At 32.5% G+C, this 51201-nt stretch overlaps 8 protein-coding genes across 11 annotated transcripts; 2 read left to right on the forward strand and 6 right to left on the reverse strand.

Moving 5' to 3' along the window:
* Positions 1-1277: 1277 nt before the first annotated feature.
* Positions 1278-4815, reverse strand: LOC137807750 (pentatricopeptide repeat-containing protein At5g61370, mitochondrial). The gene is made up of 2 exons (XM_068608529.1): positions 3006-4815; positions 1278-1835 (listed from the first exon to the last, which is right to left on the reverse strand). The coding sequence occupies exon 1, from the start codon at positions 4601-4603 to the stop codon at positions 3119-3121; it is 1485 nt and encodes a 494-aa protein (XP_068464630.1). The 5' UTR covers positions 4604-4815; the 3' UTR covers positions 1278-1835; positions 3006-3118.
* A 609-nt stretch (positions 4816-5424) lies between these two features.
* On the reverse strand, positions 5425-11735 carry LOC137807751 (two-component response regulator-like APRR1). 2 transcript variants are annotated; one of them, XM_068608530.1, is made up of 6 exons: positions 11017-11735; positions 10409-10570; positions 10182-10315; positions 8746-8913; positions 7467-7566; positions 5425-7018 (listed from the first exon to the last, which is right to left on the reverse strand). In XM_068608530.1, exons 1-6 carry the CDS (start codon positions 11201-11203, stop codon positions 6090-6092), a joined length of 1680 nt encoding a protein of 559 aa, XP_068464631.1. In that variant the 5' UTR covers positions 11204-11735; the 3' UTR covers positions 5425-6089. The 2 variants fall into 2 exon arrangements, with proteins under 2 accessions (XP_068464631.1, XP_068464632.1); XM_068608531.1 differs by lacking the exon at positions 10409-10570 and having other exon boundaries at positions 11017-11526.
* Positions 11736-12588: 853 nt separating this feature from the next.
* Positions 12589-16759, reverse strand: LOC137807754 (protein NEN1). Its single transcript, XM_068608534.1, has 6 exons — positions 16262-16759; positions 15998-16155; positions 15794-15840; positions 15643-15706; positions 13571-14298; positions 12589-12988 (listed from the first exon to the last, which is right to left on the reverse strand). The coding sequence occupies exons 1-6, from the start codon at positions 16542-16544 to the stop codon at positions 12754-12756; spliced, it is 1515 nt and encodes a 504-aa protein (XP_068464635.1). The 5' UTR covers positions 16545-16759; the 3' UTR covers positions 12589-12753.
* Positions 16760-17931: 1172 nt separating this feature from the next.
* LOC137807752 (pentatricopeptide repeat-containing protein At1g05750, chloroplastic-like) lies at positions 17932-20555 on the reverse strand. 2 transcript variants are annotated; one of them, XM_068608533.1, is made up of 3 exons: positions 18464-20555; positions 18154-18341; positions 17932-18066 (listed from the first exon to the last, which is right to left on the reverse strand). In XM_068608533.1, the coding sequence occupies exon 1, from the start codon at positions 20440-20442 to the stop codon at positions 18790-18792; it is 1653 nt and encodes a 550-aa protein (XP_068464634.1). In that variant the 5' UTR covers positions 20443-20555; the 3' UTR covers positions 17932-18066; positions 18154-18341; positions 18464-18789. The 2 variants fall into 2 exon arrangements, with proteins under 2 accessions (XP_068464634.1, XP_068464633.1); XM_068608532.1 differs by having other exon boundaries at positions 18018-18341.
* A 3609-nt stretch (positions 20556-24164) lies between these two features.
* On the forward strand, positions 24165-28134 carry LOC137807756 (NEP1-interacting protein-like 2). Of its 2 annotated transcripts, none has more exons than XM_068608536.1 (5): positions 24165-24758; positions 25357-25535; positions 25755-25838; positions 27423-27587; positions 27774-28134. In XM_068608536.1, the coding sequence occupies exons 1-5, from the start codon at positions 24659-24661 to the stop codon at positions 27894-27896; spliced, it is 651 nt and encodes a 216-aa protein (XP_068464637.1). In that variant the 5' UTR covers positions 24165-24658; the 3' UTR covers positions 27897-28134. The 2 variants fall into 2 exon arrangements, with proteins under 2 accessions (XP_068464637.1, XP_068464638.1); XM_068608537.1 differs by having other exon boundaries at positions 24374-24758; positions 27432-27587.
* A 538-nt stretch (positions 28135-28672) lies between these two features.
* Positions 28673-33748, reverse strand: LOC137807755 (ribulose-phosphate 3-epimerase, chloroplastic). Its single transcript, XM_068608535.1, has 10 exons — positions 33472-33748; positions 32733-32847; positions 32376-32516; positions 32175-32288; positions 31039-31117; positions 30072-30181; positions 29915-29971; positions 29449-29518; positions 29280-29355; positions 28673-28965 (listed from the first exon to the last, which is right to left on the reverse strand). The coding sequence occupies exons 1-9, from the start codon at positions 33576-33578 to the stop codon at positions 29306-29308; spliced, it is 843 nt and encodes a 280-aa protein (XP_068464636.1). The 5' UTR covers positions 33579-33748; the 3' UTR covers positions 28673-28965; positions 29280-29305.
* Positions 33749-37409: 3661 nt separating this feature from the next.
* On the forward strand, positions 37410-39500 carry LOC137807757 (galactoside 2-alpha-L-fucosyltransferase-like). The gene is made up of 2 exons (XM_068608539.1): positions 37410-37830; positions 37938-39500. The coding sequence occupies exons 1-2, from the start codon at positions 37626-37628 to the stop codon at positions 39392-39394; spliced, it is 1662 nt and encodes a 553-aa protein (XP_068464640.1). The 5' UTR covers positions 37410-37625; the 3' UTR covers positions 39395-39500.
* Positions 39501-46122: 6622 nt separating this feature from the next.
* Positions 46123-47883, reverse strand: LOC137807758 (NAC domain-containing protein 100). Its single transcript, XM_068608540.1, has 3 exons — positions 47471-47883; positions 47113-47390; positions 46123-47014 (listed from the first exon to the last, which is right to left on the reverse strand). Exons 1-3 carry the CDS (start codon positions 47655-47657, stop codon positions 46409-46411), a joined length of 1071 nt encoding a protein of 356 aa, XP_068464641.1. The 5' UTR covers positions 47658-47883; the 3' UTR covers positions 46123-46408.
* Between the last annotated feature and the right edge of the window lie 3318 nt (positions 47884-51201).

Genomic DNA, 51201 nt, shown 5'->3' on the forward strand with positions numbered 1-51201 from the left:
ATATCTATCAAGTCAACACACCAAACTACACTAAAATCAGGTAATTATAAAATTTTAAGTTTTACATTCCTTATGAATTTATCTTTAGTTAGTTTTTATTAAAAAAAAATTCATTAAATATCTAATGTTTTTAAATATATTTTAACTGAATTTATGTTAGTTGATTTTGTTGTTAATTTGGCTAAAGTGACCATTGTATTACATCCTCATTATTTACATGTTTCTACATAAAAAAAAATAAAAATTGGTATAATGAAGTTTTAAAATTCTTCATTCATAATTTTTAATTGAATCTTTATTAAAATCTTCTGCTCTATTAAATATATAAAATATTTATATATTAAATGTGTTACATGGTGATTTGATAGTCTCAAATTCAACACCGTAAATTTAGACGATAAAAAAAGGAAATTATGTACTTGACGAAGAAATTAAATAACAAAAACTCAATAAAAAATATTTTTTTTATATATTTAATAGAACAACTTTTTAATAAAAATTAAATTGAAATTACTCAAATTTATAAACAACTAAAAATTTAATTATGTTATGTTTTCATTTTTTATACGAAGATGTATAAACAATAACAATGTAAAGTAATGTAACATAACCATCACTCAAGCAAATTATTGACAAAATCAAATGGTCGAAACACAACTAAAAAATATAATTTTTTTAAATATTTGATAAAAAAAACTTTTAATAGGGATTCAAGGAATAAGGTGAATTACTAATTTTTCTCTCATTAATATCTATCCAAATCAGCGTACCAAATTAGATTCAAATAACGTAATTAGAAAAATTAAAGACTAAAATCATATATATTGAATTAAGGACTGTGAAAACATGTGAAAGTAGACAGTATGTCAACAAAACTAATATTATTAAATAAATCACATATTATCAGTGAATGTTACTTTATTTAATTTTAGAAATATAGAGAACAAAATCAAAATTTGCTAATTTTAGATAGAGCAACAAAATATTGAATTCCTTTTGAAAATTAAGTGAATCATAAATGCAAAAGTATTTACATGAATGTTCCAAGAAACCATGAATTAAAAAGGATGAGTAAAGGAGATTGGTGCCCTAGAACAAATCATATTTTTGTAATGATAAAAGTGTAGCGTAGTCTTATGTATGAATAAGATTTGATTGGAGAGAAAAGGGAAGTCAACAAATTCCCCAATCCGACAAGTTAAAAGAGACAAAAGGAAGAAGTTTTGTTAAAAAGTTAACCCCAGACAAAGGAGTAGATAATCTTAACTTACTAGCGAATGAGAAAATAAATTTAAAAATGAGTTATGCGGCAAAAGCAGACCAAAAAAGGAATTTGTAAAAATTAAGGATATTTAGAGAGAAGAGGGTAAAGCAATAACAGCAGATTTAAGTGTGCATCTAGATGGAGCCTAATCCAGCTTAGGGCGTTCTGGCATTGGACCCATCTTGTCTCTTCACTGTTACGCACTGCTTTACAGCCATCAACTTCATACTGTCAACGCGTCCTTTCTCTTATTCGCATCTTCTCGGATCAACCACACAGGTAAATGGGAAGCGCGTGGATTCCATTTCCATTGTGATGGAATGTTAGATTGAAGAGTGGAAGCTGGCAACGTGGGTGAGAGGTAAATGAGCCCCACAATATCCCCATATTGACGCCTTCTTCTTGTCCCTTTCCTCTGCTTAATTACATGTGCCATGACCCCATGTGCGGGCTTTCCAGATCTTGATCTTCTGCTTCCTCCCTCCCAAGCTCCATTTTGCAATACTGTGTGGTGACCCTCTGCCACTGTCTTACCTGGATGATATAGTTTCCAAAATAGTACATTCACCTCCTAAAGGAAAAAAAGAGCATTTTACTTCTACCGAAAGTAAACCTCAAAACACAGACAAAAAATAAACATGAGATAGTGCGATGGGTGCAAGTGCCTGTTACATCCTACAAGAAGTGATTTCTGAATCTAGATGCCTGTAAAACAGAAGCTTTTCCAAGCATGTGTTCCTCTTTCTCTGCATACATCGTGTGGTATTACAAGGAGATTCAAAGATTAATCCGATGATCAGAGAGTAGACAGTGAAAGAATTTATTTCCAAAATTGGGTCTGAAAAAACAAGGAATTCATTGATAAAGAAGATAAGTAGTTTGGAAAATATGTCCAAGAGATCGAAAAATCTCCTGGAAACTTAATGTGGTCGAGACAAAAATCTAGAGGAATACAATGTGTCTGTTTTGGGTTTTACAGTTTCTTGGAAGTTGACTGATAATAACCTTGTCCTCGGGAGAACCTCGCTTCAAAAAACAATAATACTCAAGTCCCTGTCATTGACAAGGATGAAGTATCGGAGAAAGGCACTTTATAATAGTTATTCTCTTAAAATTCTCGTGAAAGGTATGAATACACAAACCAGAAAAATGAAGACATGTCCGTATCTAACCAATGATGTTGTTGTTCACACTCCAACATGTCCATGTAGTATTCTTATAAAGTAAAAAGATAATATTTGATAAACGTGTTCATACTCATATATACGCATTTATATTATCATTTTTTGGATACATATACCTGTAGTGTCTTTGTAATTTAGACTTATGCTTCATAATGTGAAATATAATTAATCCCACAGTTGAATGCCAATTGCGCAATTTTAGACACAGGGCATTAGATAAAACTAGAGGAACCAGTTTATGATGTTAACTAAATTGCAAATATTAAAATAACATGTTGGCCTGCTTCAAGCTGCAATTCTAAAAGTAAAGAGTAAAAGGAGAAGGAAAAATAAAAGCTTTATAGGCATTCAACCTTCCCCTGAAATTTAATCAAGAGGCCAGAAGCACATTCCGATGCCAAGCTGACCAGGTTTATTGTATAAAAATTGTCAATGCTCCAAGGAAAAATGAGTCGCTAATGAACTAACAGAATAAGATGCAGTTTAACTGAGATCTTTAAGATTTTCATGCAAGATGTTCAATCCAATAACACAACATGTAGTTCATAACCACAAACCTGTAGCAGTACTAACACGATGCTAATATATTATAAGCAGGCAGCAATAATAAGTTGTTCTTCGGAGAAGATCGGCAGAAAAAAGCTGGAACAAAAACTGTAAAACTTTCAAATTAATTTGCAGTGAACTTTTTTTTCTTCTTTGTTGCAGCATATTTTTTTCTCATCTTCATTTTTCTAACAAATTTTTTAACTTTGTGTGGAGACTTGGCTACTGAGCTGTCCACAAGACTGATTTTTTCTGGCTTTGTAGGTTTGTAAACTTGTGTTATTGAAGGATCCAAAACATCTTCGGAGCACTGAAGAATGATGCCCATAGATGTAGCTTCATCCCAGAGCTCTCTTCCCTTCTCAAAATTTCCTCCTGTACAAAGCTTTGGAATAAGCACATCATAAACCGGTCCATAACCTCCCATTGAATTTTTCTTCATTTTCTCAAACAGTTCAAGAGCATGATTTACTCTTTCAACCCCACAGAGAATACCGATTAAACTATAGTAAAACTTATGATTTGGCATCAAACCTTTTCCAATCATTTGATCTACTATATCTTTCCCCTTACCAAACCTGCCGCTCAGAAATAACACCTTTGCCACAAGATAATAGCTGACCCAATCAGGATCACAACCACCATTTGTCATTGTTTCTAGTATTTGACAAGATTCCTTAACTCTTCTGGTCTTCCCTAGACAAGAAAGCAGTATGTTGTAACTGATAGGGGTTGGGAAAACCCTACAAGACCTCATCTCCATCATGACATTTAAAGCTTCAGGCACAAGTCCTGAAGGATTATGTCTAAGATTCCGTTCACAAAGGCACCTGAGGAATGTGTTGTAGCATAGCAAATCTGGGGTAACCCCATTCGCTTTCATCTCTTTGATAATTCTCCTAGCTTCCTTCACATTCCTCTGCACAGACCACCCGTAAAGTAGACTTCTATATATGCAAGGTTTTGCGCCTGTAATCTTGTCTCTGTGATGCCAAACTACCCCTTCAGCCCTCTTAGCATGACCTTTGGAGCAAAGGGCATTAATGATAGCAGTGACTGTAAATTCATCTATAGAACACTTATACTTGTCCAAGTTCTTGAAAACACCCAATGCCTGATCTTCTTTTCCCAGTTTAACCAAAGTATCAGCTACAAGACCAAAAGTCTCTGCGTCCATGACTCGACCCTCCTTCTTGAGATCTTCCATCAAAATATCCATGGCTGTGTAGTCATTCTTTTCAGCAAAAACTCGAAGAGCATGATTGTAATCCTTGTTTTCCAAACTATGACTCAGATTCTTACTAGACCATAAAAAGAACCTGAGTAATCTTCTAGTGTGTGCCTCGTGCTTACTAGAATCAATAGCCTGAGCTACAAGAGACGAAGTTAAAGAATCTTTAAACTTATTTAGGCTAAACTCCAGATCATCTAGGCCACCAACAGTGCTCACAACAACGCTGCAGAGCTCTTGCAACTGGGGAGAGACAGATATTGGCAGCAATGTGGAGTACTGGGAAAATGCAACTATTTGCAAATTCTGGGCACTCATAGCTTTAGACCAAGAACGTTTCCATGCAGGTTTGAGCAAGACGTGCATCATGAATCTCATCCTTGAAATTCATCAAACATGTTATGTGCAGTACTGTAACTCTAAATCTTCAGACACATGGCCGTGTGAGGTGATGATTAACAACAACTGTACGTTAAAGCAGGAAAATAGGGTGCTCTCATCCACAAAATCCAAACTTTAGGGACTGCAGATAAACCCCTTGTGTCTTAAATTTTGGGTTCGGAGCTGAACTTCTAAGGTCGGGGCCGAATATATAAATTACCAGGGTTGTCGTGTCAGATCGTTTGAAAAACGAAAAAACACGACTTTTGAAGAATATTAAAATATTGTAATTAATATTTTAATTATACTACATCATAAATGTCTATTTAATTCTATTTATAAATATGAATTTAAGTTTGCCATTCTCACAAGGTACCATAACAACATTTTTTTATTATATTCTTAATAATTCCAAAATACGAAAAGATTAATGTGTCATGGAATTATTCCTTTAAAAAATTATGAGTCCTAAACATGTTTTTCACTTTTTGAGATTAATATCTTTGGATTTCTCTGTCTTTAATTAATATTTTTTTTTCTTGACTTTCAATATCTTAGAATAAATATTCTTTATTTCATCTTAATTTCTTTTATTCTGTTAAGTAACTTCTAAAATGCTGTAAAAAAAGTCAACCCATTTCTTTTTCAGAAAAGGTTTGTCATTGGTTTATTTATATGTTAAGTTAAGAAAGTTACTATAATAAGGATAAAATATAAAATATAAAATTTAAGAAATTAAAAGTCAAGGAAAAAATCTATGAACTACAAGAAAAATCAAACACATTTTGAAGAATAAAAACACATTAAAGTCGTTAAAGTGATAGTAATAGACGTCAATGTTGCAATACCTAAGAACATAATGGTAGGAAGGCCAAATAGTCTTCAATAGTAACATTGTCCAGAGGCTTTGTTTGCTCTCCAATTCTCCACTCATGAGTTGGTAAATAGCTACAACCTATACATGTATTTAGATTACTACACCTAACCAGCATCAGAGAAATAATCACCAGCTACTTTTAAACTTGGATTTTTCCACTATAAACTAGTTTAATAGTACATAGTAATAATCACGAAGAGGAATATGCTTGAGCTGGTTGTAAAATTTGTTTGACAGTAAATCTCAGATAATAGTTCCAAAAGTTTTGATTAAACAAAAGTGTAACACTTTCAACCACTTGGGCAAGACCTGCAGCAGGTACACCTTCAGGAAGATATATATCTTTCTTTTTTTGAGAAAGTGAAATTTATGAGACCCCAGCAAGATTTTGTTTGAACTCCAAATGATGAGGAGGGTGCAGAGGGGGAATTGGATCAGCATCCTTGACCCTGACTCATCGACAGCACGTGCTCATCCACTAATAGTGTTAGATGAATTTTCCATCAAGATCAACAACAGTATCAAGTCCTCAACAGGCTAATTTCACTGCAGAAAGAAATTCATTGGTCCTTCATCCTTGTGGTCAAAGGTTGCAATTTGAGATTCTCAAGCATCCTCAGGAGAGAAATCTCTTGCTACATGGTTGTCTTCCTCCTCTTCATCATCTTCTTCATCATAATCAGTAGAAGTAGGTTGTCCATTAAGATCCACATTAACACCATTCAACTTTCGGACAAACTGTCCCCTCACACGAGGCCGCCTTTCTGCCAGCCGTTTTCTGTTGACATACCTAATTTTCTTCTCAAAACAGCGTTCTTTTCTTTTCTGTCTAAACTTCATCAATGCTGCTTCTCTCCTATCAACCTTACTTAATTTTACTTCACATGAGCTTGAACTTCCTAATGATGGCCAAGAATGAGTTGTAGAAATCTGACCAGGTTGTAAGTAAATGTTCATTGGATAATATGGGAAGGGTGTCATCCCACTTGCATGAGGAGGACACTGGGGAAGATGATTGTACTGTGCAATCACAGATGAACTAGAATGACTTTGGAGGTCCTGGATATTCTTTTGATATATTTGTGCTGATGATAACATAACATGATTAACAGCTCCTGAAATATAATATGGATAAACATGTTGAGCAGGATCGGAACCATGACTTCCATTTCTTGGATGCACTACTCCTTGAGAATGTTCTTCCCTGTAATGCTTTTGCTGAGAAACTTCCATCGAAGCAGGTGGAGTACAAGATCTCTCAATAGAGAAAGAATCAGGGATACTGTTGCTGCTGGGTAAGTCATCTTGTGAATGATTTTCAAACATTTCTCCATTTTCATGTGTTTTAAGGTCATTACCCTCCTGTTCACCACATGCTTGATTCACATGTTCCACCCTAACTTCTGTAGTAGTATTGTCAACATGAGCACTCTCTTCAATGTTGCTCTTCAGTGCTGTTGCTTTGACATAGGTGAAAAAGGCTGATGACTCTCCAATCTTCAGTTCACTCTTCTTTGGACCAGTTGAAAAATGTCCTGCAAAATTTTGGAAAATCACAGTGAAAACAGTCAAAATAACAAGGGTACTCATCACTTCAGCCAAACTTTATTCAACTTTAGGATCCATTTTAAACCGCGGCCATTTTTTAAATTATAAATGTAGAAAGCAAAATATGATGTGCAAGTGAAAACTACCAATATTAGTTCTGCTGCGTGATGAATGCTGCATTGCAGTACTATGTGAGTAATCATAAATAACAATGAAGCATGAACAAATGTATTTATTTGACTTTCTTGAGAAATAGTAGATATATGGACCAAAATTGGCTAAGAAGAGGCACAGGAAAAACTGAAGTTTTACAATAATGTGTCATTTTATGGCATTCAAAATATTGTCTTAAACATTGTATTCAATAAACATAATGCGCAAAATTAATAATTTTGTATTTTGAAAAATAGTGGTTAAAGGAAAAGGAGAAAAGACCTGTTCGGCGATCACTTATTCCAGGCACATCAGGCTGATATTCTGATACAAGAGCACTGGGAAGCTCCATCGCAATACTGGCGGCAGCGGCAATACTAACCTGAAAAGATAAATGCTTTACATATATTATAATGTACCATGTAACCACATCTCTGATCTACAGTTATTAGTAGTAAATCAGATATATCATACCTAAACGCCAGTAGCTGCCCAAAAACATTTGAGCAATGCTATATATACACCTATTTACAAATGTAAAACTCTCACCTCCTTTTCTGCATTACTGGGTCTATGCAAGGGTCTATAAACACTTTTCTACATGCATCAATACATAATCAAATGGCTCTATACATAGTTGTGAATTATCTAGTCTTTAGTATATAAAAAAGTATTTTCCAAACTGTTATTAGTAACTTCCTCATAGTTCTATTTTTGGCTTTCAGCAATGCTGTTTATTTTGGATACTAATTAAGACTTACATCTGAAATGGCGTTTAAGATTTAATTTAAAAATGCACTATGATTCATTTGCATTTATCAATTTTCACCGTACCAGAGACTTCAACGGTTTTAATTACAATTCAACTTTTATACTACCATCAGAATTAATATCCCTTTTCAGCGAGAAGGCAGTGACAAACATAGTGACGTGGACTACCAATTAGGATTATCATAAGTTTTTATTTAAATATTGATTTATTTCAGTTTATCTTGTTTCTTTATTCTTCCCTATCTTAATAAGATATTAATCTTAGAATGCTTGTTTTATTGATTAGGATAATTTTTATATAAGATCCTATTAATGATTGGATATCTTTATTTTTAGTTTACCGAATAGGATAATTGTTAGTTATGAAACTATCGAGTCTCTTTATTTTAATTTTATCAATTAGGATAATTGTTAGGGACATCTGTGTAGATTCTTAAAGGGTAGACTTGACTGAAATTTCATCATTAAGAAACAGTTTCCAGAAAAAACTTGTGTTAGTTATGGAGGGTTTCTGTCAAGGACGAGTCTGCTTCTCACTTTCATTAAGTCCGTGACTGTATCCTATGCAAAGGGCCACAACAGATAGAAGCACAAGAATATTTTTAAAAAAAGACATACTTTGAAGGGTTGAAAAATTTGCAAAGTAAGCTCAAAGTTGATTAGAGAAAAACACCATTTCTTGTATAATGGATTCAACTTCAACGTGACACACAAACTTATCAATTTCTAATTCTGTAAAACCCATTACATTTTTTCTTTTATTGCTTAAATATTGTTTTCTAACATTTACCTCTTGTTCTTGTTGGACTGATACTCCTGTCTCTGGATTAGTGCCTCTTTTGGACTTGTCATCTGTGTCATCAGAGAACAAGGTGGTACTGTTTGTATTGGCATCACTTGGATCTGATGCTACCAGTTCAAACTCATAGTTCAAGATGTTGTTCTCCACAACGCCAAGCTGCCAGAATAGAAATATCCATTTCAATTTCAATTTCAAGTTGAGAAGATCTAAGTTGAACATTCAAAATTTAGTAAAGAAAGTCGATACGCAAATGTACATAAACAATGAGGAAGCCAGCAAGAGAAGGGAAGAGGCTACACAAACATTCCATATTCCATTATGATCATTCCATGAAAAGTTGTGTTTATATATGATGAAGCCATGCGACATTTTCACAAGAAATTAAACTAATAATCAAGTCAGATGCAGTGATCATTAATTCATACTTTGCTGAACGCTTTGATTCAATTTTAACTTACCTCGTCAACAAGTAAAATATAGTTGACAGGCCATACTTAGTAATACCTATTTTATAATAAAAATGCTTTTCTTAGTACCTCTCAAAAAAAAAACTTTCGGCCATATCCATCAAGTTGTTTGAGGTGTACAGCACACAGGTGGATTGATTAGATAAATCTCCAAGCTTTCCAGAAAAACTTAGGAAATACTAAATATATGCTTTACACATTTACATAAACTATAATATTATGTAAAATCTGAATCTTGAACTCTAGTGCTTTTTGAATGGGGGTGATGGAAATAAGGAAGTAAAAAAAGCAATAAATGAAGATAATTAAAGTGGAAAATGAGAGTTTGGATTAGAGAAAAGAAAGTGAGAATGAATAGAAAGTGGGATAATTTAATTGATTATTAATAATTTAATTGATTATTAATAATTTAATTGATTATTTATTATTATAATAGAAAAAAGCGGAAAAAAATCCATAATCGATCACGGTCACAATTGATTATATGCACAAATAACACTTCAAAACACCTATTTTTTAATAACATAATTGATTAAGTTGCATCTTCAACTATAAACCACACCACCCGCGGCTTTCTCTTCTTTTCTCACCCTCTTGGCAAAGACATCAAACTCACCATCCATCCGTGCCAATAGTGGAACATTGGATGCAAACAGAGGCTAAGAGCATGTTTGTGTTGTGAGAATTGCCATTATGTTCAGTTGAATAATGTCAATCCTTTGTGAGTGTAGCATTCAGTTAAACATGCATTTGAAAGTTGGACTATAGTAAACAAAGACCCCAATTAAAGGTTATTACAATGAAAGTCGAAAGCTTGGAATAGAGATTCTTTAAGTACACAAGAAAGACAGCCATCAGTACTTATTTCATATCAGCATGGAATAGAGATGTTTAAGGACAGGTGGAAAACCAATAATAATATGAATAAACTCTATAAATAAGTTGGGAAATACATACCATGCGTCTCCTTCTCCACATGTGTGTCCACAAATTTAATAGTTCATTTGTGCGTAAAGGCTTCACTAGGTAATCTGCTGCTCCAAGCCTCAAACACTTTACAACAACGGATATCTCATCTTGTGCAGACATCACTTAACCCCCCACCCAAAAGAAAAAAACATTGATGAGAAACAGGATATAATTTGCCTAACATAAAGAGTGATACAAATTTCCTTAAGGCTTACTTATAACAGGGATTCGGCATAATTCTTTATCCCTTGTTATGTACTTCAACAACTTCATTCCTTTCTTTACCGGAAGGTCAACTTCAACTAGTATCATGTCTATATATTGCCTTTCCGCATTCAGTGCATCAATTAGTTGCCTAGCTGATCTTACTGAAGTTACTGTTAAGCGCAAAATATCCACACTAGTCATATTTTCAAAAGTTGCAGCAAGCAACTCTCTTCAACATGCTTAATTAAGGGAGGTTAAATATTCCTCTAGGAATCATCTTTCATGTACACCATGAACAAAAATGGATAAGGTCCACAAACGTTGAAAAGCAAAATAATTTGGATCGACCAGCGAACACAGATATTTGGACTAATTACACAAATTGATTTTCAAAATGAAAGCAAGTAACTCCATAATACATATAATCTAACAATTTAAAATCACCCTTTTCATATTTCTGACATCACTAACCATTCTAGAAATGAAAATTTCAATTCAACTTTTTTCCAAAAACACTAACAAACCGAGACATAATTCCAACTGTTACTATATGTCACCCTTAATCAGAACAATAATTAACACAAAAGAAGAAAGTAAAGGGGGGTTTAATTCATACCCTGATAAGAACACCCCAGAAGAAGAGTAAAAACCTCTTCAGAACTCTTGGAATCGTTGTCACACAACAAAATCCTCACTTTGCTTCTGTCAATAAAGCCATCGCCACTCTTACTATTATTCCCACCACAGTTACTTGCTTTATTGTTCAAATTAATAAGTTCCTCGGTCTCAGTTTCAGCATCCATCGTAACCCCTCTTCCCTGTACTAGAAAAAACAGCAACCCAATACCAAACCTCTACTCAAAATCAAATATTGCAATCACAACCCCAATCAAGACACATGATATTCAAAACCCATTTGTTCCCATCTGGTGATCGTTGCAGCACCAGCAAAATCCAAAAGTCTAGGAGAGGCGGCACACGTTAGCAGTTCAGACTAAAAAAACGCTTAATTTTTTTCTGGCCAAGTAGTGAGACAAGATGAACCACGAGAGTATTTTGAGCTGGGGAATGGGATTTTCAATCCGAGGAAGAAACAAAAAAGATGGTGGTGAGAGCTAACGTGAGCGTGGAGAAGGGGGAGAAAAGGGGCGTAAAATAGCCAAAAGGGTAGGGGTGACGTGGAAAGGAAGGAGAGAAGAGAGGTGAAAAAGCGAAAAGAAAATAAATAGATATGAGTGGGAGTGGGTTTGGATAGTTAGTTTGAGATAGAGAGAAAGCCACGTCACTCCCAAATCTCCATATTTTTATGCCGCCACAATCTCACCAAAATATCCCAAATCTCCATACCTCTATTTTTCTTCTCTTTTTTGATACATTACCAGTTTTCAGATTCACTCACTCCAACAAATGCTTGCATCAGCAACCAAATTAACTCAAACCCACCAATGGTGTTCTTGTTAAATGAGCCACAACCATACTTGCTTTATTAGTGTGTAATGAGAATGTTCATACAGTTACTTATTTCAATTTCTGATGAAAAAAAACAGTTTAATTAAAAATGTAAAGTTTAGTTAGTTAAACTAAAAAATTAAGTAGTCAAGTTCAACTTAATTCAACAATTTTTGTAACAGTTTATAATGGACACAATTTGTCTAGTTCAGTTCAATTTTTATATAAATTAGTTTAGTTCAAGTTATTAGTTTCTTTAATTATTTTTACTTACTTTCTATATTTTTTCAATATCTATTATGAATAAAATATTAAAAATAATAATAAAATATAATTCAAAACAATAAAATAAAAAAATAATTTAAAAATAATAATTAATAGTAACAATATACAAATAAAGAAAACACTAATAAAAATAATACTAATAATAAATATTTTAAAATATATAATAATAATAATAATAATAACAACAATATTATAATTAATTATTTAATAAAAAATAATTTATAATAATAAGAATAATTTGATATTTCATAAATATATCGTTTTACTTATGTAATAATTACTAAATTTTAATAATAAATTTCACTCTGTAATTCATCCAAAAAAGGGGGGAAATATTTTTAAAAAATTGACATATTATTAATCATTATTGTTTAGAAAAAGTACCTCTGGAAAGAAATTATTAATAGTCATCCACTTTACAAAGAGTTCATTTTTTTGAATCAATAATGCCATATTCATCCTGTAATTTTAGATGGAATTGAAGTAACCAGAAAATTAAAGGTGTGAACATCAGTGGAACTACAAACAAGAAATGGAACCAACTTTACAGCATAACCAATATTTAATCTATCAACCTTGGTGTGTAACCATTAACCTACACTTAAGTTTAAACTTACTTCTATTTGCAATGAATGATCAATTTTTTGGCAACTAATTTAATCCCTGCATTCTGCTGATAGTCATACGGATCTAAGGAAAAGAAGGCATCAACAAATGTCCCAGGCATGAACAAGGAACCAAGTTCTTCAGCATCAAATCTACTGAAGAGAAGTCTTTGCACTGCTCCAGAAGATTCTTTCTGATATATTTCTGTGGCATAAATGGCAACGTCTGCGACTACTGCTGTAGGTATGCTGTAAAATAAATGTTACAGAAATCAGAGAAATTCTAATTGAGAGAAATCCTAATTGTTTGCCAATTAGAAGCATCAAAGCAAAAACTTTGGATTAATTTCTCTGTCCATAGTTGATGGTATTCTAGAAGTTATCCCTACTTCATGATTTTAACAACTTAATGTCATCCCATTATCGATAAAAAGCATAAAAACAAAAAGGCTCCCCATTATATAAGGTTCCAACCAAGTGGGATCCAGGGAAAGCAGATGTACGCAAGCTTTACCCTGGCAAACATGGAAGCTGTTTCCAAGGTACCCATGACCCCAGGCGCTAGGTCACAACGCTGTAGCCTTACAGTTGCGCCAAGGTTCACTCTCAGAGCACCAAAACAATAAAAGCATAATCTAATGATTTAATAAAACCAGGAAAATGGACACAATATTGGAGAAAGCTTTCTAGGATGCTTCAAACCCCATCTCTGACACGGTGATCAGGTTAAACTGAATGCCCGGTTGTGAGAATAGTGTTATCCACCATTATACATGTCATGTGAGGCAGTAATTTATTTCGATAAAATTAAATAACAGGTCAAGAACTTACTGCAATCTGACAGTAGGATAGTTGAAGAAACCTTCTTTCCTAATGACAGCAGGCCTCCAATCAGAGATGCTACCAGAATCCACTGTTAACTTCTGAGCAACGCGGTCACATGCATCAAGAACATTACATAGAATTGGTGATGAATCAACCACAAAACTCAATCGTGGCCGGCCAGCATTATCAGAAAACCTTGTGTTTATTCCAAACCGCACTTTCAAATCAGTACAATGAAGATGAAATGGGAAACCTTCATGCAGTAATTCTATCCTTTGACTGCCATGAAAAGATGGAACAAGAGATGCATCAATAGAAGGGACACATACTCCATCAGGTTCTAAAACAAGAATAGAGCTGCTGCAAGGCTGAAACATAGAAGACGAGGAAGCCAAATCAGATGACTCTTGCATGGGTTTTTCCACCATGGAAACATCTGACTTAATGGGTTCTCTATTTATTTCTTCCTCCAGAGCACTCAAATTAAAAGGATCCGATTGAACAATATTAGGATCTGCAGTATTCTGGGCATCCCTTGTTGGGCTGCTCATTGCAAAAGAAATTATAGGATGAATTTTGTCTTTGGATTCAACAGCAGGAGATTGTAATACAGAACCCTTATTAATATTTAATAAGCCCCCCTGTGATGGAGATTTCCCATTACTGCGGCTTCTTGTTGTAGCATTTGGTGAAACCCAACTGTTTGCAGTGAATATGTCCGGGAGACTTGATTCCTATAAGGACAGAGATTATCATTATTTTTAAGACAAGTTCTCAACTAATGCTGCAAAATACATCACAATATCAGGCACAAAAGCTTCAAAATTCATATATACATAAAGATAGTATATTATGGATGGTCTGATAGCGGGTGACTTGATAAGCCCAATAAACTCTCGTTATAATATGTTCTTAATGATTATGATACCATATTAAGAAGTTGACTTTAAACTTAAGTCAACCTTATAAACCCGACTTGTAAGGTGAGGTTTTTGCATCACTTGTATACTATGAAATTTTTCCATCTCTAATCGATGTGTGATCTCGAACATAATAAAAAAAAATCCTTAAAATGCCTTCTTGATTCAGAAGACAGTGCAAGTATTAGGGTTCCTCGATTGAACATTTTATAAGGATATATGATATATCCATTGCTAGAGTTATACTCAGGTTATATATTTAAGACTTGTGTCTAATAAGAACTTCTTATTGGAGTTTGTTGACATAGTATAAAATATAAAATGTTGTGTTTTAAATAAAACTTGGGTCCTAAGAATAAAAAAACATTTTTATATCTTAAAAAATATTTATTTTTGGCAACAATCAAATAAAAAATTAATTGAAGTGTGGGTCTTATAAGACCCTTGCATTAGAGTAAAAGTTGCAAGGAGGTCGTAAGAGTGATATAGCATGGTAAGACCTGTAAAAAGTAAATCAAAACCTCATATAATAACTCTTACAATGGAAATGGCTTAAATAATCTAGTGAAGCTACGCAGTAAAACCTGATTCCATCCACATGTAGGGCACGTGTTAGGGTAATCTTGCCTATGTAAATTGTAGATTAACGATAGATTCAATACCCCCGTCCCCAAACAGACACAGCATGAAAATTTTAATGAATGTGACCGTACAGTGATTGAACCTATGTTAAAAGCCAGAAAATGCATCCAGGTATTTAAAGAATTAGATAAGAAAAAACCAAGGCAAAGAATCATCACTGGTAAACTAAAGGGAAAAAATAACATGATTAAAGTGTGCAAAACCATGCTAGCCAATTTCTATTAGCATTTATCTCCTACTACAAAAGAGATGTCATATTACAAGACCAAAATGAGAAAAAATGCTATTAAATTCTAACAACATGCTTTACGTCAAGAAACTCAAGTAACCACTAGTATTTACTTGATGACTTCAATCAAAGAGCTGATGAACTGAACTGATGTAAAGTTAAGAAATAATTTGGTTCTTCCTTCTTAGGTAGGATTCTGAAAAACCTTAACTATGACAAAAGTTGTTGTTATATCAACAACTGAGCTGTGTTGCCAAATAAAAACAAGACTTTGAATTGAAATTTACCAAGAATAGAACCGTTGCACAGTATTTGAGGACCTCAAGATTCATCCGAACATCATCTAAGCTCCTGCACTCCAGAAACAGCAGATATCAGAAAAGATAAAGTCAATACATTGAGAAGGTGGCATATGACAACATTTCATTAGCGTGTTACCTATGTGTCTGGCGTCCAAGTCCAAAATAAGTAGCAAGAGTAGCCATCTGCGTAAACATTAGTTACATAAACGCATGTCATAAAACTTAAATAACCAGCTGAAAGGAGAAAATTTAAATGGTAGAGCGAAAAGAAAGAAATGCATGCAAGGAACAGTGACATGTAACATGTTAACATTATTATGATTTATAAATTATACAATACCTTCATGTCACCAGCTCTTCTTCCAAACTTTTGAGTCAACAAAACTAGAGAGTCAATAGTCCCCTTAGGTTCAGGTGGCGGCTGATTAATCTCAGCAAAAGCATCTCTAATCCGAACACAGTCGAACCTTATGATATTATGACCCGCCCAAATCCTCCCTACACAAATTCACCACGCACAAAACATCAAAACGTAACCATACACGTTTTTTTTATTCTAAAAAAGAAACAATTTAAGCAGAGAGGCGAACAAAACAAAACATACCGTGAAGAAGGTCGTAGACGAGGTGAGCAATGTCGGCGAAAGTCGGCGCGGTGGAGACGGCGTTGGCGGTGATGCCATTGCAACGCTCGGACAAGGGGGAGATGACGGAGAGATTGGCGGGTCGGACGAGAGTGGAATAGTTGTTGAGCTCCGTGAGCGTCTTGGGGCAAACCAAAATGGCTCCGAATTCGAGAATGGCAAAACCCTGGCCTGTTCGAGTGGGAACGCTGGTCTCCACATCGAAGAACACTATCTCTGATCGGTCTTCAACGGGAGAACCCATTCACAGAGAATTCAACTGAACAGTGTTGTGTTGTAATTTGTAACGATAACTCAGAATTTGTTTGTTTGATTGAAATTAAAACGAGGTTTTATAGTGAAGGGGTGATGTTTGGGCTGGCATAGGCCCATGAATGAGTTGAGGTTATTACTAACGCACCAATGAGGTTGAATGACGGTGCAGTCTTGGAATATCTTTGCCAGCACTTTAACCAAAACACCAAGCAATGAATAGTTTACTGAATGTGTTTTTGATCTCGTTAGGAGTTACTCATTAGTTATGCTTTGCTTCTTCCAATAATTTTATGTATGGAATCATTTCACGTTGTGTTAAACTAACCATGTAAAACATCAACCACTGTTATTTTTATCATTGAAAAGCTTCTCCTTCTCCTCATCACATATATTGCCAATATATCTGCCAATTATTGTGTTTGATTGATTTTCAAGTAACTATACACTACCATGTATTAATATCTCTTAGTTTCCTTTACAGTTTTGCACTTTTTAAAGATTTTTTGTTTCTGTTTCATTATCATTTTTAAAGTTTAAGATAACATTAAATTTTTTGTTTGAACTCTTATTTTTTATTTAATTTTTAATTAATTTTACATACATGTATTCATTATAAATAAAATAATTATGGATATATAATTAAAATCAATTAAATTTTTTGTCTTCACTGTTTCTTAAAAAATTAAAAAAAAGAAGGGATGTAATATATAATTAGTGGTGAATTATGTCTCATTTGGAAGGTTACTAGAATTATCTTTTTAACATAAATTCACTACACTAAAGATAATAATTTATGGTACTTCCCTATATTCCTTTATAATTGTTGTTTTTTTATTTTATTTTTATATGTTATTTTTAAATTTTCAAGATAAAATAATTTTATTATGCACTAAAAATTGATTAAACCGAAAAGAAAAACCTGAAAGAAATATAAAAAATAACTTATTTAAAATTGTATTGAAAATAAAATAAAAAAATAATTTTTTAATAATTATAATGAAAAGAATCTTAAACTACTATTATATAGAAATAGACTACTAAAACATTTTAAATTTAAGAAACACACGAAGAATATATTTACAGTACATTTATTTTATTAATTGCAATGGGTTCTTAATTTGTCAACTTCCTTTTAAACATTTGAATGACATTGTTTTAAAGAAAAATCTGAAAGAAATATTAAAAAATTATTTTAATGGCATTGTTTTAAACATTTTCCATTGACTTGCAGGGAACTGTTTTTTTTTCAATTTTCAACTAGTTCTTAGACCAATTCTATTGTATAAGTCACTTCTCTAGTTCAAATGGACCTAGCGTAAAATCAGTTTTCTTTTATTGAACCTGTTGATCCAGTCCGATCTTCAAAACGTAGGAAATAACTCAACAAAATCAACCCTGTTGAAGAAAAAAGGGTCTTGCCTGACAAGTTTTTCTTGAAATTTAGGGTACGTTGTGAGAGTGGTTGAAGGAAGAAGAAAACTATTATGTAGACTGCAGTAAGTGTATTTATACTGCATGTAGCGAGCATACACTAATATATCAGATACAGAGCAAGATATATGTTCTAAGTGACAACCATAGACCGGACTAAAACTTACCGAAAGAACGCTGCCAAGAAGAATCAAAATGGACAGTGGGCAAAGTACAGGAAGGGTGGAGCTTCCCTTGCTCGAAGCTTCTACCATGCTAACACACGCATTTAGAATCCACTGGTGGACATCCCAAAAGAAAGTACGGATGGACCACAGAGAATGCTAGTGATAAGGGGTGTGTACCTTGGATATACCTTGAAAAGAGTCCGTAACAGCCAGTACAAGAGAAGAAGGATTTTGAAATTTTAAATATAGAAACCAGAAAACGAAAAGAATGGATCATATACATACATTAGTAGTGAACTAATTGCATTACCTGTTTCGGTTTCCTTGTTATAGCGTATTCTAATAAGAAATTTGACCCGCTTACTTTTGTCCTGTCTTGAGAACAGGTCAATGTTTCTGTCATCCCAGCAAGAATTCAGCATCATTTTCAAAGACACAGCACGAGAGAAGGAAACTTGTAGCAAAGTGAAAAGCATTCCTCCTCAGATTGTTTGCTTAATCAGAGTGATGGCATAGTATCACCATGGGTAGCTAGCACTGGTGGCACTAGCAGTTATCACCAGCTACTCCATAAACAAGAAAATAAGCACCGGCCTTCTGAAAAGATGCTAAAAAATTAAGTTCTTCTTACACGTCCTACACTTCAATGTCCAAGAAAACATTTATCTCTGATCCATAGCCTTCCAGATTGGCTTGCTTAGTGACATCATACAGGATTTCATAGATAAAATGTGAATGCTTATGAGTCATGTCGCCCGCGACAAAATTATGGACAACTCCATTAATTTGGATCCAACTTCTGCCTGGAGGCTTTTTCACACCCATACCAATCATTTTCTGCCTCACTGTAATGACATCCTGCCACCTTTGACCAAAAGCATATATGTTTGACAAAAGCACAAGATAGCCTGCAGCTTGATCAACGCTGAGCTCGGGTACTAACTTGTTTTCCACTTGTGATGCTAGATCTGAATTCTTGTGAATAAGACAACCACCAAGAAGGGCACCCCAAAGGGCATCATTAGGCTTTAAGGGCATAGTTTCAATTAGTCCACGTGCTTCATCTAAGAATCCAGCACGGCTCAAGAGATCAACCATGCATCCATAGTGTTCAATCCTCGGGTTGATTCCCCAAGTATGCTTCATGGATGCAAAAATTTGGCGTCCTTCGTCCACAAACCCTGCATGGCTACAAGCACAAAGAACTCCGATAAAGGTTATATCATCAGGACTTACTCCATTTACTCCCACACCATCACTAAGCATAGTTTTAAACAGATCAAGGGCTTCCTTCCCCAGTCCCTGCTTCGCAAAAGCCATGATCATGCTAGTCCAAGACACAGTGCTTTTCCAAGGCATATTGACAAACACTCGATATGCTTCATGAATGATTCCACAACTAGCATACATGTGTATGAGAGCATTGCTCAAGCGCACTGAGGGTTGCTGGTTCCTGGCTACAAACCACTGTTGAACATACCAATGGATCCATCTTCCCAACTTCAGATCCCCTAATTCAGCACACGCAGACAAAGCCGCCACCAATGCCACCTGGTCCAATTCCACACGTGCCCTCCTCATCTCACCAAACAACAACAAAGCCTGTCTGCACTTCCCATTCTGAGCACACCCAGCAACCATGGTGGTCCAAGACACAACATTCCTACATGGCATCGCGTCAAAAACCCTTATAGCCCCATCAAAATCGCCACACCTGACATACCCAGCAAGTATAGAATTCCAGCTAACAACACTTCTCTCCGCCATATCATCAAACACATGGCGCGCTCGCTGAACGCCATCATGCCTCGCATAGAAATTGATCAAATTTGTGTCCACAAAGACATTGGAGCAATACCCTTTTACTAAAACCATGGCATGCAGCTGTTCCCCTTCTTTTTCCAACCCACCTCGCGCACATGCACTCAGGAGAGACGAGTACGTGACCACATCAGGCAGAACCTCAGCAGACAGCATGTGGCTGTAGCATTGGATCGATTTCCAAGGCATGTGGCTGCGAGCGTAGCCTCTGATGACGTGGTTCCAAACGGTGGTTGTTGGGTTGTCCATTTTGGCAAAAAGGTGGTGGGCATGTCGGAGATGGCCAGAGGCAATGTAGAAGGAGAGAAGCTTGGCAATGAGAATGTTCTTGTGAGAGAGACCGTTGAGAAGTACTTGAGTGTGAATTTGAATGAGGGCGTTTACGCTGTTGCAGTTCTGTAATAGGAACAGCAAGTGCTCTTGAACAACTCTTTTGCCGTTTGCAGGAACCATGCCTTTGATCAACATGGAACCTCCAGAAATAATCAACGCATTCTAAACCACGTCACGTCTTTCATCTCCTTCTTCTTATTCAGAGGAACACCAACACTTCAAACAAAATACATTAGTTATATGTATTGCTTATATCTCACATGCATATCTAAATCTATAAATGTAAAATATTAACAGGAAAAAAAATTAAAAATTTAAGAGAATAAAAAATTTTCTCAAAACTAAATTTTATTCAATTTATATTAACATGTGGTTGACCATGTATTGATTATAAAAAAAAAAAAAAAGGATAAGCATATAAAATGAAAGATGTTTGAAAAAAAATAAAAATGCATTACTTAATTCCTTACATGATGTTGACAAGCCAATTCCTTAATTTTTTTGTAGAGTTATATGTTGTTATGACCCATTCTCACTTTGTTTAATAAATATAAACTTAAAAGTCAACAAAATTTACAAATGTCACCATCTTCACCCACTGTACTCAAATGCAAATAAAGAACATGTTTAGCCAAAAAATATCCAACACATCCCTTCATTGTACAAATTGCATTTATTTTAAGATTTAGAATTCCAAATATAACCATAATTTATTGATCTACGTATCTCCTTCTGTGTGTCCCTTTTAGAAAAAAAATCTCCTGTAACTTCATGCAAATCTTCACAGTTTTATTTTAAAAGAAAGATGAAACTAAATAGAGTCAATATATTTGAAATCATAAAAAAATATGATATTTATCATAGAAGCAGTCAATAGAAATGACACAGGAGTTTAGTACCAAATTTTAATATCAATTAAAAAATAATATTTAATAGAAAATGACACAGGAGTTTAGTACCAGATATTAAATACCAACTAAAAAATAAATATATTTAATAGAATATAAATGAATGTCAAACTCATTTTAAAAATGGTTTGTTTTTATAAAATTAAGTTTAACTTACTTTTTAATATAATATTAAAAATTAATATAATGAGAGTTAGTTGAGAACTGTGAATCATTCATAAATATATAATTATATATACAATTAATTTTTTTATAAAAATAAATTAAGAAAGTTTACTTTTTTATATTTGAAAATACTTTTTTTTAAAATATTTATTACTTCTGAATAATTATCATTTTTAAATTATAAATTAATTTTAAATAATACCCATACTTTTTGTTATTTTAACCTACAATGCATCAAGACATTAGTTAGTGCTTTTATAGTATAGATAAATGCTAACACATCAAACAATACGTTATTTGATGCAAAATCTGAATTGAAAATGTGGTTAGAGGTACCTACCCCTTAGCATCAACATTAATATTTGTTAAATGAATATTTGCATCTCCATCAAATTAAACTCATTATTATTAAAAACACTTTGGATGTACTTTTATATATATATATATATATATATAAAAGATAATATTAAAAACACTTTGGATGTACTTATATATATATATAAAAGATAATGCATAAGAACCCTTCTTTTTTAATTTTTTTTTCTTTTATAAAAAGTTTTCATGTTTGACATCTCAGTTAGGCTGCCACCTCAAGTAACAACAATCATTTGTCATCACATGAAAAAATATTATTAAAAAAAAATATGGGAGGACTAGACCAAAACTCATATGTTTAATAAAAACGATACATAGGTAGACTATACCTAATTCTAAATTAGGTATAGTCTATTACAAACTAGATGAAAGTCTATTGTACCAATGAAAGGATTCTCTATGAATAAATCTTAAATTAGCATCAGCATACACATTCCCTTCACGAAAAATATGAGTAACCCTAAACCTGATTTTTCTACCGTAATTAAGACAAGTATTCAATCGATTACGGAGCATCCAAGGAACATTTGTCCTAGCACAAACCAAGGCAGAATCACATTTCAGTCAGACATTAGTAAGACCCAACTTTTGAGCTTCCTCCAAAGCATATATAACTCCATAAAATTCAGCAACCAAAGCAGTATGAACGTCAAGAAACGCAAAGAAAGCTCCAATAAACTCCTCCGTACTCCCACGGAAAATACTTTCACAAGCGGCAAAACCTGGATAACCCCTAGCAGCCCCATCAGTGTTAATTTTAACCCAGCCTGGTGAAGGAAACTCCCATCTAACAGGAAGAGGACGTAGAACTTTACCAGTACGAGTGTTAATACCAAAAACCTTGAGCACATTGAAATCGAACATATCATTCTTCATTGAAGCTTTAGATGAATTACCCACTAGACAAGTTAAATCTTTAATAACCAAAATAGCCCTAGAAACCTCAATCTTATCCTGAAAACGAGCATAATTCCTCATACGCCATATCATCCAAATAGAAAAAGTGATCACAGCTAGCTTAATCAATTTAACCAACAAACTACCAACACTCTTAATAAAAGAAAGAAGATCATCCTTATTAGAGAAATCATAAGTAGGAAAAATGTGTTGAACCCAACTCCAAATACGCAAAGCATTAACACATTAAAAAAAAAATGTTGAATAGATTCATCGTGCTTTTCGCAAAGCGTACACATAGAACAAATATGCAGACCTTTATTTTGATTATGTTGATCTGTAGGAAGCCGCCCATGAAAAACTTTCCAAAGGACAAAAGTTTTGGAAGGCGAAATATATGAAAACCAAATAAATTTACCCCAACCACAGAAAACCCATGGTTTCGAGAAAAAAGTCCTAGCTAATTTAAGAGTGAGACGACTAGACTCATTTAGAATTCAATTAGAAATATACTGTTCCGTCATAACCATGATATGACTAAAAAAATTAAGATCTACTGTAAAGACAATGGTCCAATCACCACATGTCCAAAACTGTGAGAACCCTTTTTTTTTACTTTAACATTACAACTCTTACTCTTATTATTTTAATATTTTAATAATATTTAATTATAAATATATTTTTATTATGTTCTTTTATTATTAAAATAAGGGTTGGATACATTTTAAGATGTCAAAAATACATCTTTGTTTTATAATATTCGTATGGTGGAGAAAATGAAAATTTAAATTCGTACCCTTTTACATTTATAAAATAAAATATGAATTTATTTACTTCTGTATAGGATTTTCTAAAGTTAACTTTTCAAATACTTTTTTTTATCTATTTTAATAACCAGGATTTCATCCCATAGTAAAAATTCATCTCATCCTTATTTCATATCCAACAGATATGATTTTTTTTTATATTTATATCCACTTTTTTATTATTCCAAATATAAAGAGGAAATGTTTTAACAAAATAATTACTGTCTATAAAAGTTATCCAAAAGTAAAACTTTTACTTTGATGTGAATTTTCATAGTTTAAAATTAAAGAAAGTTACATGTACAAATTAACTTTCTTCAATTCATAACTTTTTTTAATATGCAAGTAAGTCTTTTTAAATTTTTTGAACATTTATATTAAAATAATAATTTTATTTATAAATAATTAAAATAAAAATATTAACTTTTAATAAAGGTCAAACAAAACGGAAAGGGGAATAATTGTTTAAGAAAGTTAGTTACAGAAATACTCCTGTGGGTACAAATTTTGGCAGTTGGTTCAGAGAATGATACAGTATACACTGTTTTGGTTACCTTTTTGGAAGAGGATAAGAAACATAATAATAAATATTTTTGTTAATTTAAAAGATTTATAAATGAATTAAATATTAAATAAAAAAATAGAAGTAGAAAGGATAAAACATAATGAAAAATATTATGAGATAGGAAATTGGGTGGAAGATGAAGAAGCCATGGATGACATGAGCAAAGGGTTATGTGATAGGAGAAGATGAGAGGATTATCATTAATTGTAGCATTAATTACCAATTAAATACAATCTTTGGTTGGCACCAACCACTCTTTCTCTCTCCCATGCAAATCTCATGACCTTCTACCTTCTCCATAATTCTATATTCTATTAACTATAATAATAATAATACCAATCATACAACAAAGTACTACTACTATTATTATTTCTTTTCTTAGTAATACTATTTTTTCTTTACCTTATCAACCCCATCCAATTCCATCATCTTCATCACTTTCTTTCTTTCAATTGACGTTACCTTACCTCACCTTTCAATTCATTGTTTGTTTCCAATCCTTTCAAATCCCATCATCACCATCATCACATCATCTTATCACCAATACACCAACAACAAGAACAAAAGCCATGACCTTGCACTTTGCAACTCTCTGACAAATAATCTGATTCCCAGTTTGGGTTGGGTTGGGCTCTATGGAAACTGAAATAATCCAGGGACCTTGGGGATTTCGCTCTCTCTCCAAATTCATAGTGTGTACCATTTCTGGGGCCCTCACCGTGTGTTTTGCCATTGGTAATTTATGCCTTTTCGTTTTATTTCCTTCAGGGATATGTCAATGCTTTGTTTTGATTAGTTGGGCGTCAATAAAATGATTCTCGTCGCCCTAAAGTTGGAGTCTTTTTTATATTTGCTTTTGACTGTTAAGGTGGGTAATTCTCTAGGCTTCTTGTTAAGTAGAAAATAGAAATAGAAGATTATTATAAATCAAATTTATGTTGCATTTTTTATGTGGCAAAACTTGGATGGGGTTACTTGGGTGTTATTAGTTATGTTTTCCTATTGAAATTGGGTTTTATTCAATAATGAATATGATAGCTGCTTACATTAAAGGTCAATATAGTTTTTGTCAGGTGAAACTCTAATATGATTATAAACAAATTACTGAAAGCGCGTAAGTATGTGTATTTAAGTTTTTTTTTCCCTTCTTATGATCTGAATTGGTGATAATGAAATTATTGTTGGTTTGAAGCTGTTGGTGAAGGTGTTATTGTTTATAAGGGTGGATACTATTCAGAGTGGAGAATGTTTTCCTGGCCAGTAATCACTATTTTAGTGTTGTTAGCTGTGATGTTTGATTACATTGGTCTCATGTGGTGTTTTATGGTTGCAGCTGGTGCAATGACAGGAGCTATAGCTGGAGCTTTAGCAGCTAAGGCTACAAGGAGTGGTCTTCTCCGGGGAGTTTCATTGGGTGCCATTGCCGGGTCTATTCTCTCAGTGGAGGTGTTGGAAGCTTCCCGTGCATACTGGTGTATGGAACAAACTGGCTCACGGGGAGCATCATCTATGGTTGGTAGTCATTTTATTGTTGATTTTCCTTGGTCTCTGAGTAAAATGATTTGTAACTTTCAAAATTATGAGGCGCAAAATGGTTACCCTTTATAAGTTATGCCTTGTACTTGCTGGTGGTAGTCTGTTCATTAAGTAACATTTTTAGAGCGATTTAGCCCTCATGCTTGGCAGTCTTAATTCGTAGTTTAAAGCCAATGTTTTAACATTTAAATCCAGGCAGATTTCATAGAGGAACTTGTTCGGGGGAGGCTTGTTGAGGAATCCCTTACACCTGCCATTTTAACTGCCTACAATTTGCAGGTAATTTTCCTTTACCTCTCGCACCACATTTACCTTTTGAAAGCAATAGTTGTATATGTCCGTGTATAGATATAATAGTCTTTGGTGCATCACCCAATGTTTGAATTGGCAATACTGAGTGCCCTTGGGTATGGCCAATTTGTGATAAACTTAATCTTGTAAGGCTAGTGAGTAATGCCACTTGTTTTAGATATTTTTCCTTTGCCATATGGAAGCAGGCAAAATGACAGTTTTTTTCCTCCTCGTCTTGGCTAGTATAATGACCATATTCACTATTCTTGAATTAGAGATGAACCTCTTTTTCTTCGAATTCAACTAAAATTGGTTTCTGTCAGTTTGATCAGCTTCTGCCAAATTCATGTAAGCTGTTTAACAATTGAAATCTGACTATTGAAGTTAAAAAAGAAGGACAATCAAACTATTCACTTTGTAAAAAATGTCTCTAAACATTTAGAATGGAAATCAGAGTACAGTGATCTGCTTATATTTGATATTTTGCTAAACATATATAGGACGTAGTAAAGCAAAAACTAAGATTTGACGGCTGAGAGCTTGTTTTCGTAAAGGAAATCATCCATAAAGGGTACATTAATCAAATCAGGATATAGTACCATGGTTAATCTAAAACCCTTTGAAGGATTTTGTATTTTATTTATCTGAAAATTTAAGCCAAGTTGGATGGGGGAAAACTCTAGGTAGGACAAGGAATTCCTGAATCAACAATTGTCTCTGGATGGTGGAACATCTAGTATCTTCATCCCAAATTTGCAATCAAAAGTTATAACTCGTGACCTTGTTGGATTTTCAGTCCATAGTTGGACGTCAAGAACTTCTCTCTCAATACAGAGTGCAAATCCTATAATGCCCGGTATTCAAAATCTGTAGACACATGAACAAGTTTTGAATCGTGAATTCAAAGATTCTGATAGCTATGAACTCAGAGGCAGTTTTAATGCATTGCTGTTTAAGGTTGCACTTGAGAACTTGAGGTGTGTCGGTTCACTGTGAACTTTGCCAACTATGCCCAGTTGGTGGAAAATTACTGTACAGAGGAGAAAATTAGAGAGAAAAAAAATGAAATAACTGTATTGTAAAAGTTGTTGCATAATAATTATATCCACTTTATATAGTAGTAGAGAGATTATTTGCCACACCAATTGATCACAGGTGCATCTGTAAGACTATAACTAAATGATACGTAACCCACCGAAATATAGTACTATCATTGTCATTGGAGCTATATATGCACATGATTTTATTTAACTTTTAATGTTTTTTAACGACACAACTTTCATTTTATGCATGCTTTCCACTGCTTTTGTATGTTAACGATTGTAAATCTCTTTACGCTCTTGATGATTTTTGTTAACCCATGTGTACACCACTTTGATTTTATTATAAACAAAGATTTTTATCAAAGCTTATTTACATATAACTAATATGAACATTTGTAAATCTTTGCTGAGTTGATTGTTTAGTACTTTTTGTCGTTAAGAAGTCCATTATAAATTCCGTAGTTAGACTATCTTATCTCGCAGTCTGTTGGATAATGACCAGTTTTTGACGTTTGATCATTCGTTTTAGTTTGAGCAGGTTGGCATTGCTAATGCAGGCTATGATGAGATTCATGATGTTCATGGCTTAGTGGCACCCAGAGGATTGTCAGGAGATTCACTGAAGAGGTTACCGCACCATATGATCTCAAAGGATATGAAGGCAGAAAATACTTGTTGTACAATATGTTTGCAGGTGATTATTATTATTTTTTGTTACCTGTGTGAAAACAATTTAAAAGAACAAAGAATATTGATAAGGAGGCTCTGAAAATACTAAATATTAAACCACCAGTAAGTAGGTATTAAATTGATTCCACATTTGATTTTTTTATGAAACTGTTCATGTAATGGTCTCAATATCTAGAAGTGAAATTTACAGGATATTGAAGTAGGTGAAATTGCAAGAAGCTTACCTCGTTGTCACCATACATTTCACTTGATATGTGTGGACAAATGGCTTGTAAAGAATGATTCCTGTCCTGTGTGCAGACAGAATGTGTAACTTGTTCCTTGGGTATTCTGAGATTATCTTGACGGGAAAATGTATAAGTTGTATTATTTGTTTATATAAATTGCATTAAGTTTTTTACAGTGGACTTTGGCATTTTGTAGTATTCTCTGTTGTAATTATTAATAAGACTATTTGGTATGAAAGCCAATGCCCAATAACAAATTTTTGGGAGAAAAAAAATGAGAAAATGGTATATGTGAATGAATGATTCTCTTGTTTCTTTCGTAAACACGTTACATTTTTCTAATTACATTAATTCATTGTACAGTGTTCGGTATTATTTTCAAATACGAGAATCCAAGACTAACGCGCTATAGCAGAAATTTCAGCCCATGAATAATTTAACTAATGATATTGATTTTGCTGGCGTGTGAATTTGTCGTGCCACTTCCTTGGTATTATTCTTTAAGTAGTTTTTTCAAAGTCACCATCAGGCCAGCTAAACCACCATTCTCTTAAAGCAACATGGCTATTGGTCAAGAATTGTAGGCACCTATCTGTACATTGTTTCCAACAAGTAGGTTTTGTATATATTTTAGCACGGGACACCAGTTTTAGCAGTAATATATGTAATAGATATAACATAAGATTAACTTTGCGTGTAGGCCAATGGATAGTCAATTGTTAGCTTAAGAATTTGGCAGCATAGCGGTAAGATCAAATGTATGAAAATTTGCATACACGCTCTCTAATAAGAATTTGAAGTTATTTGGTCATTATTCCTTTTTCAAGGGGTCCTTTCCTCTATCAGGATCTAGAAGAGCAACTGACAAAAGAAACATTTATTTTGCTGGTTTTCTCAATACTTGTATTCAAAGAAAGCACAACTGCTTTACAATATGGGGAATAGAACTGAACTGACAGGTTACAGGCTGATATAAACTATAGGGCTTTAACTAGAATTTTGTCCCTATATGATTATACACAAACTACGCAACACAGCAGCCGCCTTACTTGACTGATTTCTTATAGTTAATTCCAGAGAAAAGCAATTGCCAGTGGTGACAGCAAGCCAGGCAACATAATAGTGCCCTATAGGCCGCCAATCCATGAATAATGTCTGCCAGGTTCAAACAGAGCAAAACCAGGAGTGAGAATGACAGTTAAAATGAGATCATTTTGTGTTTCCAGCTGAGCATTTGAAGCAGTATTGCATAATTATCAGTCAGATACATGTGATAATTGAGTCAGAAGTATAACATTATTATACAATATTTTTCACATGGAAATTGGCTCGTGGTCGTAAGCAATGTCTGCCATTATTTTTATTTCTCATATTGGCAGTCAATTTTGTTTGTATTCAACCATCCCATCAGAAAATTGATATGTCAAACTTTAAAGGAGAGACCTCTATGTTGCGAAAATGCAGCTTACATTGGAGCGTAGAATATTGCACACATTCACACAGCAACTGCTTCAGGTCTTTTGCTGGTTTTGATTCCTCTTATAGCTACAAGGGAGTTGAAGCCAGGAAAATCATCAAAATCACAATGAATTTACAATCATTGCAGTATCAACTCACATAAAATATTATTTTGGGTACCTTCAGCATAATCTTTAGCTCCAAACACAGCAGAACCAGCAACCAGTGCATTGGCTCCAGCCTCAATTACCTGCCAAACAAGATTATACTAAAAATTGGATCTTACAACTCATATGGAACAATCTTATTACTATGCCTTGTTGAAAGCATTCTAATCCAATGAACAAAAAAGAATGAACTTCCTCCTCATTATTTCTTTTCAATTCTTTGTTCCGTCCAAAAAAATAGAGCACTTAGCCAAAATACAGAGGTATAAATAAAGTTGAAGTACATTCACCAAAAGAAGTATAAATATAAACTTGAACTGCGTGAACAGATTGATTAGATACACATGTCACATCATATGTTTCCCAATATTTTATGATGAGTTAGTTCATTGAGCACAATCAGATTATGTTCACCAAGAAGACTTGTTACAAGATCATTCTAAATTATAAACGGACGGAAGACAATATGATTATGGCACCTTGTAAGCATTTGCTGGTCCAACTCCACCATCTACTTCAATCCATGGATTTACTCCCTGAAGAGAAAGAGAGAGAACACAGATAGAGATTATGTATGACATAACAGTAGGGGGAAAACAAAAAATAATACACAGTAATACAAATACAACACCATACCTTCTCTGCGCACAATCTTCTCAAATCAGAAATTTTCTTTACTTGACTCTCAATAAAACTCTGGCCACCAAAGCCAGGGTTTACAGACATAATTAAGACCAAATCAACCACTGCCAACACAATAACAAGATTAAGAGCTTTTAATTTTTAACTACTAAAACATTTTGTATAAATGTAATTCAATAGATCGCAATATGTTGTGAAAGAAGTTGTTTCACTCTCTTTTACCCCCTTAGTGAGGTAAAAAAATGCCCATGCATTTCTCGTGAGAATAAAGATTAAGAAAAATAAATTTTACTCCTATAATTTGTTAATTTATTTGAACTAAAGCTTTAAAACAAGAAACTAATTACAAAAATGTGCAGAACATTAAATAGAACTACACTATTACTAGCAGAATGAAAGTTTAACTACTTAATGATTGAGCAAAAAATCTAAAGTTCTTGATCTTTCAAATTAATTGACTTTCATAAAATATTATTCAGTGGACCCAAAAATGAAAAAAAAATAAAGAAAACAAAGACATGATCTAAATAACAACAGAGAAGTCAAGTCTGATTCACCCAAAAACTAGCATAGTATGTTTGAATTTAGATTTGAGAGTAAACTGCAAAACCTTAAGCATAGGACTACACTGCTATTAAACCTGCTGACTAAATCATTGTCTTCTGTTTATAAATTAAAACTTTCTGTTACAATACAAGTATTGTCGAAACACAGGAACAGTTTCACAAAGCTAAAATTGCACCCTTCTACTAAAAAAAATAATGCAGTGAAGAAACAGAACTCCCAGTTAACTAACAGATTTGCTAACCTTTCTATTCTAAACTCAATGGAGAGTAGGCTGGTATTGGTCCATGGTTAAAGCTTAGAAAGCCACATTAAGAATACTGGGAAGTCACAAATATTAAATAGGACGACTAATGCTATCATTGTATAATGAAAAGAAACAGTAAAAATGGCTCACCATCAAGGATGTATTCAATTGCGCTTAAGGGAGTTCCAGGGTTTAAGACAACTCCAGCTTTAGCTCCCAGATTTTTTACCTAAATCAGGAGAATGAAGTCAGGTATATTAGCAGAAAAATTAAAGCAAGAGTGGGGAAATTCCCATGTTTCCAAGGAATAATTTCAACTGTTCAGTTCCCTAGACGGCTTTTAACACTATTGCATATAACAATTTGTGGTTCTGAAAGAAAGAAACCAACTCTGAAATGGATATACTCAAAAGTAAGGCCTTATATTTCACACCATGGTGCAAACATAGATTCAGACAAAGGAAAACTTCTGAGATGGTATAAGGCTTCCAAATTCTATTTATTTATTTAGACACTTGACCTGAAGAGGCAACCATTCCACATTCAGAATAAGAAGCGCAACTTCATATAGCACTGGGCAATTAGATAAAGAGACCAATGCCTTCTACTGCATTTTTTCATAACCAAAATAATAGGTGATTATGAACCCAAACCAACCAAGAAAAGGATAAAAGAGACATGCGAACCCAAGCAAACCAACCAATTAGCATCACAGGTCTCAAGAAAATATTGAAAGAACATGTAACAGCAAAAAAGAATTTCACCTTTTTTGAAGAAGTTTTAAAAATGCTAAATTCATTCTAAGGTCAATCCTGGTTTAAGAATTTCCTTGATATAACATTTGGCTTTCTGCTTCTTCAAATGGTTATAAACACTCCCATGCTCAAATGCTTCACGAAAAAGTACACCAATTTCAATATAACAATTTGGTCAGGCAAATTGATGTCTTAAATAGAACGGAAAACTGCTATGGTTATTTCTTTATCCAGTCCTCAGACTGCCTTGTTAATGCTCCTCTATCCACATCGTGAAGAATAGTCTATAGATATCCTTAATAATATAATTAACCAAGACATTCCTTTACTGTTACTTAAATCTCATACATTTGTCCTAGCATCATGTGACTAGTACTGTCTCCTTGACAACAAAAATCTCAAATTGCATATGTTCAGCTCCTTTAATAATTTTTATTTTATTTACAATTGATTAAAGTTGGTTCCCTTGGTATCAACTTTCAGTTGGAACAACGTCGGTAAAAAATTAGACAGTTCAGGAGGAAATCTTACTTCATTAACTGTACGGTGCAAATGGATGGTGGAAGATTGTTCACAATGAACACTGACAATATCAGCTCCTGCCTTGATAAAATCTGGCACCCTTTGTTCAGGCTCCACAATCATCTAAAGTATTTCAAAAAAAGTAAGAAAAGTACCTAGATTCAGTATCAGCTTAAATTTGTATGCGTATATAGATTATTAGATGAATACCAGGTGCACATCCAAAGGAAGATCTGTCACAGGGCGCAATGCATCAACCACAAGAGGTCCAATTGTAATATTTGGAACAAAGCGACCATCCATTACATCAACATGAATCCAATCACAACCAGCCAACTCTACTGCTTTCACCTAGACAAGATAACACACGAACTCCAACATTCATGATTAGTTCCTAGAAAACAAAAGGACGGGTTCACTAGCAATTAGAAAATTTGATAAAATGAGTATGAAATATAGTACATTGTAAACACTTTGGACCGAAGACCTTTCCATGTTTGAGTAGTGGCAAAACAAAACATTAAAAACTGAAATACTGATAACAGAATGAAAAGTATGTTACAAAACCTGCTCTCCCAATTTTGAAAAGTTAGCAGAAAGAATGGATGGAGAAACAATGATATCGCTTTTTGAAAACTTGTCAACACGGGATGAAGCCTTCACAATGGTTGAAATTTTCCTCCTGAATTCACAAAGTAGAAAGTTAAAAAGGGACATTAAAGAAGGCTATAATTCTTTCAAAGCCCAAACCATATCTAACAAAGTATACATGCACTGCAATCTGCATAAATATGTATCGATCACAAGAAAGTTGTTTTAGAACTCCACATGAACACAAAGGTCACAAATAAATACATGGAAATGCTGGGTCATAAAATGAAGCTCTGAAGCTACCAATTTTAAGCCTATGGACGAGATTCCCAAACCTCACGAAATAAACAGCATAATAAGTTGTCACAAACAATCCTCCCAGATGAAAATGACATGAATTCAAACCAGGAGACAATGCATGATGATGGCATGAAGTGAATCATTTAACTTTTAAATTATCTGAGTGCAAGCTACCCAAAGGTCGTTGTTTTCTTTAAATTTGAACAGACACTATTGTCCAGTTATCTCCACAAACACCCACAATGACATAAAGGGATCCCAGAGAGTGGATTTGATTTGATTGTGAATCCAAAACACAGGAGTGAAATTCATGAGAAATTCATCCTCTGGGTGTCTCCTTTAGGAATAAGACGTATGGTTCCCAAATGAAGAAAGTAGGAAGTATGAAGGGAAGTGGATGTAAGAATAGGAATACCTGGAGAAAGTGAGGGAACGAGGATGAAAGAGAGAGGCCTTGTGAAGGTAGAGGCCATTGATTTGGGATTGGAGGGTGGATGAACACAAGGAAGAAGTTGCAGCCATCTCCTTCTTCAACTAAATTCAAGTTTCTTACCAATCCTGTGGCTTCACAACAGAGTGCGTGTGTTGTGTGAATTGGTTACCATTTTGTAATATAAAAAATGGAAAATGAGGTGAATGACACGTGCCATTTGGTTTGGTGGAGATGTGCTTATCTGAAACGATTGGCGCTCGGCTTCTCTCACCACACCTCTCACTTAACCATACCACAAACTATTTTTGCCTTCAATTATTAAACATTGTCCTTCATTAATGAAAAATAACTTAAAAATAATTTAAAAAATGACAATAATAATAATTATGATTATTTATATGATATATATAATTTATTACCTAGGTCAGTACATAAATTTAAGAAAATAAGAATTAAAGTTTAAGATATTTGCTTGTAACTTTATGAAAATGAAACTCCTAATGAGGAGAATTATCAACAACACTAATATTACTTTTATTTAATTAATGGTTTGTTTTGACTTTTTTTAATATTGACTAGAGAAAACATTAACTAGGTGTTTTTTTTTTGTCAATTTCAGTTTCAACTAACAGAGAAGTCACACAAAAAATCTCTAAGTCATAAAAATAATTCTGATAAATGTTAGGCTAATATAATCGTGCTAGACATAAATAAATTAAAAAAAACCTTGACTGTCAATGAATGAAAAACTTTGAAGGTTAGAAAAAAAAGTTTTAACAAAAATCGACAAAAACAAACATAAACTAAGATTGAGTAAAAAAGATAATCAATATTCACATTCTTGAATTATTAAAAATTGTTCAAATATTTAAATAATTTATCTCATCAAATAATTGAAATAATTTATTAAAAAAAAAGTTGAAATCCAATAAATTAAGAAGCTTAAGGAGGTTGTACATCAATAGACATTTTGCTATCTAGCACCATTTACAATTTTATTTCCCTAACTAACACCCTTTTGCTTTTATTTTCCTATCTAGCACCCTTTTGTTTTTATTTCCCTACCTAACACCCTTTTATTTTTTATTTCCCTATCTAGCACCATTTTAAAAAATAAATAAATAAATAATAATTTTTTTTTTGATAATTTTAATTTTGAATACATTAAAAAATAAGTATTTTTAATGTTTAAAATAGTTAGTTATAATTAATAAATAAAGAAATGAGTTTTTACAAAATAAAAATAAAAAAATAATAAATTAAAAATGTTTAGTTTAAAATTATTTTGTTAAGAATGAAGAAAATAAGAAATTAAACCCTACAACAACATAAAAGTTGAATCTATAAACATAAATTAGTATTTATTTTTATTATTATGATGATGTAATCATGTTAATTTCAAGTAAAAAATACAGGACATAATTATAAAAAACCAAAGTCAATTAGTATTAATTAATAATGGACACATAAATAATATTGAAGTGTCTACCTTAAATGCAAAATCCTAAAAAAAATAACTAATGCAAATGCTACACTTAATGCTTAAAAATGAGAAGAAAAAAATGCAAAAATAAATAAGTATAGAAAATAAAAACAACAATAATAAAATAAAAACAAAAAACAAAAATAAATAAACAATGGCAGAAAAAAATAATAACTAAAAACATATAAGATATAAAATAAAGAAAAAACAAAATAAGATAAATATACAAGATATAAAAAAAAATCCAAACAAGATAAATATATAAGATATAAGACAATACTAAATAAGTAGATGTTGATCATAAAAAGAAAAATAAATTAAAGATGATCATTCATTTAATATTTTCTTCAATGGTACATTAAATAGTTTGTGCGAAATGAAACATAATTAATGACGAGAAGTGCACAATTCAATGATGTTGGGACATGTTTTTTTTTGTGTGTCATGGTGTTTGACAATATGAACATTTTTTTGTTTAATTATGTTGTTCTCTTATGTCCATATCAGTCCTTATTCGACTTGACTTAGGTCTCTCCTTATGCAAACCAATACTCTTTATTTATGAGTTTCATCAAATAGTCTTTCGTAACATGAAAGATCTGATGCAATGTTGCTGTTTTAATTTTCTATATTTATTTATTTTTACATTTTTCTTCTTCTCCTTTTTAAGCATTAAGTGTAGCAATTGCATTAGCTTTTGTTTAGGATTTTGCATTTAGGATAGATAGACACTTCAATATTATTTGTGCGTTCAATATTAATTAATACTAATTGACTTTGATTTTTTTATAATTATATCCTGTATTTTTTACTTGAAATTAACATGATTACATCATCAATAATAATAAAAATAAATATTAATTTATGTTTATAGATTCAACTTTTATGTTGTTGTAGAGTTTAATTTTTTATTTTTTTCATTCTTAAAAAAAAATTAAACTAAACATTTTTAATTTATTACTTTTTATTTTTATTTTGTAAAAAACTCATTTCTTTATTCATTAATTATATTTCTAACTATTTTAAACATTAAAAATACTTATTTTTTAATATATTCAAAATTAAAATGATAAAAAAATTAATTTATTATTTATTTATTTATTTTTGAAATGATGCTAGATAGGGAAATAAAAAATAAAAGGGTATTAGATAGGGAAATAAAAACAAAAAGGTGCTAGATAGAAAAATAAAAACAAAAAAATGCTAGATAGAAAAATAAAAGTGTAAATGGTGTTAGATAGGGAATTGAGCCAAGTTACACTCTTAGTATTTATAATTTATATTCAAGGTTGAAAAACTATTTTAGTAGGTATTTTGTTGATCACACTGGTAATTTCTATACCAAAACCATAACATAAATTGAAAAAAAATAAGACCCTATAAGAATAATAATCATGAGAAATTTCGTAAATCAACCAAGAAAATTTTCATAATCAAGCAATTTTTTATCAGATTTTAGACTCTGATTAAAGACCAAATCTGAATCTTTTTAATATTATTATTTCATATATGGTAAAATCAATATAATACAAAATTTAGAAGATAAAAAAAGTAAAGAATATTACTATCAAGAGAACCAAATAACCTTAAAAAAATCTATCTATAAAGGAGAGATTCTGAAAAAAGAAAAATGAATGTTGTACCTTGAAAAGTCATTGTAAACAATATATACGAATAAACAGGGCTATCCACATGACATTACAGTGCATTTTTACGAGGTTTGGTTAATTTTTATTGAATTATTTGCGGGAATAATTTTTTATTCAATTAGTTGCACGAATTATTTATTTAATTCTTCCAAACCGACTTTTTTTTAATACGTAAAGGAAGGTTGTTACTAATTAGTTAAATAAGAGGTATTTTTGTGTGGCTTCTTTGAGATATTTAATCCATAATTCATTCATTAACTGCTCAACAAGCACTAATCACCATTTTTAATGTTCTTTGAGAGTTATCTTCTTTCTGCCGCGAGCTCGCATTCATAATAACATAAAACAGGTTTCACAGAATTTACTAATTTCGAGGAACTCAAGATTCTGTCTATTTAGCAAGACATGAGATACTTGAGAGTTCCTAGAAGAGAAGCCAAAAGACAAGACAAAGCTCAAAATGAAATTATCCAAAAAAGAGGGAGAAGCCCACAGCAAAATGTTAAATTATTAAAATTTTGAAATAAATTCATTTTTACTCTTTTTAATTTAAAAGTATTTTAGTATTTAAATTTTAAAAAATCTCAATGATTAATATAATAATTAATTATTTTTATTCTTATATAAATTGTATAATTTATTATTTGAACAGTATGTAGGTGTAGAAAGTAGGTAAAACCGAAAAATTAATAAATGTGACATCATTTTTTATGTTTTTGTTTGAATTTTAAAATGAAAATCCGCGGAGGTTGCCATGAATGAATGCAGTTTACCAGTGGCACCGACAGTGGATTTACATGATTTCATCCAATTTTGAGAAACACTAAGATTATTATTATCCTAATTTTGAGAGAAGTACAACGTTATTAAACCATTGTAACCAAAAAAATTAATGTCTCTCGCATCATGATCTGCTGCGTCTAAACCAAATCACTCTCTCTGCTCCAACACCCACTCACTCCCACTCAGTGCATTCATTCACTGTTGTACCACCAATTTTTGTGATGAAGAAGTTCTCATTCTCACACTCCGATTTGGACTCTAAATGTGCCTTCAGTCTCTCTCTCATGCGTTTGATGGCTTTTTTCGTCGCTTCTTTCGTCCTCTGCTCTGTTGTTTTCTCACTCTCTGTTGTTCTTCGAGACCCTCCCTCAGATGCCGCCCTTCGCGAATCCTCATCACTCAACCCTCTCTTTCAAATCACTCAAGGTACCTTTTTCATTTATTTGCTGAAGGGGTAACTACTTTCACCTTTTTATCCCACCCCATTCCTGAAGTTGTAACATTTCCTTTCTTCCTCCTCTTATGACTTGTAGATTTGAACAATGATACCTCTGATTCTGTTGAGTTGCTTCAAGATAAACTGCGCGGTGGCCTTCTAGTTGATGGATTTGATGAAAGTTCTTGTCTCAGCAGGTACCAATCAGCCATGTATCATCTCAGAGGGCTGTCAGGAAATCCTTCTTCTTACCTCATTTCTAGGTTAAGAAAATATGAAGCTCAACACAAACAGTGTGGACCTTACACTGAATTCTATAACAAAACAGTGGAACAACTTAGGTCTGGTAAATTTACAGAGTCCTCTCCTTGTAAATATGTTGTATGGATTTCATTTAGTGGGTTAGGGAATAGGATATTGACCCTAGCTTCTGCATTTCTCTATGCTCTTCTCACAAACCGTGTTCTGCTGGTTGACCCTGGAGTGGATATGGTTGATCTTTTTTGTGAGCCATTTCCAGATGCTTCCTGGTTTCTCCCTGCTGATTTTCCTCTTACTGCTCAGTTTAATAATTTCAGTCAGAATTCTGATCAATGTCATGGGAAAATGCTGAAAAATAAATCGGTTGTAAATTCCAATGTTCCTTCTTTTGTCTACCTTCACATAGTCCATGATTATGATGATCATGATAAGCTTTTCTTTTGTGATGAAGAGCAACATTTTCTCCAGGAAGTGCCTTGGTTAGTGATGAAAACAGATAATTACTTCGTCCCATCTCTATTCTTGATGCCATCATTTGAGCAGGAACTGAATGATCTCTTCCCAAATAAGGAAACAGTTTTCCATTTCTTGGGTAGGTATCTGTTCCACCCCACTAACAGTGTGTGGGGACTTGTTACCAGGTACTATCAAGCTTATTTAGCTAAAGTCGATGAAAGAGTAGGGATACAAATTAGAGTGTTTGACACAGAACCTGGTCCATTTGAACATGTATTGGATCAGATCTTAGCTTGTACTTTGAAGCAGAAACTTTTGCCTGATGTTAACCATCAGCAGGATGCAATCAATTCATCAGGAATTTCCAAGTCAAAAGCGGTATTAATGGCATCCTTAAGCTCTGGCTATTTTGAAAAGGTAAGAGACATGTATTGGGAATATCCTACAGTGACAGGAGAAGTGGTTGGTGTTTACCAGCCGAGCCATGAAGGATATCAGCAAACACAGAAGCAGACGCACAACCAAAAAGCTTGGGCAGAAATGTATCTCTTAAGCTTAACTGATGTGTTGGTCACAAGCTCTTGGTCTACTTTTGGCTATGTGGCTCAGGGGCTTGGAGGTTTAAAACCATGGATTCTGTACAAACCTGAGAATCGAACAGCCCCAGATCCCCCCTGTCGACGTGCCATGTCAATGGAGCCATGTTTCCATGCTCCTCCTTTCTATGACTGCAAGGCCAAGAGAGGAACTGACACAGGTGAACTTGTTCCATATGTGAGGCACTGTGAGGATATGAGCTGGGGCCTTAAGCTTGTAGACAGTGATAGTTATCGCTAGTTATGGCCAGATACAAATACAATGTATGCTATTATGAAAACCCAGTTATGATGTGTTCCAAAAATTTTGTTGTAAAATAGAATGAGTTATTTCTTTTAGACATGTATCTATTGTTCACTCCGAGAATCATGGTATTAGCTTTACTATTTTAGGGCTATTGAATGCGTAGAAATGACTTTTTATCTTTTAATTTTGTCTAAATCGATAAATATTAGTTATTAATGTCTTAAGTTTTGTTAATAAGAGAATTCGAATTCATCAGATATTCTTGGTTCCATCTACTTTTATTCATTAAGTTAAACTTACATTCATTTATTTGTGACTTCAAATTATATTATTCTTTTATAAGGCACAAGAGCTTCAAATTTTCAGTCACTGATATTCCGGTGGTTGTGACCTCAGTTACAGGGAAAAAGAATGTTCCCTTACATAAAGTCACAATGGAGTTCATTTCATCAATCATTCTTGGCGGAACTATCACATAGCCATTTTCATTCTATTCTAATAACTGCTAAACATGTCTATTTCTTGAATATTCTTTCAGAAAGTTAGTCTCAACTCGTGGACCTGATACGTATAATAATGTATGACAAACAAACTACAAAGTGATACAAGAAAGTCCCATCTCATCTCAAACGTATTCTATTGTTGTCTGTCTATTTTCCTATTCCAAATGCAATAAAACCATTCATGATTTAGGCATATTACCTTTTATTCCCTACAATCTCATAAGTATCAGAGAAGCAACAACAATATATACATCTGGTAAACATTACCTGTAAATTATGAATCACATTCTCGATGGGAAAGAATGGGGAAGGAAGCATCATCCAAGCATCTGACCACATAATTAATTAAGTGTCTAATAAATACTTTGAAAATCAACTTCTTTCTTCTTATGCAGAGATCAGTTCTTTATACAGATCTCTCTCTTTTCTTCCCAATATGGAAATGAAAACTATGCTCAGTTTAGCAATTAATTTGAATGAACAGTTTCTTGTTTCACCTCTCTTATAAACAATAGTGAAATGATTGCCTTCACATTGTACAGTGATACTAACATTGTATAAATATTTATGAAATGTGCCATAATACAAATTAATAATCCCAGCCCCACCAAGATTAAGGAGTGCATTAAACCAATAACAAAGAATGAAGAACAAACAGCTACAAAAGAAAACCACCTTCTGGGTCCGATCTTCAATGATGATCCAGCAGGTTCTTGTAAAAAAAAGTGTCAGTTCTTTAGTCCATGCGAAAAATATTACTTAATTGCTTAAGATTCGACTTGTCTAATGTTGTTGGATAGTGTTGATTTCTTGGGCTTGAATATAATAAGCCCAACGTTTGATCTGACAAGAAATCCTTGAAAACGGGCCATTCAGAAAGTGTTGATTGTAATGTTGATGTTGTTAACAATTTGTATTAACAAAAAAAAGGTTAGGAAGATATGGTTTTGGTGTGAATTGATAGTGGATGGGAGAAGTTAGTGGAAGCAAAGATAGCAGAATGGGAGCGTAATGGAGAAAAAATTGAAGAGAAAAGGTCGCTATCAGGGAAGAATATATCTTAATCTCAAGTGTTTACAAAAAGGTTGAGAAAACACAAAGTTAGGAGGCACATCTCCATCCTATCAAATTCGAATCATTTCTAATCCAAGTCAAAGAGATCAAAAGTAAAGCTTTTGGAAATTGCCAATAAAGTAAGCAACTGTGTATATTTTCACGCCTCTTTTCTTATTGCATTCCAATTAATCCACGCTTTTTTAGTTTTTGGTAAAAAGAGGGGATTATCAACGTATTTAACACACGGAAATTAAATATCATATTATCCACATATTCCAATGCTTCTTCACAAAAATCTAATCACTCATTAAAACTACTTTCCTATTTCTTTACACATCTCTCACCAATCAAAACAACATCCATGGCTGTAGCCTCTTTTCATATTTGGCAAATTACTATTTGCTCCACTTTTTCAATTTTTCCATCAAATTTTTCTTAAAAACACTACAGTAGATGTCATTTTAATTTTTATCCCCCACAATTACAATTCCATACATACCATATATACACATCATATTTGACTTGTAATTCATTATCATAATAAATTATTAAAAGTACTTGTTTTAATTTGAAGGAGGTGATGGTAAGTAATGATAAAAAATTACATTTTTTTTTTTGCAAACTTTGAAGCACCACCTTCTAAATCAGCCTTGGCACATGGACACTTTGAGGATATAGAAATGATATTGATATGATGTGGATGGAACCAATTCCCTAAGAGTTGACCCTAATAGTTTAGTGGGCAAGTGTAATGAAGGTGAAATATTTGGCCTTATTTTAGAGGACTAACAAGAAATGTAAGCATATGAAATTTTACCAAAAGAAATTTGTGGCATATGCGTTTAGAAGTTTTGTAATGAATAATGACACCAAAAGAGTCCACCTATGAGGCACCATTCCCTTCCGAAACAAAACTCCAATTTGGCTTTGAATTGAAGCCCCAATTGGATTTCCCCAAGGTGTGGTTGTAACTTATATGATATTTTCCAAAGTTCAAATGATCTCTCTTCACCCTTTCACATAAGGTAACCCCACTTTTCCTGAAACCCAATTACATGGCTCCATATTGCCATTGACATGATGAGGTGCATGGGCTTGGATGAATGCGTATCAATTTGTTGAATGAGATCTCTTTTACTATTAGTTTCATTTATGCATAAAGGGAATGTACTAACTAACCATATAATTTCTTATTCTAGGAAAATGACCATTTGTTCGAAATGTCTCACTCCTACACCACACTGCAATCATTTTGTGTGGTTACTAGGCCAAGGAAATAAGGCTAACATTGACCTTTCACTCTCTTCTGCTTTGGATTAAGCTTCATTATATATACTTTTTACAAATAAAATCTCCATGGATATCTCTATTTTGTGTTCATTGTTTGCATCTTTTATTTTTATAATGTTTCCACTTACTTCATTTGGATACCACGTTGGAAGTATATCAATAATAAAACTCCATTAAGTGGCCTCAAGGGTGTGAAATAATTGACATTATCTAATCATAGTAAGAATCAACATTGTGGTTAGCAAACATGATAGTGACACGTGACAACATGATCCCATACACGTAGTTTCCCATGGCCCTTTATTCTTGGAATTCTTTCATTTCTTTTTCAATTACTCGTTTGCTTTATTCACTTTTTTTATGTATAGATAAAGGAGGAATGCTTATTTTATTAGTTTGCGAGATCCATAAAGATAACTACTAAAAAATAAGGTTGTGTGAAAAATTATTTATTTTAAATATTATGTTATCTCTGTCATGGTAAGCTAATTTGTTCATTTTCAAGTGAAGATGTTTAGATATTAATCATGGTGGCTTGTGAATATTTGTTCATGGGATTGTGAGAAAAAATAGAAAAATTCTTATAGAACAATGATTGAAGGCTGAGTGGGTCGTGAAGACCAGAATCACACACAATAATGGAAATCAATTTTTGCCTTTTGGACTTTGGCAGGGCACTGCCACACGGAAGTAAGTTTTGTGCACTCTAAATATTATATTACAATAATTTTCAATATGTTAAAATATAGTATGTAAATGGCATTATATTTGACCTAAATTATGATAAAATCTCAAACATAAAAAATTATTACTTCAAGTGCTTATAAAAAATTCAAACAGACTGCTTTCATGACATTTTGGTAAGAGACAACTGTCACATTCTCGTGGGTTTTATAATTCCACTTAAGAGAATACCTTAAGATAAACTTATCTTAGAACAACATTTTTGTTATCAAAATTGTATTATTGTTAAAAATATAATTGAAGTGTTCAACATATCATACAATTCATTCTCCTTTTCTTCTTTATTCATGATAAAATTCAAATTACTCTTAATTCATATACATAATTTAAATTTATTTAAAATGATATTTGTAAAATAATTTGTGTAACAACATATTTTATTTATATATTATATATAATTTATTACATGTCATAATAACAAAAGGAAATAAAAAACACAACAAATAATATTGCGTAAAGTATTACAAAGTTTATTTTATGATTTTTAACAAGAAAAAAATTATTTATAAATTTAAATTAGTTATACATAAAAAGAAATAGTTAATATTTTTTTTAAAGTGATAATTAAAAAAATCTTCAAAAGAAAGTTTATATCTTAACCTAATTATCTCTTAAAGAATATGTTTGACTAAATTTATTTTTCAACTTTTCTAAAAAAAGTAAGATAAATCATGTGAAATATTAGTATTTGTTGATTTTTGACTGTAGATATAAAATGTTATAGATAATAGAGAAATATGTAAAAGAAGAAAAAAATGTGATGGGTAGGGAAGATGGCAGCACTTAGGTTTGGACAGTTAAAAAGGCCTAACTTTGTCCTTAGTCTGACATCAGACGGTGTGGGACACACTCCCATTCCCAATTCTCGTTAGGGTAAGTCAGGTACCTCAGCTACTGCATTCCTTACACAATCTTCGATGCCACAACAAATTTTCATGTTTTCAACCTTAACCATTTTTTTCACTTATTTTGTGTCACCATGCAGTGGCTGAACGAAAAATATATTTATTCTTAAAATTTTACTCATGTTGAAAGGACAAATTTTAGTTTTAACAACCTAATAATAATTTAATTTTCTAATTTTGAAACCTGGAATGCCCTAGGGCACAGGATGATGATGATGATAAGGTAGTTGGTGTTTCTAAACTTATACCAAATTGCACCAATCAAAGGATAGAGCCAGAAAAGTAATAACAGCTCCTGCAAAGTTAATTTTTTATTTCAATCTCATTCCTACAGTGAAATATACTAAATAAAATTAAACAGGTGATAGGGCAATGTAGAAGGGAGGGTAAAATTTTTGAGAAAGGATAAGGGTGTTGGAGTGGTGTGGTGTGGTTATATGATGAAGAAAATGAAATATTAACAGTGAATATCTTTTTTAACGTATTTATTTGGCATCAAAGTGAGTGAGAGAAAAATGATAAAAAGACAAATTGGTAGTGAGTGAGTGTTTTGATGGAGTTAAGGATGAAGACGTGCAGGACTCAAATTGATGGAGTTTTGAGGGGATTTGTCATGTGACATAAATGTAAACACCACATGGTACAAAAGAGATAAGTATATTGTATTTTTGGACAAAATAAGAAAAAGAAGATCAATGCTCTCATGTCATGCCATTACAGCTTAAAAACGGAATTCATATCATAATGGAACAATAAATTATCACAACCCTTCCTCATTAACTAACATTATTTCACCATTTTCAAAGTAGTTAAACTATCTTTTTATTTCAATAAAACCATTTAAGTTTATTAATTTTAAATGAAATATATAAATTATCATCAAATCAAAATATATTTTAACAAAGATATTAGTCAATGATATTTTTTTTTATCAATCATGATTCAGCTACTCTTTGCTAACATTTTCAAAGACTTATTTATTTATTTATTTTTATAAAAAAAATTGATTGACATTATCAAAATTATTTTTAACTAATATCGATTATAACTATTTTGACCGATATTAGATGGAATTATTTTTTCAACATTACTGATTAAAGTTTTTTTTGTCGACTTTTTAATTAATATAAGTTTAAAAACTTTTTCAACTGAGTGAAAAGTATTATAGTTAAGATTGGTGAAAGTTTCCCGTCGCGTTAGAATTTTTTTTCTTGAACAATTTTTTATAAAAGCATAGTAACATTGATGTCACTTACAAAAATCTTAATAAAACCAACAAATAACATGGATAGATGACAACAATAGAAATAACTTTGATTAACATTGTAAAAAAAATAGTTTCATCCACATTGATCTAAAAAACTTGACTAATGTCAACCAAAAAAGAATTCTACAAGAAAAATAACTATAAGAATGTAGCTTAGTGGGATGGAATTTGATTGAAAAGCACAAGAACAAGAAACAAAATATATCAGATTAAAAGTGCTAGTATATTATTAGCCCATATGCCATTTTCTTTTTAACTTCGATTTTTTTTTATTGTACGCCATGCCATTGGTCATGTATAGATTTTGTTACGTGTCATACTCAACACTGATATGTTGGAGGTTGCACTGGCACAAATAATTTGTTCTGAACTCACTTAAACAAACTAAACCCATCGTATTTACATTATGAGACGCTTTCCTAGTAAATAAAATTAATTTTTGAGAAACTGTTTGAATATTGTTGTCATCCTTCTTATTAACAATACGAAAAACATGGGAAAGATTGGTGTGAATTCTGAACACCAGCACTAAAGTGATGTGCTAAGATGTTTTAGGTAAAACGTTTGAATTTTTGCATTTGACAATGAATGATGGAGTGTTGTCATTAACACACACGCACGTAAACAGAAAGAGAAAGGGAAGAGAAGTTCAGAGGAGAGAGTCATGATTTGCACAGTGAGGTTGGGAGTAGGTAAATGCAGATAAGTTTGTTAACATTTGTCTATGTCAAAGTATGCTGGTGCACGTGTGTCCAAATAGAGAGATAGAGAATTCAGGATTTTCTTTGGTAACCGTACCACCCCACATTTTAAAACTAAAATATGCTATTCAATTCAAACATTAACCGAATCAAGCTCTTGGTCTTGGTCTTGGTCTCAGTATTAGCTGGACTATACTGATCCAAACCAGAAAGGCAAGATCAACAAGATACGCTACACAATCATTATGTTCAGATCTTAATCCAACAGTCTCATACTATTATGATTTTCAATCCAAGCTCAAACAAAATAATCATGTTCATGCTAATGCAAATGCTAATACCAGCCACAACCCTTTAGTGTCTAAAGACAAAACCAGCCTAATTACACTTTAACATATGTTTCAATACATGTTTTTCGATAAAATCTATACAGAGAGACAATAGCATCAACCCCATCCGAAGCTCTTCTTGTTCCTATTCCTTTAAGCTCAAAAGTGGGGTTAATGTCACTTTTCATTGTAATAGGTCCTTTATTTAATAACTTAGTAATTCCACAAACCATCAAGATCCAATGGAGCAACAGAAACAGAAACAGAAACAGATGGATGATTGTGATTGTCAAAGTGCCTCCTACCCATATCAAAATTTGAAGAGGTTTCAGGGTTGATATCAGTAGTAAGACCCGTTTCCTGTGAAACACTGATCATGTCCCTCTCTGACTTGTAATCATTACCATTGTTTTCACACATGGCTCTCAGAATGGTGTGGTCCTGCAGAGTGTAAACAGAACCGGGAAATGTCAAATTAGGCACAGCTTGAACAGCTTGAGTGGAGTAGAACGAGGCAGAAGGTGGCATTCTGGGAAGAAAGTCCAAGGGATTTGAAGAAACCCCATAAATAGAGTTGTTGAGGGAATCAAAGACCCCTTCTTGGTTTCTTTGAACATCAATTGGATTGGAGAAGCAGGGCACGTAAGCCGATTCATTCAGCGGTTTAGTGTTGCCAATAGAAGGTGAAGAATCCGAAAGGGGTGGCAGAGCAGATGAACCCAATTCATTGGCAAAAGAGTCCAACCTCATTATCCCCGAAATATGAGTTTTCTTCCCCGCAGAACTTTTCTGAAACACCCTGCAGATCACCCACTCGTTCTGCCACAGAACAACCATCACAATCATAAAGAAACCATAACAAATCGAAAGAGAACAATCAAAAGAATAATAATAAAAAAAGAATAACAGTAGAATACCTTTGCAGTTTTGGGGAGGTTGTGAACAGAGAATTTCCCCTCGAGTCTGTACTCGTGCATGACCCAGTTGCTTTTCTCTCCTTTGGGTGCTCGACCTCGGTAGAAAACGAGAGTCTTTTTCATTCCGACCAAAGATTTTCCTCTGAAAATCTCTTTGTCTTTCCCCGTGGCTTTCCAGTAACCGGCTTCAGTGGCCCTGTTGGTTCTCAAGCCAGTGGGGTATTTTCTGTCTCTGACACAGAAAAAGTACCACTCCTTCTCTCCCATTTTGGCTTTCCCTACAGAAGGTCCAAGTTTGAATTTGAAAGAAAAGAGCAGAATAGATAAAAGCGAAGTAGATTGGATTGTTTAGACTCACATGGCAAATCCCAAGGCTCAGACTTGTTGAGGTCGACTTCTCCAATGGCCCTAGCGCAGAAGTTGGTGTCAATGACCTTCTTGTAGAGGTAATGGGTTATAAGCTCTTCATCAGTGGGGTGGAAGCGAAATCCCGGAGGCAAATCCATGTGATGGTCTTCCTTAGAAAGCAGCGAAAGCTTTTCCATGTGAAGAAAAAGAAAGGAAGTTGATGGGATTCAGAAGAGAAAGGGAAGGTGGAGAAGTTGAAGATGGAGATATGAATGAGAGGGGAAAGGAAAGATAGGAAAACAAGGTCATAAATACTGCTGTTTGGGGGAGGGAGGAAGAAACGTGGAATGTAAGGTAACCTCCTTTGGTTGTTTATAGCCTAAGCCCACTTCTCTCTTCCAACTTTTCTCACATAACAAATTCTTCTCACTCATCACCCTCCTTCCTTAAATTCCATGCATCATCATGCTAAGGTAGTTACTAGTTACCTACTTTTTCTTATCTTTACTCTCTCTACTTTATCTACATCTCCACTGCATATTCACCAAACACTCAAATCTCACTGCCTCATCAGACTCAAACCATCTTCAATTTTCTTCTCATAATTAAATGCTTTTCATAAACTACAAAACTCTACTTTTTTTTTAATTCTAAATTTAATTACAGAACTACACTTATGTAATGCACATAAATGTTCTTCTAAATTCAATACTATATTAATATCATCAATATATTTTAACTTTTAATTCAATGATCATCACCCTCAAATTTTTCATTAAATGCGAATGTATATATATTACTGAAATTTTAATTATAGAATAACAACACAACCAACATTTTTATTTTGTTATAAATCGTTAAAGGGGCCAAAAAGAATTCACAGACACAAGAGGAAAGAACGATTGGAATGAGCCAGAGTAGATGATGTATGTTTTTCCACCAAGAACTTGAGACTTTCTCACAGTTCTTTTAAAAAAAAGATTCTGTAATTTTTTTTGAAAAAAAAAGAAAAAACTCGTTTTGTATACATACATATATATAAAATATAATAAAAAGAAGAGTATTTGTGAAGCTATAATATTCCCAGCTGTATTAATGCAATCAATAATAGATCATACCAGCTCGTTCTGCATATTCCTTTTGAAAATCAGTAACATCACTTTTTTGTAATGAAATTACAAATATGGTCTTCAAGATTTATTGGGAACAAACAATAAACAATAAGATAAATAGTTTCCGAGGTAGACATGATTTTTAAGAATTAAAAAAAGAAATCCATAATTAAGAAGCCACTTTTTGTTTAAGTTGAATCTTATGTTATGCGTACAATGTTGAACTTGAAAAATTAGTAATACACAACCTTAAATTAAGAGACATATAAACTGTGGGAAAGACAAACGAAAAAGCTGTACTTGAATCTTGGATCAACAACAAACTAGTGTCGTTATAACGCCGTCTTTGGCCAAATCAGAAACAATCATATATATATTACATGGAACTCACACAACTCCACCAAACCTTATTCTTTTCGAATTCATTGTATGATGCTTATAATAATATTGTATTTTATTCATTGTTAAGTTTAATGTAAATTTCAATTTTCATAATCTATCATACATGATTAATGAAGAATAAATACTTGGTAATTTTAAGTGTTATTATCAACAATTATGTGTTGAAAAAGTATCAATGTAACTTTTCTATTAAATAATAACACTATCAACATTAATTATATTATTAGAATGTCTTGAAGTAGTATATAAAAAATAGTATTACATAAAAAATAAAATTTTAATTAGAATGTCTTGAAGTCTATATGTAACTAGAATGTCGTGTAAGATAACATTGTTTATTTTTACAATCATTATTTAAATTAATATTAATTTAATGTAATATTTACATTAACAGTGCATGAAAACCAAACTTTATATATGAAAATAAAATGTTAATGAAAGAGTGTATTTGCGTTAGGGTTGAGATTTGTTTCATTAGCAGAAAGAATAAGAATAGAATAAATTAAAATATTTCATAATTACGAGTGTGCTTGTTTTACAAAATAAAAATATATTTTTGTAAATGTAAATTTAGAAATGTAATATTTTCATTTTTCATTTTTGTTACAAGCTTTGGAAAATTATTTTTCAATTTTAGGAGAGCGGGCATAACATGATTTATTTTACTTCTATTCCCGAAATGATGGGTGAGAAAATTATATTATAAAATTATTTTCTAATTCACATTATTTTTATTGTAATTCTTATTAATTATCTTTTACTAAATAAATTTAATAATTCAAACTTACATTTTAATATGCCAGTTTAGGGCTTTTAGAACACATGAAGAACAAACCAAAGTGTATTGTTTGTCATTGGAAAAGGTGTTATTTCCGCAATGAATTAATGTGCAAATGTTTTAAGAAAAAAAAAATAGAGAGAAAGTGATGAAAGTAAAAGGTAATATATAATGAAAGAAAGAAGAATATATAAAAAGGGTTAAATAAGATATTTTTTGTCTATGTAATTTCACGGAAAAATAGTTTTTTTTTATATCTAACTCAAATATATTAAAATGAGTATTTGATAATAATTAAAAAGAACATTTTAATTACTAATATATTTTGACGATGATTTAAATTTAAACGTATTTCTATACTAACAAATATTTTATGATCATATCGCAATATACTTAATAGAAATGAGTCGAAGTAACTTGTAATCGTATATATACAATGAATGTTAGGATGTGAGATATTATTGACTTGGGTGGTTGCAAAATGATGGACATATTTGTTGGTCTTTCATAAGCAAATTTGTCTAATATGTGAGGCAAATATATGCATAACCACTTTAACAACTTTTCATATTACAAAATTACCATTTTATTTTCTTGATTACATTTTAACAATGTGAAAGTCAGGTAACATGGGATGAATTATGTAGGAGATTTTATTAGTTCATAAAAAAAATGTAAAATGTATTAAAAAAAATAGCTTGTTAAAATGATACCGTTTAAATAGAAATCAATATTAGAGATACAAAATAATTAGTTATTATATTAATTAAATTATATATTATTTTACAGACTAAAAAATTATTGGTATCTAAAATATTTTATAAATTTATAAACTATCTAATTAGTTACCAATAACTCATTAAATAGAAACTAATTTATAAATTTTATTAATAATGAAAATAACAGTAGATACAAATAATTTTTTTAGTCTCCAAAATAGTATCTAATTTATTCAATATAGTGATTAATTATTATTTTTATTTTTAAAATTAGTTTCTATCTAATAATTTTTTAAAATTAAGTATGGTTTGAACTATCTTATATAATTTGTAATCCTTGCGAATGATAGGTGACACAAGATAAGTTAGCTTACTAACCTATATAACTCACGCTACACCACACACATGCATAAATTCCTTTCTCATTAAACTATACATATAGATTCCTTCCTCCTTCTCCTCGCGAGTTCATTTCTTTCTATCTTTAAGCATGACTCTTTTTTTCTTCTCCTATTCATATATGACAACTTTTCAAAGGTTTCACTTTTGTTATGAATTTTGGATTAGCAATTTAAGGTGAGAACCCTAAGAAGATTCTTACTGGACACGAACTTAACCAATTGGTTAAGTGTGAAGGTTCACTTCAAAAGGGCAAAGAGAAAAGGACAAATAATTATAAGGTGAAGATGATGCAATGGGGCAGAAATTAAGATAACAAGACAAAGAGAAC

The sequence above is a fragment of the Phaseolus vulgaris genome, chromosome 3, assembly GCF_000499845.2.
Source record: "Phaseolus vulgaris cultivar G19833 chromosome 3, P. vulgaris v2.0, whole genome shotgun sequence".
NCBI classification, from domain to species: domain Eukaryota; kingdom Viridiplantae; phylum Streptophyta; class Magnoliopsida; order Fabales; family Fabaceae; genus Phaseolus; species Phaseolus vulgaris.

Bases quoted from the DNA above. Each gene is read 5' to 3' on its own strand.
- LOC137807750 (XM_068608529.1), bottom strand. From the start codon at position 4,603: ATGAGATTCATGATGCACGTCTTGCTCAAACCTGCATGGAAACGTTCT.
- LOC137807751 (XM_068608530.1), bottom strand. From the start codon at position 11,203: ATGGATGCTGAAACTGAGACCGAGGAACTTATTAATTTGAACAATAAA. The intron at 10,316-10,408 runs GTAAGCCTTAAG...TGGGGGGTTAAG, and splicing joins ATGCCGAATCCCTGTTATAA to TGATGTCTGCACAAGATGAG. The intron at 7,567-8,745 runs GTAAATGTTAGA...TTATCTTTTCAG, and splicing joins CAGTCCAACAAGAACAAGAG to GTTAGTATTGCCGCTGCCGC.
- LOC137807754 (XM_068608534.1), bottom strand. From the start codon at position 16,544: ATGGGTTCTCCCGTTGAAGACCGATCAGAGATAGTGTTCTTCGATGTG. The intron at 16,156-16,261 runs GTATGTTTTGTT...GAATTTGTGTAG, and splicing joins CGTCTACGACCTTCTTCACG to GGAGGATTTGGGCGGGTCAT. The intron at 14,299-15,642 runs GTAAATTTCAAT...CTGTCCTTATAG, and splicing joins GTGCAACGGTTCTATTCTTG to GAATCAAGTCTCCCGGACAT.
- LOC137807752 (XM_068608533.1), bottom strand. From the start codon at position 20,442: ATGTTGATCAAAGGCATGGTTCCTGCAAACGGCAAAAGAGTTGTTCAA.
- LOC137807756 (XM_068608536.1), top strand. From the start codon at position 24,659: ATGGAAACTGAAATAATCCAGGGACCTTGGGGATTTCGCTCTCTCTCC. The intron at 24,759-25,356 runs GTAATTTATGCC...TTATGGTTGCAG, and splicing joins CACCGTGTGTTTTGCCATTG to CTGGTGCAATGACAGGAGCT. The intron at 27,588-27,773 runs GTGATTATTATT...TGAAATTTACAG, and splicing joins GTTGTACAATATGTTTGCAG to GATATTGAAGTAGGTGAAAT.
- LOC137807755 (XM_068608535.1), bottom strand. From the start codon at position 33,578: ATGGCTGCAACTTCTTCCTTGTGTTCATCCACCCTCCAATCCCAAATC. The intron at 32,517-32,732 runs GTTTTGTAACAT...TATCTTGTCTAG, and splicing joins TTTCAAAATTGGGAGAGCAG to GTGAAAGCAGTAGAGTTGGC. The intron at 29,972-30,071 runs GTATGGTGTTGT...CTTTCTCTTCAG, and splicing joins GAAGATTGTGCGCAGAGAAG to GGAGTAAATCCATGGATTGA.
- LOC137807757 (XM_068608539.1), top strand. From the start codon at position 37,626: ATGAAGAAGTTCTCATTCTCACACTCCGATTTGGACTCTAAATGTGCC. The intron at 37,831-37,937 runs GTACCTTTTTCA...TATGACTTGTAG, and splicing joins TCTCTTTCAAATCACTCAAG to ATTTGAACAATGATACCTCT.
- LOC137807758 (XM_068608540.1), bottom strand. From the start codon at position 47,657: ATGGAAAAGCTTTCGCTGCTTTCTAAGGAAGACCATCACATGGATTTG. The intron at 47,391-47,470 runs GTGAGTCTAAAC...GACCTTCTGTAG, and splicing joins TGAGCCTTGGGATTTGCCAT to GGAAAGCCAAAATGGGAGAG. The intron at 47,015-47,112 runs GTATTCTACTGT...GTTCTGTGGCAG, and splicing joins ACCTCCCCAAAACTGCAAAG to AACGAGTGGGTGATCTGCAG.